At 35.8% G+C, this 72,089-nt stretch overlaps 1 protein-coding gene across 32 annotated transcripts; it reads left to right on the top strand.

Annotated features, from left to right (window-relative positions):
* Window positions 1-30,349: 30,349 nt before the first annotated feature.
* Window positions 30,350-41,666, top strand: LOC112727639 (uncharacterized). 32 transcript variants are annotated; one of them, XM_072209441.1, is made up of 18 exons: window positions 30,350-30,781; window positions 32,428-32,479; window positions 32,594-32,774; window positions 33,382-33,557; window positions 33,659-33,743; window positions 34,789-34,891; window positions 34,989-35,073; window positions 35,407-35,490; window positions 36,085-36,485; window positions 36,647-36,728; window positions 36,822-36,998; window positions 37,134-37,187; window positions 38,616-38,702; window positions 38,792-38,860; window positions 39,933-39,979; window positions 40,244-40,960; window positions 41,251-41,398; window positions 41,495-41,666. In XM_072209441.1, exons 3-18 carry the CDS (start codon window positions 32,735-32,737, stop codon window positions 41,618-41,620), a joined length of 2,481 nt encoding a protein of 826 aa, XP_072065542.1. In that variant the 5' UTR covers window positions 30,350-30,781; window positions 32,428-32,479; window positions 32,594-32,734; the 3' UTR covers window positions 41,621-41,666. The 32 variants fall into 32 exon arrangements, with proteins under 32 accessions (XP_072065542.1, XP_025633273.1, XP_025633265.1 ...); XM_072209442.1 differs by lacking the exon at window positions 30,350-30,781 and adding an exon at window positions 32,069-32,212 and having other exon boundaries at window positions 41,254-41,398; XM_025777488.3 differs by having other exon boundaries at window positions 41,254-41,666.
* Window positions 41,667-72,089: the final 30,423 nt, after the last annotated feature.

Below are 72,089 nucleotides of genomic sequence, written 5' to 3'. Positions count from 1 at the left end.
CGGCGCCATTTTGATGTGAGAATTTTAGTTGATGGTATAGAATTTCACAAATGAAATCTCGTTGCAAGTATAGTTCTAAACCAACAAAGAATCCTCACATACAAAAATATTGGTTGTCACAAGTACAAACTCCAATGAAAATTAACCGAAGTATTTAAATCTCGGGTCGTCTCACAAGGAATTGCAATGAAGTGTTCAATTATTGGCTATGAAGAACAAGGGGTTTGATTTATAAAGGGGCAATAAAACAAATGACAAGAAAATAAGGAAACAACTAAAGAAAGCAATTAATAAAGAGAGACATTCATGGCAAGGATTGAGAATATAGGCTTTCTATCGTAGTCACTAATCATAACAATAATTAACAAGAATTTATCTCATTACGTCATCCCTAACAATGGAAGAAGGTATATTGTTATCTTCACAAGGGGAAAAGTCAAACAAGACTAGCTAATCTCAATCCAAAGGTCCTAATCGACTCACTAATTAAATTAGCAAGAGGTTAGAGGCAATGGAAATCATATTAACTAACAACTCTAGATCACCAATCTAAATTGGGTGTTCATGACTCAAGATTACTTAATTACTCTTTCCAAGCTAAGAATGCTCAAATTCTACTCTAACATCATTCCAAGCATTTTGTCAAACACTTGGAAGGCATACAAGGAAAGCATAATAAATTGCAAGGAAGAATAAAATCTAACAACTACCAATTGCAAGAAAAGTAAATTCACAACTCAAATCATCAATAAAAGAACATCAAACATTAAATTGCATTAAAGGAGATCCAAATCCAACAAGAGTTCATGAACATAAAGAGGCATAAAAGGGAAATTAACATGAAAACTAAGAGAATAAAGGTGTAGAAGCATAAAATTGTAAAGAAAACAAGATGAGAACAATAATCAAAACCTAGATCTAAAATGGAAATAAGCCTAAGAACCCTAATTCTAGAGAGAAGAAGGAGCTTCTCTCTCTAGAAACTCAACTACATGATGCTATTCTACAACCAAGTGCCCCCTACTCAATCTTCAATTTTGCATCAAATACCCTCAGAAACGAGTTGGAATTGGGCCTGGGCAGCTCAGAAATCACCCCCAGCGATTTCATTTTAAATGGGTCACGTGCTGAGCATCACGCGTACGCGTGGGTGACGCGTGCGCGTCGATGGCAAAAACTCCTATCCACGCGTAAGCGTGCAGGGCGCGTGCGTGTCACTTGCAAAATCTCCAATGCACGCGTACGCGTGCATGTGGCTCTCAATTCTCCAAAAGCTCATTTCTTCATGAATTCTCCCTTTTGCATGCTTTTCTCTTCAATTCTTCCACCCCATACTTGCCTTATGAACCTAAAATCACTTAACAAACACATCAAGGCATCGAATGGAATTAAAGTGAATTAAAATCACCAATTTAAGGGCCTAAAAAGCATGTTTTTACACTTAAACACAAATTAAAGGAGAATTACAAAACTATGCTATTTCATTGAATAAATATGGGAAAAGGTGATAAAATCCCCTAAAATAAGCACAAGATAAACCACAAAATCGGGGTTTATCAGTACGCGAGGGTGTAAATTTAAGGGGTTGCGTATGCGGACACTCACATGCAACGTGGGCATTCTGTTCTGTTTTTATGTCCCGCGTATGCGGGAATATACCTGTGTACACGAGCAAGGTAAAATTCACCTTCGCGTACGCGAGACCCTGCATGCGTACGCGGGACCTTGTTTTTCAGCAACTTGTGTTTTATGATTTAAACGTGATTTTGAACCTCTAAACCTCTATTTTTACTTCCTAAGGCCCTAAAACTTAGTTTTAATTATAGTAAGGGGGTTGAACCTTGAGAGGATGATAACTTGGAAGTGAAGAAAGATTGTGAAGTGATGATTTAAGCTTGAGAAGTGTTGAAATACTGAATAAGTGATGAAGGATGGCTGAGATGAAAAGAAAAAGATTCATTAAACTTGAATGAATATGATAAATGAGGATGATTGATTTGAAATTGAATGAATTACTTTTGAATGAGGTACATGGGCAGTAGCAATGATTGTGGTTCGTCCCATTTGCTTCGGATCAGTGATTGAGATACCTGGACAGTAGCAAGAATTGTGGTTCGTTCTGCTTACTCCAGGTCAATGATTTGTGACGCTTGGATAGTAGCAGCAGTAGTGGGTTACTACACTTGCTCTGGGTTAAGCGGGTAGTAGCAAGGGGGTTGTGACTCAGTCTAGTTTGCTCCGCGAAGGGTGTTGGGTGTTTTTGTCCACGGTTAGCTACCAGGACATGTCGGGTTTGGCTATATAACCGACAGATGATATCATCAGCCATAAGATAAGCATACATCATATGCATATGTTTGTTTTATTTGATTGTGCACTATTTGGGTTTGCCTATGTGATTTTTCCTATGCTTATTTGCTATATGTTCTACCTGCTTTATTTGCTTTCTACCTGTGTTTTCTTTGTCTGCATTGTTTGTCTATGCATCTGAGAGGTCCCTTGTCTGACAAAGGAGTGACGAGGGCAGTTTCACCAAAGTTTTAGTAGATCGGAGGAATGGGAGAACTTGTGAAGAGTTAAGTTTGGAAATTGGATTAGAACATAAGCCCCCTAGATTGATTATGGTTTTAAATTATAATTTTAAGTTTTAAATTTGAGTGTAGGAGTTCTAGGATTGCTTCTGGCTTTTCCGGTACTATATATCTTATGTACGTGGGAACCTTTACCATGCTAAGAACCTCCGGTTCTCATTCCGTACAACTGTCATTGTTTTCAGATGCAGGTCGAGAGGCACCTCGCTAGGTGTCTGGAGTTTCTGTTACGGCAAAGTTGGGATATTGGTTTATGTCTTTTGCTATATATATATATATGTTTAAACTTCTCATTTTGTGTATCTTTCACTCTTGTACCTCATAGAGGCTTTTAATGGAGAACTAGAGTTTATTTTGAGTATTTTGGAAACTTGGGGTTGTATATTCTTATGTAAATATTCTCCAGCCAACCTTAGCTTCGCAGGTTGAGTCTAGAGTTTGAATATTTCTATCCTTGACACTCTACTCATCATATATATGTACTTTTACCTTTCTTCGTACACAAGTAATCGTTATTTTGAGAGTTGCGCTTTTATTTTTCACGTTTTTGCTTAACTAACCTTCAAGGCTCCTCGAATATTATATTCTTTCAATTATATTATGTATGTATATTTTTATTTTAGAGATCGTAATACTCACCACCTCTATTTTATGAACTTAAGCGTAAAGCTCTGTGTGGTAGAGTGTTACAACTACAATTCACTTTCTGCCTCTTCCAACCCTCCGAAATTCTGGTAGAACAACCCTCGTCACTCCTCTGCCAGACAAGGGATCTCTCAGTTGCATATACATACAATACAAAAAAGGAAAAACACAGATAGAATGCAGTTATAGCAGGTAGAACATATAGCAAATAATTATAGATAATCAACTAGGCAACCCCAAGTAATGCAAACTCAAACAACACAGACAAATACATATGATGTATGCCTTTCTGATTGGCCATGAGCTCACGTATTGGTTATACTGCCAGAACCCGACACATTCCAGTAGCTAACCCAGATGCCGTCTCTCGTCTGTGCATCTCCAGGAGGCATAACATCAGGGGATCAGTACCCTACTACCTTCTCCTGGAGGCATCCACCTAGGGAAAAGTAAATCGGGGGATTAGTGTCCTACCACCTTTTCCTAGTGAGGCTGTGTCATACCGATCGAGGAATTAGTGCCCTACCACCTTGCAGAGAGAGAGAGAGAGAGAGAGAGAGAGAGAGAGAAAGAGAGAGAATGTGAGGGAAAATATAAGGGATTAGTGCCCTACCACCTTCCTCACATCCCACACAATACAATCATAAGGAATGCAGGGGAATGAATCGAGAAATTAGCGCCTTACCGCCTTCTCCACATCCAACCATCAATATCATCATTTCCATTAATTATGTCTCATTCATTACTCATACATTCATACATTTCCGCACTTCCTCAAATATTTCACATCAAATCATTTCAGCATCCCTTCATCAACACATGCATCACAATCACTTATCCGGAACAAGTGGATAACACTACTGCATCTTACCCGAAGTCTCAACTCATATCTGAAGCAAGTGGATAATACCACTGCATCTTATCCGTTCACATATATCTCAGACTACCATTCATCATCATATCAATCAAACTCATTCAACGTTACCAACACTTCATTAATTTCATTATCATTTCGTGACTCCTTCCCAACATCTCCTCAACTCATCTAATAGACTCATCCTCATTCTAAGGCTTAAAAGCTTACTAACGGACCTTAAACAAGTGTAAAGGAGATTTGAAAAGATAGAAGACTAACTTAACATTCAAAAAACTCACTTTTGGCTAAAATAGGGGGCTCGCGTATGCGAGAGTGCAAAATAGGGGGGAAGTGCTCGCATCATGTGCGTACTCTCGCGTATGCGTGTTTTAAAAATTGGGTTCCGAGTACGCAAGCCTTGCCTTGCATACGCGAGATTACAAAACAGTGAGCATAGCTCGCGTTGCGCGTGAAAATCGCGTATGCAACTCTCTCTTTTGCTCCAAAAGCTGTTAAGTCATTAAAAATCAATTTTATACACCTAATTTCCAACATTCATAACTTTCTCTATAAAACTCCAATTTCCACGAACTTTAAATAATTTTGAAGCTCTTGAGATTATCTTTAATTTGAAACAAATTTCATTCAAATCCAATACCCAAGGCTCAAGTTATGATTTGTCAAAGTTCGTTAAAAATCTATTTTTATTAAAAGAGTTCAAACTTCTATTTTCTGAACTCTTAATTTCAAAACAAAAGTTCACACCTTAACACAACTTCAAATACACTCAAAGTAATTCCCTAACCATTTCATTCCTTCCACAACCTCCCAATACTCAATTTTATTAATTTTTGTCCCACAATTAATAGCCAACAACAACATAGTTCATTAATAATTCACAGCACCACATCTTCACATTCATTGCTCAAACTCATAATTCTCATCATCGTACGCATTCTGCATCACAACCTCACCAACCATCATCAAGGCTCATATCACATCATTATTATCAATAATTTTCCACACACACACATATATACACATTAATTCCATCATATATATCATGCATCAACTTTATACATACACTTCACCCACACTACTCATCATACTCATAGGTACATATAATCTATCAAGTTCAATACTTCAACACATTCAAGCTTATCATATGGTCATCTATCCTAAGTTTTCACGCAATATTATATATTATCTACGAGAAACTAAAACCGTACCTTGGTTGATTCCTTCCTAATGTCGAAGCACCTTAATTATGTCTGTTTCACCAACGCCCATGGTCCCAAATGTACAGCAACGTATAGAAGTATTTATTGATATTTAATCATTTGTTTCATTTTTTTGTTTATTTGTTGTTCGTTATCATTATAGATATTTTCATCCAATATATTAACACCAACAAAATAGTTTAAAGGAAACCCAAAAGAAAATAAATATAATCCTAAAAATAAAAAATATATTTAAAATTTATGAAAAATGTTTTACACCGAATAAAATAATAACAAATAGATTCATAACTATGAATTAAACCTACATATAATTTAATAAACTCCCGATTTTGTTTTTCAAGTGGCAAAAATTCTCTATTCTAAAATATTTCATCAATTAATCAACAATAAAGAACGTATAAAGTAATATATTGATTCATATTAGAGCTATGTGTAAGACCCAGAACTTTTAAAAAGTCTTATTATGATCAAGTCTCAAATCCTACAGTTATTTATAGCCTTAATTTAAGAGATTATTTTATTAAAGATAATTAAAGCAAGTTTTGATTTATTGGATTTGAGATAAGTTATGATTATTATCCAATCCCACAATTATTGGATTATTTTCTATATTCAGAGTATAAAGTTGGTAGTTGTGAAATAATAAGGATTTCTATATGATTTGGATTAAATAATTAATATTTTAAATATTAATACTGCTATTTTGGAAAATGAAGAAATTAAGTATATTATTTCTAATTTTTAGATTTGGGCATTTTATTGAAAATAATTTGTAAAATTGATGAGAAAATAGTATTTTCTATATACAAATAGTGTTGGATTTAGTTTGGGTTTCAATTACTACATTATTCCCAATTTTATTTGAAATCACCAAAGTACCCTTAACCCTAATTTTCAAATAAGGAAAACCCTAATCCTAAAAACCCTACCCGGTTCCCCTGACCCGGTACACACCAGGGTACCTAATGCAGCAGCAGCTGCAAGCTGCTTGAAAGAAAGAAAGAAACAAAGAGAGAAAGGGATCTGTGGGATGAGAGGCAGGGGGCTGCGGCGGGAGGAGAGGAAGAGAGGGAGGAGGACTTGCCGCCGACTAGCTCGCCGCCGCCCCTGTTCGTCACACCATCACTCCTAGCCGCGCCGTCGCCGAGGAGTCGTCGCTGTCGAGGGAGCCCAGAGGAGAAAAACTGCGCGGCATTGAGGGAGGAGGGCGCGGGCCAGTGACAATAGGAGCACGACCCGTTGCGCCGCCGTGTGCTAACGCTGTCGTCCTCACCGTGCCGCCATTACCTTTGTCAACGAGACAGTCGCCGTCATTTATGGTAGAGCAGAGAGAGAGAGATTGAGGTGAGCTTTGAGGAAGGGAGCTGCGCGAAAATAGAGAAGGAGAACGGCGCCATCCCTTGCCGCGATCGAAGCTCGCTGCCGCCGCGTTACTCCGGTCTGTCGCACTGCCACTGTCGTCCGGGGAAGACCGCCGCCACTGCTAGGGTTTGCCACCTCCGTGCCGTTGGGAGGAAGGCCGTCCAGTCACACCGAGCAGAGGAGACACAGAGAGCTGAGGCCGAGCTGGAGGTCCAACCACCGCAACCAGCCGCCATTCACGTCGCCGGCGTCGCCTCCGTCGGAACCACCGCCGTCACTACTAGCTTTACCTCCAACGTGGCTGATTATGGGTAAAAATGGGGCGAAGCTGCCTCTGCTGTCGGAGAACCCTATTGCCATCGCCGGAGAACTCTGCCGTTGATCCACCGGAGCTTCTGGCCGCCGCCGGAGCTGTTGTCGGGGCCGGTTCGAAGTCGAAACTGCTTCGTGTTGTCATTTCCGTGTTGCTATGGTTATTGCGCACGTGACTGGGAGCTGAGGTTTTGGTTGCTGTCAGTTCGGGTTGAGGCGGAAAGGACTCTGTGAGACGTTTGGTTTATGGAATTGCGTTTTGAGGTAGGGGCGCTTTCCGAAAACTATAGTTTATTATTGGAATTATTACATATGGATACTGATATGAGATATGGTGTATTTAGTTATTGTATCTGCCTTATGTATTATTTGATTGACTCGAATGATTATGGATGTTGGCTTGGCTGAATTGTTGTGTGGCTTGTGAAATATAATGTTTGAAGTTGATTCTTTAAATATTTGAAATGAGTTTAATCCGTTGAGGATTGGTTTGAATTGAGTCAATTATTTTGATGATGTGAAAGATAGAATGCTCTTGAAATCCAGCCTGGGTTGCTTTAATTGCTCTGGTTTTGATAAATGATTTATTGCTGAACCGATTCTTTAAAGCTTTATAAATGAGTTAAATCGGTTGATATTGAGTTGATTTTGAAATGGTTTCCTTGAGGTATGCCATTGAGGCGACTGTTGGATTTAGCTTGCTTTTGAATTGATTTCTGGTTTTGAGCTGTTGAAAAGGAATGAGAAACGGTTTAGTTGGGACCCGAACCGGGTGGCAAAAGTCCAAGTTTTAGGGGAGGTGCTGCCGAAATTTCTATAAAATCCGAGTCTTTATTGAAATATTGTTTGGAAAATGATGAGTTAAAGACTTCTACTATTTTATTTGAATTATCGAGAAAAGGATGATTCATGCTTTCGAAATGAACTAATAAAGAGGAAATTGTGATTTAGTCTTGCTTCTTAAAAAAGGCATTGTATCTCTTTCAGGAGAAGGTTATTTAGATGAAACTTGTGTTTTAAAGCTGTTTGGATGTGAAAAGGGTTTATGCCTTTGAATTTGACTTGGGGGTTTCAATTAAAGAAGTTTCAATGACTTTGAAAGAACCTGAATGTCTATTGACAAGTTTCATTTTGAAATGTTTTGAGAAAGGTTTTAAGTACTCTTTGAATTCTGAATTCTTGCAAGACTAAAACAATTTTGAACAGTTGAAACGTTCTAGAATTTATCATGGGGGTTGAAGTTGGTTTTGCCTAAGTAAAGGAAGCGGCTTTGAAAGAAGTAAATGATTACATGACTCGGTTTGGCTTAGATCCTATTTGCTTACTCAAATCAGAAAGCCAATGTTTTTAATGATTTTAAATGAATTTGGCGAAATGAGTTATGTTATTCTCCCCTAAAGACTTGGGACTCTGCCGAGAAACTTTTGTTATGAAATCCCATTGTTGTATGGGTGATTTTGAATACTTTGAAATAAATCTTTAACTTTCCATGGTTTTGGAAGTTTTGGAAAGAGGAAGCCGAGAGTGGCTTATTTCAAAAAGGGAATTTTCCTTGAGTAAAATTGGCTTATGAGCCTGAGATAATTTGAGAAATGAGATCTTTAAAGCCAAGGCTGAAAAGAGTTGAAACTTGATTTCAAAGTGAAATGAATTGAGAAAATGATTTATGGCTTAAATGCCGATTTCATGAATTTGATGATTTTGAATGTGGAAGTGCTGTTTTATTATGAGCCGGAATGGCTATGTATGATTATGAATATTGACTGGTTCTGGATTGAACCGTGAGCCGGAATGGCTGTGTGTGATTATCAATATTGGCTGGTTCTGGACTGAACCGTAAGCCGGATGGCTGAGATGGATGTTGATCCATGGATGAGAATGAATGCATGTATATGCTGAATTATTGATAATTGTGATTTTTGCACTTCCACTATTGGAGATGAGGGTTTCCCTGGGTAGTAGCAATGGCTAGCCACCATGTGCTCCAGGTTGAGACTCGAAGCTCTGTTAACCCAATGTCGTAAGTGTGGCCGGGCACTGTGAAAGGCCCGGATGAGCTCGCCCCCATAAATATTCACCAGTGAGGGTGATGGATATGGATCATGATTATGATCAAGTTTATGATGAGTATAACTCGAGTTGGGGACGCACGACAGAGGGACAGTCCAATGGTTAGCTACCAGGACTTGTCGGGTTGGCTCTATAACCGACAGATGATATCATCAGCCACTAGGGACAGGCATGCATCATATGCATTTGTGTGACATTGGTTGGGTGTGCATATTATACTTGGTTTGCCTATGTGATTAATTGCTAACTGTTCTACTTGTAATAACTGTTTGTTTGTGCTTGAACTTCCTTCCTGTGTTTGCATCTGGGACTCTGTTGGATTGTGGTGATTGGTTGTTGGTTGGATTGTTTGGGCCTAGGGCCGTGGTTGAATTGAGATGGGCCGATGGTTGGTTTCGGTATTGTGGTTATGGTTTGGAAATGCGTGAAAGGCTAATTTGGTTCAGCATAGATAAACCTTCTGAAATGCTTTTGAATATTGTTTTAAATGAACAGTTTCTTCTTTCAGAAAAAGGATTTCAGATTTCTCTTTTATTGTAAACGGTTGTTTTTGAAAAGAGGCATAAGATGGTTATTAATCATTGGTACGGTTTATCTTCATGTATCCTATTACAGTAATTCCCAAAAACCCTCTACTGAGAACCCTTTCGAGGATGATGTTCTCACCCCCCCTACATTTTTCCCCTTTCAGGATATGGGCGCAGAAGTTACGAAGAGCTTATTTAATTGTTGTGATGCTCTGATTTGTTTTAATTATGGTTTATTGTACCCTCGCCTTTATCTTGATATAATCTGTAAGAGGGATAGGGATTGTATTGGATTATGTTTGTAATATTATTTATATATATTTATGTATATATATATGGATGTACTCTTTATGAGTTGTTGTAAGTTGAATGGTATTTATGGATGTACGTTATCGAACGAAAGTATCTTTGGAAGCGGTATTGCGGTTTAAAGTTTTAAACAGACTCATATTTTAGTATTAAATAATATAAGTGTCGTCGTAATGTCCGAGCTATCAGAGTCGCACAGCCGGAAGTGCGAGCTTTGGTAGTTAGGGTGTTACATTATGGTATCAGAGCAGTCCTTCCTGTAGAGCCTGAGGAATGGACCGACTATGCTTCAGTTGCATACTCTGAGTGTTTGTCATGCATTAGGTCTTGTCGAAAGACGAGAATTAGAGCTTTATGCACATGACGGTCTATTGATTAACGCTGTTAGTCTTGCGTTGCATAATTCCTGATATTAAGTTTGGCCGGCTTAATACTAGAGAATTATGTATATGAGAGCACTAATGGGTTATCATAGATGATATACGAGTTTTGAGTAAAGCGAATCGCGGGTTTTGGGAACGCTAGAAACTATTTCTCGAGGCTATTCAGTTGTGTGTCTTGAATTTTTGTTCGAGTCGACCTGTTCTTTCATATCCTAACTTGAAGTTCTTGTTTGCTACTCCTCTTGAAAAGTAATTTGATGTTCGACTCTATTCCTCTATTCATATGTATTCTTGTTTGATCCTAAGTGCATATGCTTGTTTGAAATCCTTGATGCATCTGTCTTCCTCTGTTTGAGTTCTTCTTGATTCAAGTATTCTTTGTTATAGTCTTGAACTTGTCTTAATGTGCTGTGACTTTTAACTCTGGGTTCCGAGTTCATTCTTAGAGAACTTGTTGATTCAGTTTTCCTCTTATTTGACAGTGATTACAGCTAAATTTGAGATTTTTATAAAAATTGCTGTTGACTAGATATACACTTATCTATATGTGGAACTTTGAAGATTTCTTATACAGTTTAACAACTATTTATTCCTAATACCTCGACCGTACTTTTACTGGTTTATGGAACTGCATTTACTTTAAATTACAATTTGACCTTCTAGTAATTTTATTATAGTTCCAAGGCACATCTTCATTTGATTATGTATTTGAATATTTTTCAAAATTTTGAAAAGAAAGGATTTACCACTTTTGTCTCGGTTGAGTTTCGTTTGATAAGCTCTACTTAACTTATTTTGTATTGAGTTTGATTTAGCATGCTATATGGTTTGTGCCATGGTTGTTCTTTTGAAAATGTTGGACTCATAGCTTTCTCCCTATGAACGGACTAAATTCTCTATTAAATCTTCCATCTCCATGAATGTCATGTTTGACCTTGTTTTTAACTGATCTTTTACATCTTGTGAATATTTCCATTGATCTTGGTTTTTCCTTTTGTGAATCTCATTCGTATATGAGTCAGTTTGATTCGTTTCAAGTTAGTGCATTGTTTATTCTCCCATTATCTCTACAAGAGTTTTTAGTCAAAGATTTATCATTGAGAAATTACAAATGATTGAGTTGTCTTTTTCTATGACTTTTGTATTCTTTTGGATCAATTGAAAGCTTGTTTGATGTTTCATGCCTAGTGGGTCTTGTTTGAACTATCTTGGTTTAAGATCCTTTCTTGCATGGCTTGATTCCTTTTTAGTACATCTTAAACTTCTTGAATGTTCTTCTGAGATGGTGATTTCAAGGACACTTTTGGAGTCTTGTTTTGAACTTTATAAGGAAGTTTTGAATTCTCTTTGAAGAAATATTAAACGGAATTTATTTTCTGTTGTTTGATTGAGATTGAAACCATTGTTCAAATTTTGACGAAGTTAATTTAAAGTTGGCATACGCTGTTTTAAATGAGGTTTTGGAAAGTTTCCTTGTTTAGTGGAAACCGGTTTGTTTGTAACGCACCACTTATTTCCTTTACCAAATTGTGAGCAAATTTTTATCTCGGAGTTTCTTTTCTAAAAAGAGTTTAACTTCCTCTTTTGTACTTGCTATAAATGTTATACACGCTTGTTTGAATATGAAATTTTGAGAATTTTGAACAAGCATTTGATTACTTCCGAGTTTTTATGAACTGCTTTTGGTTAAGTTGTGCATCTAATTATCTTTCTAAAATATTTGAGGAAATATTTTAGCTCTTAGCCAAAGTTGTGTGCATCTTGTTTTTGGGAACTCTACAAAATCTACTTCAACATGAAATTGTATTGAAGTAAAGTCACGTTTATGCTTTTGTTACTCTCTTGAAGGATGTTTGTTGTTTAACTTCTCTTTCAGACTGCGAAGTGATATTTTTACAAGTTTTCGATTCTTTTAAGAACAATGTATTCGAAAGTATTTTAATTATGCTCTTGAGTTCTGTGAGCTTTGTCTTGGGTTTGAGATATTCCTTTCTGTAAATCTCCTACTTCTTCGACTCAATTTGAATTTGTTTCGAACTAAGGCACTGGTTCTCTTCTTATTAGTCCTATTGAATTTCTTGGATCCAAGGGTTATCTTTGGAGTGGTCAATTGGTTTATTTCTAGCAAACTTCTTTGCTTGAGTATCCTTGTTTATCTGGAAATTGGATACCCTCTCTCAAATCTATGAGTATTATTGTTGACATTTATCTCTCATTCCTAAATCTTGTATCCTTCTGAGTAGACTTGAGAATTGTTTTGATATCACGTGCGACTTGTAGACGTAGTAACGCGATACGTTAGTTCTTTAAGACGTGATGTGTATACGGAAGTTGAAGTGGTAGGTGTGCAACGTATGAGTTGTGGGCGTTTTGTTCCTTGCGAACGGGTTTGTGGTTGTCAGGCTTGTGATCAAATTTGGGGTTTGTAAAGTGCTTGATGGAGTTGGAAAGTTGAAACTTTGAGGTTGATATGAGATTAGTGTGCGGAGGTTGAGCACGTCGTTTTGACTCCATCCTGTTTGATAGCCTTTGATGCCTTGCCCTTCTATCACATGATTGACCCATGTTATCTTTTGCATTGAGCCTACCTTGTAACTTTTGCTTTGCAATCACACTCCTACCTTTACATCCTTATGCTTATGACAATCAAAGTATTTGAAAATCGTATATATGATTATATTTTGAGATATTTTTGCTTCTTCCTTAAATGTGTTCAAGGGTGAACTGTTATGGAACTTCTTTCGTTTTGTATCAATTTTCGAGGACGAAAATTTTTATAAGGTGGGTAGAATGTAAGACCCAGAACTTTTAAAAAGTCTTATTATGATCAAGTCTCAAATCCTACAGTTATTTATAGCCTTAATTTAAGAGATTATTTTATTAAAGATAATTAAAGCAAGTTTTGATTTATTGGATTTGAGATAAGTTATGATTATTATCCAATCCCACAATTATTGGATTATTTTCTATATTCAGAGTATAAAGTTGGTAGTTGTGAAATAATAAGGATTTCTATATGATTTGGATTAAATAATTAATATTTTAAATATTAATACTGCTATTTTGGAAAATGAAGAAATTAAGTATATTATTTCTAATTTTTAGATTTGGGCATTTTATTGAAAATAATTTGTAAAATTGATGAGCAAATAGTATTTTCTATATACAAATAGTGTTGGATTTAGTTTGGGTTTCAATTACTACATTATTCCCAATTTTATTTGAAATCACCAAAGTACCCTTAACCCTAATTTTCAAATAAGGAAAACCCTAATCCTAAAAACCCTACCCGGTTCCCCTGACCCGGTACACACCAGGGTACCTAATGCAGCAGCAGCTGCAAGCTGCTTGAAAGAAAGAAAGAAACAAAGAGAGAAAGGGATCTGTGGGATGAGAGGCAGGGGGCTGCGGCGGGAGGAGAGGAAGATAGGGAGGAGGACTTGCCGCCGACTAGCTCGCCGCCGCCCCTGTTCGTCACACCATCACTCCTAGCCGCGCCGTCGCCGAGGAGTCGTCGCTGTCGAGGGAGCCCAGAGGAGAAAAACTGCGCGGCATTGAGGGAGGAGAGCGCGGGCCAGTGACGCGAGGAGCACGACCCTTTGCGCCGCCGTGTGCTAACGCTGTCGTCCTCACCGTGCCGCCATTACCTTTGCCACCGAGACAGTCGCCGTCATTTATGGTAGAGCAGAGAGAGAGAGATTGAGGCGAGCTTTGAGGAAGGGAGCTGCCGAAAATGGAGAAGGAGAACGGCGCCATCCCTTGCCGCGATCGAAGCTCGCTGCCGCCGCGTTGCTCCGGTCTGTCGCACTGCCACTGTCGTCCGGGGAAGACCGCCGCCACTTCTAGGGTTTGCCACCTCTGTGCCGTTGGGAGGAAGGCCGTCCAGTCACACCGAGCAGAGGAGACACAGAGAGCTGAGGCCGAGCTGGAGGTCCAACCACCGCAACCAGCCGCCATTCACGTCGCTGGCGTCGCCTCCGTCGGAACCACCGCCGTCACTACTAGCTTTACCTCCAACGTGGCTGATTATGGGTAAAAATGGGGCGAAGCTGCCTCTGCTGTCGGAGAACCCTATTGCCATCGCCGGAGAACTCTGCCGTTGATCCACCGGAGCTTCTGGCCGCCGCCGGAGCTGTTGTCGGGGCCGGTTCGAAGTCGAAACTGCTTCGTGTTGTCATTTCCGTGTTGCTATGGTTATTGCGCACGTGACTGGGAGCTGAGGTTTTGGTTGCTGTCAGTTCGGGTTGAGGCGGAAAGGACTCTGTGAGACGTTTGGTTTATGGAATTGCGTTTTGAGGTAGGGGCGCTTTCCGAAAACTATAGTTTATTATTGGAATTATTACATATGGATACTGATATGAGATATGGTGTATTTAGTTATTGTATCTGCCTTATGTATTATTTGATTGACTCGAATGATTATGGATGTTGGCTTGGCTGAATTGTTGTGTGGCTTGTGAAATATAATGTTTGAAGTTGATTCTTTAAATATTTGAAATGAGTTTAATCCGTTGAGGATTGGTTTGAATTGAGTCAATTATTTTGATGATGTGAAAGATAGAATGCTCTTGAAATCCAGCCTGGGTTGCTTTAATTGCTCTGGTTTTGATAAATGATTTATTGCTGAACCGATTCTTTAAAGCTTTATAAATGAGTTAAATCGGTTGATATTGAGTTGATTTTGAAATGGTTTCCTTGAGGTATGCCATTGAGGCGACTGTTGGATTTAGCTTGCTTTTGAATTGATTTCTGGTTTTGAGCTGTTGAAAAGGAATGAGAAACGGTTTAGTTGGGACCCGAACCGGGTGGCAAAAGTCCAAGTTTTAGGGGAGGTGCTGCCGAAATTTCTATAAAATCCGAGTCTTTATTGAAATATTGTTTGGAAAATGATGAGTTAAAGACTTCTACTATTTTATTTGAATTATCGAGAAAAGGATGATTCATGCTTTCGAAATGAACTAATAAAGAGGAAATTGTGATTTAGTCTTGCTTCTTAAAAAAGGCATTGTATCTCTTTCAGGAGAAGGTTATTTAGATGAAACTTGTGTTTTAAAGCTGTTTGGATGTGAAAAGGGTTTATGCCTTTGAATTTGACTTGGGGGTTTCAATTAAAGAAGTTTCAATGACTTTGAAAGAACCTGAATGTCTATTGACAAGTTTCATTTTGAAATGTTTTGAGAAAGGTTTTAAGTACTCTTTGAATTCTGAATTCTTGCAAGACTAAAACAATTTTGAACAGTTGAAACGTTCTAGAATTTATCATGGGGGTTGAAGTTGGTTTTGCCTAAGTAAAGGAAGCGGCTTTGAAAGAAGTAAATGATTACATGACTCGGTTTGGCTTAGATCCTATTTGCTTACTCAAATCAGAAAGCCAATGTTTTTAATGATTTTAAATGAATTTGGCGAAATGAGTTATGTTATTCTCCCCTAAAGACTTGGGACTCTGCCGAGAAACTTTTGTTATGAAATCCCATTGTTGTATGGGTGATTTTGAATACTTTGAAATAAATCTTTAACTTTCCATGGTTTTGGAAGTTTTGGAAAGAGGAAGCCGAGAGTGGCTTATTTCAAAAAGGGAATTTTCCTTGAGTAAAATTGGCTTATGAGCCTGAGATAATTTGAGAAATGAGATCTTTAAAGCCAAGGCTGAAAAGAGTTGAAACTTGATTTCAAAGTGAAATGAATTGAGAAAATGATTTATGGCTTAAATGCCGATTTCATGAATTTGATGATTTTGAATGTGGAAGTGCTGTTTTATTATGAGCCGGAATGGCTATGTATGATTATGAATATTGACTGGTTCTGGATTGAACCGTGAGCCGGAATGGCTGTGTGTGATTATCAATATTGGCTGGTTCTGGACTGAACCGTAAGCCGGATGGCTGAGATGGATGTTGATCCATGGATGAGAATGAATGCATGTATATGCTGAATTATTGATAATTGTGATTTTTGCACTTCCACTATTGGAGATGAGGGTTTCCCTGGGTAGTAGCAATGGCTAGCCACCATGTGCTCCAGGTTGAGACTCGAAGCTCTGTTAACCCAATGTCGTAAGTGTGGCCGGGCACTGTGAAAGGCCCGGATGAGCTCGCCCCCATAAATATTCACCAGTGAGGGTGATGGATATGGATCATGATTATGATCAAGTTTATGATGAGTATAACTCGAGTTGGGGATGCACGACAGAGGGACAGTCCAATGGTTAGCTACCAGGACTTGTCGGGTTGGCTCTATAACCGACAGATGATATCATCAGCCACTAGGGACAGGCATGCATCATATGCATTTGTGTGACATTGGTTGGGTGTGCATATTATACTTGGTTTGCCTATGTGATTAATTGCTAACTGTTCTACTTGTAATAACTGTTTGTTTGTGATTGAACTTCCTTCCTGTGTTTGCATCTGGGACTCTATTGGATTGTGGTGATTGGTTGTTGGTTGGATTGTTTGGGCCTAGGGCCGTGGTTGAATTGAGATGGGCCGATGGTTGGTTTCGGTATTGTGGTTATGGTTTGGAAATGCGTGAAAGGCTAATTTGGTTCAGCATAGATAAACCTTCTGAAATGCTTTTGAATATTGTTTTAAATGAACAGTTTCTTCTTTCAGAAAAAGGATTTCAGATTTCTCTTTTATTGTAAACGGTTGTTTTTGAAAAGAGGCATAAGATGGTTATTAATCATTGGTACGGTTTATCTTCATGTATCCTATTACAGTAATTCCCAAAAACCCTCTACTGAGAACCCTTTCGAGGATGATGTTCTCACCCCCCCTACATTTTTCCCCTTTCAGGATATGGGCGCAGAAGTTACGAAGAGCTTATTTAATTGTTGTGATGCTCTGATTTGTTTTAATTATGGTTTATTGTACCCTCGCCTTTATCTTGATATAATCTGTAAGAGGGATAGGGATTGTATTGGATTATGTTTGTAATATTATTTATATATATTTATGTATATATATATGGATGTACTCTTTATGAGTTGTTGTAAGTTGAATGGTATTTATGGATGTACGTTATCGAACGAAAGTATCTTTGAAAGCGGTATTGCGGTTTAAAGTTTTAAACAGGCTCATATTTTAGTATTAAATAATATAAGTGTCGTCGTAATGTCCGAGCTATCAGAGTCGCACAGCCGGAAGTGCGAGCTTTGGTAGTTAGGGTGTTACACTATGTTCCACTTGTATCAAAATAAAAAGAAAGTACTTCTAGTGTCATTAGCATGCCCAAAAAAAACATAGATAAATTAAATAAATTAAAGCAACAAAGATTTAATTTAAAATATCTTAAAATCTGAATAGTATCCATTAGCTCAATAGATAATAGTCATAGCCAAGACTCCACCAAAGTTTCAAAACATGTTCTTTTGTCTTCATTAGCTGAAGAACCTCATGTTTCACAGTAGTTTTATAATGGTAACAATTTTCACAAAATATCAGTGCTTCTTTTTAATGGAAGGAGCACCAAACATGTTAAACTCATTCAACAGACTCTTCAAACAAAACAAAAAAAAGAAGTATAATTAAGATTTTGACCAAAAATAAAATCCGAAATATAAAAGAGGCCAAATATGTGAAGATCAAATTAATGAATACCCCGACAATAGGTCTTTTAGTAGCAAAACAATTTTTCACTATTGGATCAAGTGACTCATCACAAACAAAACATCCATCTTCACTGTGTGACTACACAGAAAAAATAAATAAATAAATGACAATTCATAATTGGCAAAATAAGCTTTAATATATATAGTCTAAAATCAACAACAATAAACAAAAAAAAAATCATACTTGAACAAGGTTAACAGGCAACTTAAGACTCTTGAACTCGTTAACAATCTATTTGTCAGAACAAAAATCTGTCACTTCAAAATTAACTTCTAAGTCTAGGTTGTCTCTACTATTAGACCTCACTTTGAATATAATTTCCTTCCCTAATAATTGTGCAAAATCTGGAGGCTGATCAATCATCCTACCTTCCTATAGTTACATAAAAAAAGAAATTAACCCATGAAAAGAGAATATCACAAAAATATCAGGCGCAAACGCATTAGAACAATAAAACAATAATATGCACAGTTTGAAACCAGTTAAGGATCTCCGAACATGACTTCTTTAATATTGCACGTCCCTTACGATCATGCAACACAAATGTTACTGAACTAGAATGATCAACTACTCTCATCTTGATTTGATACCTTGTGCATAATTCCATAAAAAGGCATAAAAAGAGACATTAAAAACTATCCATGTTTGAAAATAAGAACGAAATAAAAAATAAAAAGTTAAATTTACTTCAAAAGTGCCACATCAATGTACCCACAATCTCCACAAATAAGCAACTTCGATGACCATAATAGTTTTTCCACACTCGTAAATTGGAACCCACCAGTCACCATGGTTAATCACTTCCAAACCAGTAGCCAGGACACAATAAATACTACCCTACATGCACACAACAAATTAATAAAAAAGATATAGTTATCTGATATCCTAGAATAAGTGGATCCATTGTATCTATCAAACCAATTACCTCTTCGAATAATTTTAATTGCTCTATCGATCTCTTCCTGTCAAGGATTAAGAAATCATCACCGTCAAAATGGGTCATACGACCAACAGGGGGTACACCAGATTTTATCGGGCCTTGAGTGTCCCTCTACCTCGCTAAAATAGTAGGATCATAACTTATCACTGATACATCATAAGAATCACACCATCCAGTAGTTTTTACTTCGACCTTGACTAGAAACTCCTTATCAAAGAAAAAATCCTTAAAACCAGTAGGATCTTTGCTTGCTTTTTCTTTTTCCTACACAAAAAATTATATATTTTTAGCATGTTAAATAAACAAACATTTTTTATTGATAATTATAATGTGATTAATAAAATGGTTTCAACAGCAGAAACCACATACATTTAACTCTTTCACCATCTCAGTACAAGTCCTTCCGAATAGAACTGCAGCCTTCTTATCAAACACAACAAATGTTGTTGTAGTAGTACCATCAAAACTCAACAAATCCAACTTATACCTATTTTTTTATGCAAAAAACATCAATTAACACTTTACCTATCACCCTTTAGTTACAATAAAATCACAAAAAATATTATTCAACATAATTTAAATTCTTAAATACATTTTTTTAGGCTTATCAGTTTTCTAGATTTCAGCTTGGCAGAGTAGAGTTTGGTATAAAATTGTTGTAGATATATAAATTTTTTTTATGCATTCTATCTCGTTTTGCCAAATTCTTTTTGTGGCTAGACAATATTTCCATCGATCAAAGCAAATTTTTTTTGGGACGAAAGAATTTTATATCTCAACTTCCTAAATAGTCTCAAGCTTTAGGAAGCAAATTGGTTAGACTTGGTAAAAGGTGAATTTATCGCAAATGTTCAGTGTGATGAAGTATGGTGTTCAATGACAAAAGAGTATTTTGCTGAGTATTTAAAGAAAAAGAATGCCAAAAAACAATAAGACTGAAACAAATGTATTATAAGTTTATATCTCTCAAAGATATAATTTGTTGGTGAAAAGAACTCACCGTGCACGGAAATAAAAGGACTTCATATACAAATAAAATCGAACCTCAGTCCATTATAATTCGTTGGTCTAATTTGTGTATAAAACTACATACCACACAAGCTTCAAAAAATGTCACACAAATAAAATTGAAAGCAAAATTAAACGAATAATCACTTTCTATCATACCCAAGATTTACATCTACATACAAAGCATAAAACAGCCAATTTTTTAGCTTAATAAATTATTCTCTTATTATCTACTAATTATTGGTATTAAGCTGGATATTGCTAAATAAATTAAAAAGAGACATAATCAATTACGTAACTACATTATTTTTTATGAAAAGATTGCACAAATAATTCCAATTAGAGTCGTACCTGTCAACCACATTATTCACGTCCTTATTACAGCCATCGCAGAAGTATATATTTGCATTAGCTTCTGTCTTCACGTCGCAAACACAGGATTTATACCACCAACTTGGAATGGGTTCAACATCAAGAACAGTGGCCAAAACAATATAAAATCCAACCAATATAGGAACAGTTTGAAAGTCAAAAAGCAAATAATGGACCAAACATCAAAAAGTAATTTTCTATAAAGCACTCACATCTGCAGCCACACGTAACTCATTTATTGTCTTTCTCTCAGTAGAATATAAAACTTCACCTTTAGCAACTTACACCGGTTTGCCGAAAAGCACAGACAGGTACTGCGAGAACTAAAAGTTTCCTTATTAGATTGAAAAAAAGCAACTATAATCTACTGTGAACCTAATTAATTAGTATAAAAATTATTTTAGCAATGAGTTATAAAATAAAAAAGTAGTTATTACAAATATAAAATAATAAAAAGTAATATATAATAGAAAAAATATAGCTTGAAATTATATATGAATTAATTAATTGTTGAGTAATTCAACACAAAATTTACAATCAAAAGAAATAAAAAACTAGTGATACAATTTTATCCATGTGCATATAATAATACTTTTTATCACTTCAAATTTTAATTTCTAGAATGTGAGTCCTTTGCCAGATTTGTTATTATCATTTTCTATAATTTCATTTGTAATTTCACATGATAAAAAGTATTAAAGCACAAAACATAATACTTATAATTTTATTACCACTACATGTAGTATCGCATCCTAAAATTTTAAAACAAAATAAATTACTATTAATATGTAGTATTACACCATAAAATTCAAAAACTAAAAAATACTAATTGAATCACGTCTCAGTAATTAGTAAGATAGTTACAATAAGATATAACCGTTTGATAGTGATCAAATCCTCACATACCTTGAAAAGTCTTTACTCTTGCAAATTGAAAAATAACTATCGGTAGCTGCTGCTCACCCGCTGCCATAAAACCCTTGATCCGGTCCATCATCTCTCTAAGAATAGCAACTTAAGCGTTAAACTACAGAGAAAATACAAATTATTTAGAAAATAAAAAAGTTAGTTATATAAACATATTAAGTGCTAAGTAAGGACATCGAAAAAATGCACCCGTCATTCTCAATATGAATGACCAACATGCCAATAAATTTGTCATCATTCACATATTTCCTCTCACCCTCTACACCGGTCATAACTCTAGCAACATTTAAAATAAATATCAAACAGAAGATTGTGCACAAATCACCCCTCTTAGTGATATTTTGTCATAAAAATAAAAGAAAAATCAACTTATATAGTTTGAAGGATACACTTACCAACCAAAAAAGGATGTTGAGGAGAGTATCTCTTAGTTTTCCTAAAAGGGACCAACTTAATAATCACCGGAAGAGGGTAAGACAGTAGTCCTTACTTGAAAAAAAATAAAAAATGATGTGATGTTATGCGGTACAACCCACAGTTGTTGCTAACTCCACAGTATGCAAAAACATATACAGCTTCCTCCGATATCAATGATTCAAACACAAATATCAGATCCTTACCTATGGAAGTATGCGTAGTTGTTTTCTATTTTTTTACAAAGCAAAATATTTTATTATTCACTCTCCACACATAGTAACAATAAAGTCCAACTAAATAAACAAACAAAATTTATATAAAATATTTCTTTCAACAAAAATAATTGACTAAATTAAAAAATTGACATTACGTTCAATTAATTAGAATGTTTATTTTATTAAATTCTACCTAAGGTGATATTGCTAGTGACTATGTAAAGTAAAAATAAACTCAATATTCAAAAGCAACAAAAAAAGAAATACAAAAAAACAACAAATTGAATCAAAATTAAAAACTATGTATCTCGAAACAAAGAAAGGTTAACATAGCAAGGTACAACTACTTCAAATTATGTAAGGACAAATATTAGGGAGCTGACTACCGAGACTAAAGGTACACTTTAAAAGTAATCATAGACAGCTCAATGAAAAGAGAATTTTGAATTTAATGAGCATTGTTATTCAAATAAGAACCTCAACTATAAATAAAACTAAACCTCATTTCAGGATATTTCATTGGTATATATTGTGTATAAAATTAAAAACAACACAAACTGAAAAAAGAGGTCACACAAATAAAATTAAAAAAATTAAACTAATCTATCATACCCAAATGTCTAACTAATTTAAGTATATGACCACTATATAATAAATACATTGTAAAGTTTAAGTAATAATCATACCTAAATTAATTCCACTTTCAATAATTATTACTAAACCATTAGACCATTAAATTTTAATTCACATACAATGTATATAGTCTGTGCATGTTTCTGCCCATTTAGAAAAATTATGTTTAGTTTAATTCTAACTATATAAATTGTTTGGAAGATGGCTATTGACAAGAGTTTTTTTTTTTTTAATCAGAGCAATCACAATCAACATAATACATTGTATATGTATGCATCATCTCACCACAAAAAATTATAAAATTATCATATGATTTATATCAAAATTCAAAGCTATAAACTTTAAATATAGATTAAGTGTATGAAAGTATTGAAGCAATAATTCATGCATCAAATATTGTATATTTTATGAGCATCAATCACCTTAACATTAAAACCAACAAATTTTATCAGGATTATCAAAAAATATAGATTAAGTATATCAAAGCAGAGAAACAATTGTGTGTGAATAAAATTAGAGGTACCTGCTCATCCATCAACACCATTTCAATGGAGTTAATGGATTTAGAGTCTTTGAATCTCGGTACGTAGTGACCAAAGTCTGGTCATTCTGACATGAATCCTCCAATATTCTTTTGACAGTGGAATCATCACCAACAAATCATATTGCTACCATTTTTTCTCTAGTAACAAAATAAGAGCAAACATAAATTCTAGTAAGACACGCACAGTAAGGTTGTAGGATCACACCTCTTAGGTTTTTATAGCATCTAAAAAGAAATATATTTTCAGGTAAATAATTTTAAAATTGGAGTGCATCCAAAATCATAGATCCTCTAACCCAAAAAAAGAAGAAATATATCTTGATGATTCAAAAACGAAAAAAAAAAATGATTTGAAAATAAAATACTCATTCTATATCATAAATATTGACAAATCAAAACATATAGAGTAAAAAGCTATGGAAATAAAGAATATGAAGAAAAAAATAAACAAAATCAGTGTAGCACATCCACAAATTCTAATCACAATATTGAGCAAGAAAGAGAGGATCTATAAAATAAAGTGCAACAAAAATAAAATCATAAAAAACAGTGCAAGAAGATTCGAAATGAAAAATTTTGGGAGATCTCCAACAATAAAAAGTAAAAAATGAGAAAAAGAAGCATCTTGAGTTCTAATTGAATAGAATTGCTCCCATGTCCAAGAAACCTCTCATGCTTCATCAATAATCATGGAGATGATTCCATGAAAGACACCGCAGATAACAGTAACATATTGAGGGAGAGGATTTTGCTATGGAAGGTAGCTCTTCTGAATTGAATTTGTTGTGAACAGTGACGCATGGAAGAAGGAGATGCCAAAATCAAATCGCGCCAACCATGGAAGCAATCTTCTTGACGCAGCGTCTCTACTTGTTGGGAGAGAGAAGACCAGAAACAGGACTTTGGGTCGGGCAGATTGGAATGAGATACAGGTAGATTTTCTGGGATTAGCATTGTAACACCCTAACTTTTAGCACCTCATGATTGTACTAAAAGTTTAGACGTTACTTACCTCTAACCCTTTTTATTTTATACTATCTTTATTTAATATTGAGTGTTCGCAAATACGAATTGGAATTCTAATCAAGAAAACGAAAGGTCTTTACTTTAAAACTCTTAATCACAAAAATATATATACTCACATAACAATATAGCATAGACTTATTCCAAGATTCTCAAATACAAGCCCTACCCCTCTGAAATTCAAAGACAATAAATGGCGAGGGGAAAACCCAAGCTACACCAAATACAGGAGATACGGATACGTATGTACATAAAGCTCTGATGTTCAGTCGCGGCTCCGCGCCAAGGATTCCTGAACCTGTTGCTGAAAGGAAAATCTGTAGGGGGTGAGAACGTCGTCCTCGCATGTTCTTAGTAGGGATAGCGAATGCCGTAAAAATATACAGAATAATATACAAATAGTTAACTCATAACCCGAAAACAATTTTCTTTATTAAACCCTTAAAATCCTTCTGAAGTCTTACCTAAAGCCGTGTAAAACCCTTTCTTTAAATCACATTACTTAAACAAAATCTCCGTTACATTAACAATTCCTCATTTCTTAACAACATTCCTCAATTATCGCAATATCTAAATAAGCCAGCATCGCAAATAATATTCCTAAACCCAATCCACAAACATCAGCTCCCACCACATTATTAAGTCCACAGCACAAGTAAAATATCCAATCAAGCATACAAGCAAGTCACCAAGACAACAGCACAATTACAAATAAATAAGATAAACAACCACAATCAAATGAAAATGCGCAAACAGTATGATGCATGCCTTTCCTATGCAAGTCATGAGCTCACGCGTCGGTTGTCTATCCGCAACCCGACATTACTCGGAGCGAACCCTGAATATGGTTTCTTACCGTGTCAGTCAGGCACAATTATCATCATGGGCGAATCCATGTCAGTTAGGATATTTTGGCATCATGGTAGAAACGGGCTATCAGTTAGGTGAACATTCCCGCATTAGCAATCTCATGCTATCAGGCGGGCACTTTCACATTAGCAACCGTAGGCTATCAGTCAGGCGGACATTCCCGCATTAGCAACCTTAGACTATCAGTTAGGCGGGCACTTTCGCATTAGCACGTTGGCACAAGACCTATTTAACATACACTTTTCAAGTATCTATCTTATTCATTCTTTCTCATTCTTTTCCTCTTAAGAATCTATTTTCTTCATTAGTTCTCATTTTCTTTCTTTTTATTAAGCCTCCACATCACCAATTACATACATACACCTCTGCATCACCTACATTATTAAATGTACCTCCGCATCACCACTTAATTGCACATACCTTCGCATCACCAAATAATCAATTACACCTCCGCATCACCACCTATTCACTCATCTATTATAATCTTGAATCGATTAGTTTCTAAATAATCAAACTTCGTAACGTTTAATAAAAACTCTTTTTTCTTAATAAATCGAACTCAAATTATAACTTAAAACAAAAATCTTTTCTCAGTAGATTGAACTTAAAACATAATAATTTTCTTGATAATTTGAAAATCAACTATTATGAACCCTAAATCCAGCTTTCTTTTAAATAATGCTTTAAGTAATGTCTCAGAGTTTTGTAAAAAACTTCTGCAGCATTTCCTCTAAAATTCGGGCTTTGTCACCCTTCAAGGGTTCCAACCAAACCAATTCTCAACCTTTCCAAATGTCAAATAATTTCTCAGTAATTAAAACATTCTCTTTGAAGCTAAGCCACTTTTCATTTTAATAAAATTCAGCTCCCTTTCAGTTCTTTTGCTATTGAATCAAACCAATATTTTCTCAAACTCTTTCCAACGGTTTCAAACCCAAGTCACTTCTTAGTATAAATTTATAACTCGAACTTTGAATACAAAACCCTTTTCTCAATATGAGTAAATATGTAAAGCAAATCTTTTCTAACATAGAGTTATTTCTCAAAATAAGCTTGTAAATCAGGTTTCCAAAATAAAGTCACTTTTTTGTATATTTTTGCAAGAATTCGAATAGAACCTCCTTTTAAAAATAGACTTCACCACCCTCATGACTCTCTCACTTCTATCATTCCTTAACTTATCTCAATCTAAACCAGTACTTATTTCAGAATCAATCAAATTAATTACCAAAATCAATCAAAATCACAGCCAATCATTTATAGCAAAGAAATCTAATCTCAATAATATTATAATTACTAACATATTTGCAATTATTTACTATACTTTTGGACATTCTTAAATTAAAAACGGTTAATTTTAAAACAAAATTTTCTATCTTTGTATGAAATCAAAATCAACGAAAGTTTCGGAGAAGCTTTCTGACCGAGCTGCTGAAGAGGAAAGCATCATAAATCGCCTGTATCTCCTAGAACTCCAATTGGCCGAACTCAAGGGGAAGATGAGCTACGTCACCGTCAACTTCTACTGGATAAAAACAACGCCAACGTGTAGAGGAGAAAGTTACAAACACTTTTATCGAATTAGATTTTTTATTAGAGTTACGGATCGCAAAAAATTGAAGCCGAAACTCGGAGGTTCCATAGAGATCTCTCTCACCCATGATAATTTCTTTTTCTTTTCTCCAAAGAAAATAATTCGATCTTGCTTGGAAGAAGAAAAGTTAATGAAGGAAGAATGATTAATTGGTATTAAGGTGACACATGAGGGCTTATGTGTCATGATTATATATAAATATGTATATATGCTTATACGTTAAGTTTCTTTTCTTTCTTTGTTTCCAAATGGCTTCGGCCAAATGAACTTTAATAATAATAATAATAATAATAATAATAATAACAATAATTCTTTTATCTTTTTTAAAATATTTTATTATAATAAAAATTATTTAAAAATTTTAATAGATTTTAAATTTAAAGTAATAAAAAATTAATTTAATTATTTTTAGAAAAATAATTTTCTTTAAATAAAATAGTAAATAATGAATAATTCATTATTTAATTTTTCAAAAATTCAGAGATTATATTTCTACCCACTTTACAAAAATTTTCGTTAGAACAAATTTAAACTCAAATTAAGAAAAATAAGGTCCACAAGGATAAGTACAAGAATATTAAAGATAATGTTTAGAAGAGGTCAGGTGGGCAATTAGATTTACAGGCCAACAAAGATGCACAGAAACAATAAGATTTGGTCGAAAAAAAATAATTAAATCACAATCTAAGAAAATCTAAAGTAAGAATTACAATGAAGATAATGAAAGAAGAGATGGCACGAGTTCGTGTAGCACGAATAAAGGGTATATTTTGAAACGAATCTTTAAAACGTAACTTCTAACATTTCCAAATCCTTAAAACGTAACTTCTAACATTTCCAAATCCCGTAATTCGCATTATCTATTAATCTTATTTCGTCCATGACAACCCGTTAGTGTTTTCATATACATAAATCATTAGTATTAAGTTGGTCAAACCTAATACCATGAAAAATGCAACGATCGCCTAACAGCATTAATCAATAGACAGTCATGTATCTAAAACTCAAACTCTTGTCATTAAGTCCTATTGCATGAGTATGCAGTGAAACATAATCAATCCATTCTCGAGGCTTTAACAAAAACGAACTGCTCTGATACCATAATGTAACACCCTAACTTTTAGCACCTCATGATCGTACTAAAAATTTAGGCGTTACTTTCCTCTAACCCTTTTTATTTTATACCAACTTTATTTATAGTAAGTTTCTTTTCTTTCTTTGTTCTCAAATGGCTTCGGCCAAATGAACTTTTTTAATAATAATAATAATAATAATAATAATAATAATAATAATAATAATAATAATAATTTTTTATTTTTTTCGAAATATCTTATTCTAATAAAAATTACTTAAAAATTTTAATAGATTTTAAACTCAAAGTATCATAAAATTTAATTTAATTATTTTTAAAAAAATAACTTTTTTAAATAAAATAATAAATAATAAATAACTCATTATTTAATTTTTTAAAAATTCGGAGTGTTATAAGCATATTATCAATACTATATAATAATCTTATCAATATTATATAATACCAAAACAAAAAAGAATACACCGTACATATATAATATTATCATTATTATATAAACTACTTTTGTATTCATTACATCGTGCGTATATAATATTTAATTAACACATATATAATATTTCATTAATACATATATAATATAAAATAATTTATAAATTATTTTATTAAATATTATACTATAAAATAATTTATAAATTATTGTTAATTCATATATAATATATAATTAAATTAATGAGTTCAATTAGAATAAACACCAAATTATTTATTTTATTTTAGATTTTATAAATAAATAAGCTAATTATGTTGGGAATAAGTAGTATGACCACAATTCAATCAATCACGTATCAAATAATTTGTTATTGTTATTATATTAAAATATTAATATAATAAGGTCTTTGATTAAATTTAGAGATTTATCATTGTGATAGTGATCATAATATTGAGAGATAAATCTTTTATAATTTAATCTAAATTGTTCTTGGTCATAGGATTATTAAAAAGGACGTTAATAATCCGGAAAGATCAATATATATATATATATATATATATATATATATATATATATATATATATATATATATATATATAATGGTCTTCATTGGATGAAGATTAATAGATCTTATTTATTAAATCCTATAGAGATATGACCATTGAACTGACTCACTTTGAGAATTCCTAATAGTTATAATTATTGCATATTTGTCAATAGGATATTCTCAAGATGAACATAGTAATAGAGTTTCCTTTGACCTGCGACTGTCATAGTAATTAACAATACATTTATTATACTTTGATTCCAGACACCTAATACCCTAGGGTGCTAGTTGAATGGATATTGGGTATGATTTAAATACTTGTATGTAGAATTAATGATTAGTCAATAAGGAATCCGTCAACTCTTGGTAAAGAGTTTGAGCTCTATAATTATAATGACTGAGATGAATAAAACCTTGGCCAAGGGGATTGAATGAATGAAGAAATGAGTTTCTTAAGTCATTCACAGTTCATTATAATAACAAGTTAGAGTTTGACAATTAAACCATACTCTAAGGGTTAACCAAGAGCTGGAAAGATGGAACGAATTATACTTTGTTCTTCTAATGTTCTTAGTAAAAATATATTACTTCATACTATCGAGTCGTTGAGGAGTGTTGCTAGACGCCAACCTTGATTAGTAAATTTAGTATGACTAATTTACTATCCGCTTAGTATTGAACTTATGGAGTCACACACTAACGAGTGTTTTAATATTTGTTGTAGAATTATTTAATTATTATTTGATTTAATCAAATAAATAATTATATTAATTCAAATGGAATATTATTGTATTCTTTGCTAGTACCAAGAATATAATAATAATATGATAATTGAGAATATTAAATGAGATTTGAGAATAATTAGTTATTCTATTTCTAAATTTGGATGAGATCCTAACTGATTCTGTTTTCAAATTGAGTTATGATATGATTCATAAATTTGAAGGATTCAGATTTAGAATTTCAAGATATGATTTAAATTTGAATTGAGATTCAAATTTAAAATCAGTAACAAATCTCATACTTATATATATATATATATATATATATATATATATATATATATGTATGCCAAGAGTAAAGGAATGAACGAGAACAAGGGTTTTATTCCTTTATCTCTACACACATAAACGTATGTGAGCCTGATTCTTGGAGAAGAATTTTATGGCGTGAAAAGAGTTGCAAGAAGTTTCTCAATTTAGATCAGATATCCATTGGTCAAAGAGTTGACAGCAAATGTTGGTCTCGGTGTGGATATACATAGCGCCTTCGTACCATCGAAGGAGAAAAAGATTTTTTACTAGCGTACTCAGGTATTTAGATCTGATCTATATATATTGTATATTATTGGAATAAAGTTTAAGGACAAAATAGATCTTTACGGATTACTTTCTTTTCTTTCGCTGCTGCGTGTTATGAACACATGTAATCCTTCAGTGGTATCAGAGTTTTGGCTTTTTTGTGTTTAAATTTTTATTCCTATATTTCTTAAAGTTTGTGAATTAATAGGATTAATTCAAATATATATTTTTTTAAGCATGTGATGCAGTTATTTTTATTGAGATGATTTTCTAATAAATTAATAGTTAATTTATTTTAATTATTTGATTATAAATAGACCTTTAAGGATTACTTTCTTTTCTTCCGTTGCGTGTTATGAACACATGGTAATCCTTCAAATTAATTAATATAATAAATTATAATTAATGTAGTATAATTAATTAAATAATATAAATGATAATAAATTATATTAATATTTAAATATTTAATCAAATTAATTAATTGATATATTTAAATTATTATAATAAATATTCTGCATAAGCAACTTTCATTATTAAATACAGAAACTCAATTTTTGTATAATATCATCATAGATTTCTGCCCTTTCTCTCTCACCCCTCTTCTTCTTGGACCCTTCTTCTACTCATCCCTCAGCGGCGCCACGTCTGTCTTTTCCTCTGCTAGCCGCATCTTTCTCTGCTCCATTGCGTCCTCCTCTCTCTCTTCCCCAAACTCCATTCCCAAACCTCCTCAATGGAAGCCTAGCACTGTGACTCTGTGTTTGCCTTTAATTTGCTACACTGTTGTTGCTACGCGTGGGCTTTGGTATGCCCTCCCTGCTCCGCTGTCCCTTGGTATCTGCTCTGTTTTGTTGTCCCTCCCCATTCACTCTGGTGTCACCGCCGCTCTAGTTTGTGAATCTGTGAGGCTACTGCTCGAAGTTGATAACATCAAGCTGTGATTCTGCTCCGCCATCATCTGCGCTAGGTACGTTTCCTTCTCTCTCCTCTATTTCTCTTGCTATCCTATTGTTTCTTTGTTTTTTTATTGGAATTTTTACTGGTTTTTCTGAAGAATTTTCATAAGAGATTGTAATTCTCTTATAGTTATTAAATTAGGCTGCAATTTATAAGGTCCTCTTTAATTAATACGTTACTCTCTAGGAGCCATGTTCCAATCAATCTTATATTCATATTTCTTCTTTTGATATTATTTTCAGTTCGAAAGTTGAAAAAAAAAAATTTTTAGATATAGATGCATAAAGATTTAAGACCATAATTTCATCGGAGCAGGCTCTACTAGTGATTTTTGCATTATTGAATTCCTTTTTCAGTTATAGTGGAGCTTATTACAATTGAAAAATTAAAAAAAAAAATTGAATAAAACAACTAAACTGCACTGTACTTCTTTATGTACTCCCACAGTACTTGTAACCTGGAGCTTCCCACAGTACTCACAACTCTTATTACTTTTACCTTTCTCTTTTTTAATCTTTAAAAAAATTACTTAAAAAATGATATTTTCATAAAAATTAAAAAGTAGTTAGTAGCTTTTAATTAGGATAGTTAATAATTTATAAGAGAGGAATACTAAAATATTATCTGAATTTATTGTTTTCAATTATCAGTGACTATCAATTTAAAAATATGTGTCAAAATATATTGTTAAATTATTAGATAAAAAAATAAACTAAAGAAATTAAATTGACAGTTAATTAATAATAAAAAATAATAAATTTTGATAATTTTTTAATATTTTTTATTATAAAATATTATAAGTCAAATTAAAAAAAAGGAAGAAAGAAGAAGAGATATTGTGTTTAGTTGATAAAAAAAGATTTAATAAATTTTTAATAATAAAAATAAAAGTTCTAAAAAATTAAAAAATATTTTTTTGAGAAATTATAATTTATATTTTTGGTTAAATAATTTTTTTTAAAAAAAAGATTTTTTTTATAATAAATAAATAAATAAATACTTTTATATTATTATATTTAAATATAATTAATAGATAAAATTTTTTTTGTATAAGATATTAAAATATAAAATTATTTTTTATAACATTTTCTAAACAAAATAATTTGAAAAATTTTTTTTCTTTTAAGTTCACCAAAAGTTAATTGTTAAAAAATTCCTAAGCAAAAAACAAATAAAAAAATAGATCGAATTTGTGGTTAACCGGTAAATCGCATGAACTCGACTGGTTTTTTAGTGTCAACCGGTCTGTTGAAACACTATAAACGTCGTTTTATAAAGTTAAAGGAAAAAAATAATTGAAATCAATAACCGCCAACGTTAAACCCACTCTCATTCTCATGTACTCACGCCCACATCATAGAAGAGAGAGAGAGCAGCTAGTCACCCCCACCTTCTCCATCGTGCGTCGCTCACTGTTTTCGTGGCCTCACCTCTGTTCGCGGTAGCTAGCTCACGTCCCTGTTCCGCATTTGTCTTCTTTGTAGCAAGACTTTTAGGCCTTGCAGCTTTGCACTCCTTGTCAGTTTTTGGGCCCTTGCCTTTAAATCGACCCTACTCCCTTCTCTTCCTTAACAAGACTTCATCTAAGTAGTATGCACACAGTCACACCATCACTCTCTTTCTCTTTACTCTCTTTTGATGTTCTAATAATTGCAGGTTCTTCGTCCGTTGCTGATGGTCATTGGATTTATTCTCTTAAGTGGAGAAGGTAACTTGTTTTAATTAGCTCTAAAACTTGTTTGAAAGAAATCATAATGTAAATTTTAATTAATTTATTTATTTTTATAAACAATATTGTTCTGGCTACAATTTTGGTGCACAGATGGTTGACTGATTCTATTACATTGAAAAAATCAGTGCATTTAGGGCTTCAAGGTGTGGCTCTAGCTTCTGGAATATTTGGAATTTGGATTAATTTTCATGGGAAGGATGGTATTGTGGTCAATTTCTATAGTCTTCATTCATGGATGGGTTTGATTTGCACTTCCCTCTTTGGAACAGAGGTACTGATAAGTATTCCGAGTTGTAGTAGCTATAACTTATGTGCATTTTAATTTTTTTTTAATTATAAATTTTAATGTTTGAATTTGAATGTGAAATTTTAGCGATGAAACATAGATAAGTTATTACGTGGATTGTGAAATTTTGAATTTTATTACTATACCAGTCATTGAACTTAAATATTTAAAAATTTATAATGTATTTCAATAATTTTATTTTATATTTAATTAAACAAGTTCGACTGTACTCAGAATATTGAATCATTCACTTAACTAATTCATTGACCGATTTGGTTCTTGCAACCTTGGTATATACTAAACTAACCTCATAATCCGAATGGCTTGCAATATGCATGTTCAACCAAGATTGCACTACTCAGTTTTCCCTTCTTTCTTGTTTTTCTCTCTAAAACTTGTCTCTGTCTTCCTTTCTAAAATCTTCCACAATTTCACAACTAAAACCCTAAGATTAGATTACATTATATAGAGATGTTCTCACCTATCTTATGTGCAGTTCAACCAAGGTGGGTTTGATTTATTTCGTTGGCACTGTCACTACCGCTCTTTTCAATTTTTTTAGTTTTTGTCATTTTGATTTTTATTTAAACAGAAGAAGGACGAGCTACATTGACGTGTGATAAACACATGGCTTCTTCCTCTTCCTCTTCCTCTCCAGCTCCGTTACAGACTACTATGCTTCTTGGTTCGCCTAGTTTCCCAAACGCCATTGCTTGGTCCCAAGACAACCTCCTTGCTGTTGCTACCACCCATTTCGTTACCATTCTTGTTTGTACTCTTCCCTTCTTTCGCTCTATTTTATGTATTTTTATAAAAAAAAAATGTTTTTTATTGCTAACTTTTTTTTGTCCTTTTTTTCCCTTGGTCAGAGACCAGACATGCCTCATGGACCACGTGGAATAATCAAAATCTCTCCAATTGAGCCATTCCTCTCTGGCTTTGTTGAAAGAAAAGGTCAAATTCATAAGCTACTCACTTGTTATGTTTTTTCTTTTATTTCTATAAGATTTTATTTTATTTTAATGGTTGGATCATGAAATTCATTCGGACTTAAAAGTTACTCATCGCCTGGTTTAAACGGATCCATATCCACAAAGCACAAAGCATTGGCTACACAAATGTAGGAAGCAGCTTTGTTAGTCGCTAAGGCTGTGTTTGGAAAGGAGATGGAGACTGAGACAGAGACAGAGATTGGGAGACTGAGACTAAATTAAGTCTCTATATTATGTTTGGTGTAAAGTGTATAGGACTAAGTTATGTCTTAGTATCTTGTTTGGTTCAAGAAGAATATGGAGATGAAATAAAGATATTTACTAAAATACCTTTAGTTATTAAAGAAAATGTTAAAAGTTTCAGTCTCCATCTTTAGAAATTTTAGTCTTGTTTCTCCACTTTTTGAGGTACTAAAGGGACTGGAATTTTGTGTTGTGAAACTAAAATTTTCGTTCTAGTATCTGGCAACCAAACACAATACTCAGTCCCGATTTCAGTCTTTGAAAACAAACACTACCTAAGAGTGGTTTAGTGGTGAGGAGTTTGGGTAGTATACATGAAGAACTAGGTTCAAACCTAGCTATAGTCGATATACAACACTATGGAGTATCCCATTCAATTATGAGTTGAGAGGACCTGATTTGGGAGGGAAGCCTGGCTATTATTGAAGAGGGGTTAGCCTATTTTCCTAGTAGTAGGGATGGGTAATCCCTTGATAAACCAGAAAAATAAAGGAACCATTAACGGGAAAACCACATTACCTTACATGGTCAATGCCAAACATGTGAAACTACTCAGTTGTTATACAGTATATGGAGATTTTTGTTTTTGGTAGTGCTCATATAGGGATGAGTTTTATGGTTTGGAGAGAGTTTTCTTTGTCATGTAACATGGTCAATCTTGATGTTTATTATTAATATTTGGTAAAAGAATTTTTAATCATTTTGAATGAGAGCTGCCAACCACAGAATGCTAACATTTCTGAATTGAATCATGCATTGCACAGATTTAATCTCTGGATGCCTCCTCCCTATTAGTTTGTACCGTGATGATAAGCCTGTTGTTCAGTCAATATCATGGTCGCCACTTGGCATTGCTTTGAATTCAGGGTAAGAATTTGATGGTTAGCAAGCAAAGATGCACAGTTATTTCTATTCAATGACAAAATTGATATTTTATTCGATAAGTAATATATATTATTTACAGGTGCTTGCTGGCTGTTTGCACTAGCGAAGGACACGTGAAGGTTTATCGTCCACCCTTTTGTGATTTCTGTTCAGAATGGATTGAGGTGTGTGCAATAAAAGTGGTTTATCATGTGGAATAGGAACTGATGCCATCTTTGTGTGCTTAAAGAAAACATGAAACTGAACTGTGAACTGCATAGTTCATATTGGGATTGGGATAGGGATATTGCTTCTTTTGAAAGCAGATCTGATTGAGAAAAGTTGTAATTTTGTAGCATCTTTGGAGAAAAATTAAATGTTAGCTGTAAATATGTAAAATAGAAAGTATGTTGTGTCTAATTCCTTTTTGCGTTTCCATTTATGGAACTGAAATTGAAGGTGTTTATAGTTTGCATGTTTAATTGCCTGCCAACTGCCACTATTCTTATTTTGTTTAGGTTGTGAACGTTAGTGAACGGCTGTTTGAATATTTGCAATGTACTGAGTTTCAAGGCACGGGGACTTCATTAGATTTTTCCAAAGTAAGTTATCTTATCCATCCATGTTCTTGGTTGGTTTTCTTTTTTCGTACTCTACTTGGGGTAGAATTAGTTATTCTGAGACCAGTCATGCTCATGATATATTTCATCTTTTGATATCATCTATTTTATGCCAGCAGAAAAGAAAAGATCAGATGATAATCAATAACTTGAAAAATGCTGTTTCAAAATAAGGGGACATTAACAAAGTTTATATGACCTGGATGCATGTTACTTATATATGTACGCACCCCAGACACAGTCTCTAGAGAATCTAATATTGGACTTTTGTTGAAATCGAGTCATGATGATGCTTGTTCTGATACAAAGTATATAAATTAAATGTGATATGGATTTAATTTCAAATAAAATAAAAAATGCTTTCTTTTGTCGTATATGCTTCATGAACAGAATGGCCATTTTTCTTGTTGGTAATATAAACTATGGTTTTTCTATAATAAGTTGTACATTCATTCTCATCATTTTTTTTACCGTAAATCATAGTTAACTACAGCTAAAACAATTGTGGTTAACTGAAACAATTTTATATATTTGTTAATTTGATTTTATGTACTTAAAGTTAGATTGTTCATGCAGAGAAATGCATCAGATGAAATAGATTCTGTGGCTAAACCTAAAAAGAAATCCTTGAAAACAGTGCCCGAGAACCACACGTTGCCTGTGATAAGTGCTGATCAATATGCTACTCGCAGTGCAATGCTAAGCTCAATTGTTGTTTCATGGTCTCCTTTACTGCATGATATTCACGCTACTGTCAGCCTACTTGCTGTTGGAGGGAAGTCTGGTAAAATTTCTTTATGGAGATTTTATGCACCAGATTGCTATACTATTGAGGGTGGAAAAATCCCATCTGCTGTGAAATTTGTTGGATTTCTTGAAGCACACAATTCATGGGTTACAACAATAAGTTGGTTGTCATTTTCTGTTAATTCCTCAAATCCACAAATTTTATTAGCTACTGGAAGCTCTGATGGGAGGTGAGTTAAAATGAATGATTCTTGACATAGCACCTTAGACTCTTGATTAAGTGGTCAATGTATTGATCCTCAGTTCCCTCACACTTCTAATTAGACTGCGTGTATGTTGTTACATTTTGCACCAAATATCTGACCTAAGCTGAAATATATGCACTTATCAGTGTCAAGGTTTGGTTGGGTGACTATCACAAATTGATTAAATCAACAGAAGTGGATCAGAATGTGTTCATTTTGTTGAAGGAGGTACTTTCTAGTTCTTACTTAAATTTCAGACTCTTGTCACTTCTATCTTTCTTTCTCAGCACTTCATTTACTGAGTTTTTAATTTCTAAATAGGTTATAACTGTCAATGTTGTCCCAGTTTCTGTACTTTCAGTAACTGTGCATGTTCAATGCTCTTCCAAGATGCTTTTAGCAATAGGCAAAGGTTCTGGCTCCTTTGAAATATGGCTATGTGACATATCTTCTAAGGAATTCAACAAGCTTGGTTCATATGATGCACATGACTATATCGTAGGTTTTTTATTTTATTTGTTCAAATATTATAATTCTATTCTTTTAATATTATTATTGTTCCTTTCTCTTGAGTTAGATGACTTCTTGAAGCTGCAATACTTTGTTGATTTCTTCAATGTTGATTTCCTCCAGGTTACTGGCTTGGCATGGGCATTTGGTGGAAGATGTTTGTACAGCTGTAGCCAGGTAAATTTATTTAAATAAAGTTATATTGTATGATTTTTTTTATATATTGTCACTTTATCTTCTATAAGATTTTTGAGTCATGGTTTAATTGATGTGACTAGATTTTTCTATATTGAAGAGGGAAGGACATTAAATATTTGTCTCGGATTTCAAAAGAAGAATGTGCTTACTCTTCCAATTTTCTAGAAATTGGATCTCTAAGCTTCTATCAATAACAGGGTTTCAACTTGGGCTTGTTTTCCAATATGACACTATTTTTAAAACTTATCATCAAAATGCTACCATTTTGCCACGGTTGCACCTTGTAATTTTTTCCTTTGCAATTTGACTTGGAGGCGCTTTAACGGGAAAGCGCCTTCCACGTGGAAAGCTCTAAATAGGGAAGTGTATCCAATTTAAAACGCTAAAGCGTTTAACACCTTCCTCTTTGGATGCGCTTAATGGGAAGGCCTTTTCAATATTGAAATCAATAAACGTAAAAGTGCTTCGATTGACTTGTGGAAATGAATAGCTTTTTGATTTACATAACATAATTATAGTTAATAATCAATAATTAACTAATATTAATATAAATATATTATTAGAGAAACTCTTGGGAGCCCGCATCTTTTAGTATTTTTTACCATAATTTGGCCAGCACAAACACTAAATTGTCTTTAACAAATAGATTTTACTAATTCATGTGTGCAAAGTCTGAAAAACTTGGGTGCAAACTATATTGATTCATGTGTGCAAAACTCTAATAAATATATGTGCAAATTATATGCTTGTTGTGTGCAAAACGTTTGTAAATATAGGTGCAAATTATTGCTGGCCAAAAATGATAATATTTGCTGGCCATGTAGCATTGCTCATATTATTATATTTAAATATATTTATCAATCTAACGAAGTTTAATAACATAAATTAAAACTGATTACTGAATTTTAATGTAAGAGTATTATTAGTCATAAAGAAATACAAAAATTATACAATGCAGTATAATGAAATACATAATCTTGCTTGAAGAAAAGTTTATATGATTTGGGGAAAAAAAAACTCAAGCTAAAAAAAAATCTTGATTTATAAGTTTTTGCCTTGTTTAGCTTTGGCACTTAAACAAGGCAAAAACGAGAAGACGAAGAAAAGTTTATATCATGTGCAAATTGTTTTATCTCCCCTCATCCTCCAAAACCATCTCATTTTCGCCTTTGTTCAAGCCCTAAAATAAAACGACATCATTTAGCCCCATGGCAAGTCAGAGCTAGTTTAGCATTTCATTCGTCGACTCAACGTCGGAAAGGGTCCAGGGACCAATATGGTGCTTGAAGCTGAATCTCGGGGACCAGTATAGTGAATTTTGAATATGAGAGGCTAAAATAATGAAAGCTGTGAATCTCAAGGACCATATGGGGATTTAGTCGTGATTGGTTTTTTAAATATTTGTAGGATAATTTAGTGCGTAGCTGGATTTTGCGCGATAGATGCCTAGAAGAAGTACCTGTTCATATGCCTCATAATAACAATTCATCCAGCGTATGTTATTTTTGTCCTTTTTTACTCTCTTTTCATATGACTTCTGCCATTTCCGCCCCTTAAGCAGACATGCACCTTTTTCCTTGCAGGCTTCAAATGATGTATATGATTCATGCCTTGGTGCAGCAGTTTCACCTGGAAATCTTGTTGTCGCTACTGTATGGTATTTTCTTTTATTTTCAGAAAATCTTTTCACTTGTACATACCCTGTGTGCATTGTCCAAAATCACAGGATTCTTGATTGCCCAGACAAAAATTAAAGGCAGTGCCCAAAAATCTAGGAATTTTGTATATCCCATCATCCTTTAATATGAAAAAAGCAAGAAACAGAGAATGAACTAGCAATCATCTTATAGATGCTATTTTTAAGAACATTTAGCTATCTAGTACTTGTTGAGTTCAAGGAACCTTGTTCACTATATAGGGAATCTCAATCAGAAATAGGGATTAGGTAGGGGTCTTTGACATTTGTTAGTGAGTAGAGGAGCTCTAAGTCTTCCTCATATTAGTAACTTTGTATATTGATGGACAGATGAACAGATTGTTTCTCATTTTTTCCCCTTTCTAACTACCAGTTCTAACATTGTTCTTTGCATTCATTTTGCAACGTTAACTAAACCATGTGTGATGAGTGAAGCAAATGCTCAAGGAGGGAACTTAATAGTGTTGTTTTTCTTTCTTCTTTTTTCTTTCCTCTTCTGAATTTGTTTTATTGATTCCAAAAAAGTGTGCGCGATTCCCAAGCTAAAAAATGATCTTGGCTTTCTGGAAGTTTTATGCATTTATCCAGAATATCTAAATCATTCTTCTATTAATTCAACGCATGTTGCTCTGGCCCTTTTGTTGGGACATAATCATAATAGTCTCTGGTTTGAATCTGTTGTCCCTACCTGTTGTCTGAAATCTAAATCACAGCTATTGAATGATATTCTTACTGATCACATCAGTAGTATCTTTCCACAGCTGTTCCATTTTTTTTAGTTGTTTAATCCAATTTTCTATTTAGCCAATGCATTCACTCATAGAAGCAGTCACCTTAGAGTTTAGCATTGATTTGTTAGCCCTAATTTAAAAGAAGATAATTCATGTTAATTTGAAGTTCCTACCTTTAATTTTATTTTATCTTTTAATTCCTCAACCAGGCATATGCTGCAAGAATATTTAGAAGTTTAATTTTTCTTCTTTGACTATATGAGGTTTCTATTGAGTATTTATACTTGTTTATTGCAGGTTCATTGCTTTGATGTTGAGAAACTGAATCGAATGTATGAAGGAAGGTACAAAATGATTTCTCAGCTTGAGTTCACCTTTTGGCATTCTGTTTTGGCTCTGTGTGAAGAGAAGGGGGGAATAGTTTGGAGATAAAAAAGTGTATAATTACCCGAATAATTAGTGTTTTGAACCAATCTTGTATACATGTCAATAGTTATTTTCCTACTAAGTATTTGTTTTCTTTGTCCTTGTCTATTGCTAACGAAGTTTTAATGAAAAAATTCCACAAATATGGAATTGTGATATTTTTGTTCTTGAACCATGAGCAGGGTACTGAGAGCAGCTATTGATTACCATTGGATTGGTGGGCTACATGTGGATATTTGCTTGAATCGTCCTGTTCCATTTTACACTGAAGAACATTCCGGTTTGGCAGAGAAAGATTTAACCAATTGGGGTTCCAATATCATATGGTCTTTGAACCAATATCAGTGTCTTGATAGGCCCCTAGTTCTTTTGGATATAATTTTGGCATTATTGGACTTCAAGGTCAGCATGCCAAGATATGTAGAGCATTTACTCATCAAGTGGATCTCTCTGTCTTTTCCGGGATTTCATACGGACCTTCCCAGTGAAAAGACTTTACTGCAGGTCTCTTCAAGTTTGTCAGGTGTTCCTTCTCGCATGCTACACTTGCTCAATATAATTTGTAGACGAGTAATGTTGGCGCAGCTGGATGCTGATGAAATCACACGAATATCCAGCGAAGTTCAAAACACTAAAGGGGAATGCTGTTCTATGGACGAACAAGTAACCAAGTGGATAGCAATTCTTGGAAGCAGTGAAAGAGAACTCCGTGAAAGGCTTGTTGGTTTTAGTTTTTGTGCTTCTCAAACTAGCAAGTCCCGTCCAGGGGCAACTCCTTTCCAAACCGGTCATTGGTATCCTGTTGGACTAGCACAAATGGAACAATGGATTGCGCTAAACAACGATCATGTACGTGGCGAGTTGAAATCCATTGCATCAGAGGTTACCAATGAGAAAAGGTAATATTTAGTACTAGAGTTTCAATTTCGAATTATATCGCTGCATGTTAAAATCATTTACTGATTACCTGACCACTAAGGTGGTTAAATATTGAAAAGTTGGAAACTTGGAATCATTTAATTAATGCTTTTATTATTCATCATTGTCTTGGTAATTTCTTGCTAAAGTTTCCTTGTGCAATAGAAAACTGCTTTAACTAAATTCCATAATGCTGCAAAAATCATTACTCAGTACATCAAATATGTAGTTTCAAAATTTTTCTTCATTTCTCATGATTATTTCTGTCCAGTAGATGTTCAGCTCTGGAGTCATGCAGTTATTGTTCAGCATCAGTTCCATTTGAGTCCCCAGAGTTTGGTTTATGTCAAGGCAAAACTTCAGGCAGTGGCAGCAATGATAAGCGGCATAAGTTATCAAGATGCGCCGTTAGTATGAAGGTTTGCCCTAGTATCCCACTGTGGTTTTGTGTGTGTTGCCATAGGGTGGCGTTTAGGTTGGCGCCTGACCCACTTTTTGGAATGTCTTCGTTTCAGTTTGATTCTGATTTTGTAACCAAATCTTTGTCTCGAGCAGTTTCCTCAAAACCATTGTGTCCCTATTGTGGGATATTGCTACAGAGACGTCAACCTGATTTTCTAGTTTCTCCATTACCTGTATGAGAAGACTTGAATTGTTAACAAATGTGATCATTTAATTTAACTTTAAGAGGATGTCATGCAGTCATGCTGTTATAGTAACTTGAACTTTGTGGCATTCAATAATGTGGACTTTGGTTTACATTATTAATGTGTAAACTCTATCATCCTCTATGGTACGGTAAAACACTAGAACCGAAAACCCCAGAAAAAAGAGATCATAAAGCCACTATAAAATTATTTTGATGAAAAGAAAACGAGTGCTCCACATGAGCAAGTGGAAGATATTTATGAACTATGATTCCACAAATGATCGAATATAATATATTATAATTCAACCGGAAATCGATAAAAATGTTACTGAAGGTGTTAATTTTCTAATCTTAAGCCCGTTTAAGAGTTTATTTCACATTTTAATATAACATTTAAATGTTCAGTTTTACTCTTCATATAATAATATTAAACACAATAAATAATGGAATATTTACATTGCAAATTAGTAATTAAGAGTTTATTTTAACAAACATTAGGCTAATGCTTGACACGGGATAACAAGAATATTAATTACAGGTTTAAATATATTTTTAGTCTCTAGATATGTAATATTTTGATAGTTTCCCTTAAAATATTTGAGCTTGTTTTGATCAAAATTTTTTTGATGTGTTTATTTTACCTTTAGTTTGTATTGTTCATCGCTCTCCTAAGTGATGCCTTTGTTCTTAGATGGAGGTATTGTTTTTTCAAGATTATTTTTGTTAGTATTTAAATCATTTGAATGCATATTTGGTAATTAATCCCAAATTTAATAGGGCATAAGTGCAGCTAACTAACGGGGGGACACTACAATGTACTGCCATTAGTATTTACAAAATAGCACCAAACGTAATGATCATTTTACCAAACCTTATTCAATAAATTGATTACGAAAATGGACTATGAAGCACAAACACAACATCTAAGTATTTGTGTCTCATATGCGCAATTGTCCAACGTACACCATATGCTATGTATTCAGATAATTACAAGAATAGAGATAACAATAAAAATGGTCCATTTTAATTCGACAGTAAAAATAATTCTCTAGTTTTTAAATTAATCAAAATAATCTCTCAACTTTAAACCGAAAATTAAAATACTCCCTCAATCAATAACTAAGTTAACGGCATTAACAAAAATTTTATGTGGCACATTAACTTCACATTGGCATAATATTAGACAGAAATAATAATCAAAATGTTCCTTTAGTTTTTAAAATTAATCAAAAGGATCGCTCTATTAGATTTGCAAGAAAGCCAAACTCTTTCTCCTCCAATATTTAAAAATATAATTTCTTCATAAGCTGGTCCAAAAGAAAAAAAAATACTAGACCCAAAGTGAATAGAGCCCAAATCAACAAAGGCCAAAAAGTCTAAGTCCACTCTCTATCAGAGTGTCCAACCCCTTCACGTCGAGCTCTGCGCAGAATCTCAATTGTACTTACAAATATGCTTATATATCTAAATATGAGATCTCAATAATTCCGAGAATAAAAGAGGAGAATACTCACCTATCATGATAGATGAATAAGTTACAGAAAGATAACAACTTATTTTTTCTATAATATAAATATCCCATCAAACTCAGGTATTTTGCAACTCTAATCTACACAAAATTTGCCTAAAACTTTTTTTAACTTAAGCATCGGAGTCCCTTATAGGTACCACACTCCAATCTCTTCGAAGAACATGGACGGCATTGCTTCGTCGGAGGAAATGTCAGAGCATCCCAAAAAAAGAGCTTGGACCTCATGTTCAAGCCCAACTCACATTGGTTTCAGCAGGTAAGCCTCAGAACATTAGCGTCGTTGCCAGGGACCTGGAATCCAACAACCAACCATGGAAGATAATTACTCAGAAGACAGACACACGATATCCGAATCAGAAAACCAAGAAAAAGAACAGATCAATGATTATCAAGCACTTGTTATCCCTTCACAAAGAAATAGGACACCGATGAAGGAAGAGACAGGAACGACCATGGAGGATGAAGATTGGGATCTGAAGTTCAAAGACCTAGAGGCTCGGGTGATAGAGATGCAATGAAGCTAATGGGGCTGGTCCATGGACATCAAGATTGGTTGGAACAGTTCGAGATTGAGCTAAAACAATAATGTGAATCTGAGCAGGTCCTGTAAAGAGAAGTACGATGACGCAGGGACCTGGAGAAAAAACTAGAGAAATTGGTGTCTGATCTCAAGGGTAGACAACCTCGAACTGATCGGGAATCCACACTCTTGGGAAGTGAAAACCCCTTCTCAGAAGAAATCATGCGAGCAAAGGTTCCCAAAGAGCCCGGACATGAATATCTGTGACGGTACAATCGACCCCGCTATTACCTAAGCAATTTCAAAAGTCGAATGTATTTGGCCGATGCCTCAGATGCAACTCGGTGCAAAGCATTTCTAACTACCTTAACTAAGGCAGCAATGAAGTGGTTCGACAATCTCCCTCCTAGATTGTTGACCAGTTTCGATGACTTGGCAAGGAGTTTTCTCACCTGATTCTCCATCCAAAAAGACAAAGTTAAGCATGCTTCAAATCTCTTGGATATTTGGCAAGAGGTCGAAGAGACCCTCAGGTTTTACATGAAAAGGTTCAACAAAGAATGTTTGGAGATTCAGAACTTTTCCACCGAAACAGCTATCATGAGGCTCAGTAATGGCCTCAGAGAGGTCCTTTCTTACAATCCATCTCAAAAAGGCACCCGACTTCTCTGTACGAGGTCCAAGAGCAAGTTGATAAGTACATCAACATGGAAGAAACTACATAACTGAAGAAACCGATGTCGGGACAAAGCAGTCAACATCAGTCTAGAGAAAAAGAGAAAAAATCAAAGAAAAAAAAAGAGTACAACTCGAACAGGCCTAGAAGATACCATTCCTATATGGTGCAGATTTAGAAAACCACAAACTAACCGGTAAGTGCACTGGGTCGTATCAAGTAACTCCTTAGGTGATGAGTGAGGGTCGATCCTACGAGGATTGATGGACCAAGCAACAATAATTGAATGATTTACTTAGTCAGACAATCACAAAGGAGTGTTTTGGGTTCAAATTGCATTAATCAATAATCAGAGAAATTAAGAAAGTAAACAGTGAATTGAGGTGTGAAAATTATATGAGAAAATAGTTACGGTTTTGGAGATATTTACTTTTTCGAATTAACAATTCTTATAAACCACTTTGATTATGCAAAGATTCAATTCACAACAAACTTTAAGTGATTAGATTCTAATTCCTTGGTAATTTAATCCTCCTCTAACTCAATCAACTGCCAATTCCTTAGTCACTTAATCTAATTAAAGGGTTTACGTTCAAATCTTAGTTTATAAGCCACATAAAACCCTAATAATCCAAAGACGATATGTTTATATGTCACGTATCACATTAAGTTCAGATAGTTAGAGAATTACGAGAATTCAGTTTCAAGTTATTATTCAGGTAAGATAACTTTTTCAAGATTCAACAAGAATTCAAGTTAGAAAAGAGTTATTTTTCAATATACTCTAATCCATAGGATGAAGAACGAAATCGATTCTTAAATGTAAATTAATGCCTAAATCAGAAGTAGAAAACAATAGTTATTAATCCATCTAAATAAACATAGCTCCTAACCTTAACAATGGAGGTTTAGTTGCTCATGGTGCAGAGAATCCTAAAAAATTGTACAAACTGAAAGTGCGGAAAAAGAGAAGAGAGCCCACAGGTTGAGATATCTTCTCTTTTATATATGATCCTAATTGATTCAGAAATTAAATTCAAAAACTTAATTAATATCTTTTTCTAATTAAAAATAAATTAAAATATAATTTAAAATATACGGACTTGCTTTTTTGAGAGTGGGGGGCCACCCTGGGTCTAGGTACTGGCGCCAAACGCCGAACAGGCCAGGTGGCGTTTGGCACCACATGAAGCAATTGGGTGGCGCCATACTTGGAGATCCTGGCGTTTGGCTTGAAAGGCAATTGATGGTGCCAAACTTGGAGATCATGGCACCATACTTGAGAATCATGGCGCCATATATGTACTACAGAACAAAACACATAGAAATCACCTACAAAAGAAAAACAAAAAAAATATACTTTAAAGAAGTCAGGCATTACTACAGAAATGAACCCAGGCATATCTAGCCATGATCAAGATCAACATAGACCAGAAAAATGGCCTTAACACACATAGTTTCAAAATGGAACCATCATCAAGAGGAGATAATGGCACTATTTTAGGGGCAAGACAAAACCACTAAATCACAAGGTATTAAGCATACTATTGCAGAAAAAAATGTATTACACAGAGAAATTTAACTACATAATCAGAATCCACTCCAAGAAACTCAGGAGCATGAATTTACAATAAAATTGGCATTCTAGCTATTCACAAGCAAGATTTTACAAGAAACAGTAACTATAGAGGCAACATTGTTAAAAGAAACATTATAAAAAGCTCTAAAAACCTAGGAAAATCACATCTAGCACTCTTTTTACAAAAGAGATTACACAAAAGATCATAACTACAATGAAACAGAAAATGCAAAAACAATAAAAAGGAAGAAAAAACCAACATTGCAGATGAAGATTCGGTGAAAAAAAGCTATGCGCATAATGCAATCCTTAATAAAGGAAAATTCCAAAAATTCACAAGAAGGAGGCTCCGAAGAAGGAATCGTCTTTCACCAATGTTAGAGATATTGTAAAATAACTTGAGAAAGAGAAAATGGTTTCACAGTGAAAGTGATAGAAGAGTTTACACAAAGATAAAGAAATGGAAAAAGAAGAAGGGAATGAGGCATGCTTATACAGATATAAATAGGGGGCAAAATTGTGAAATTCGCTACTTTAAATAACGTGTGCGGTTACCAAGGTAACTGAAAAGACGCGTAATGTTGCGGCAATTTCAAATCACGTCGAGAATTCTAACCTGTCCCCTCAGATGTTGAGAACCCAACTTGGTCAAACTGCTCAAGCAACAATGGCGAGGCTCGAAGAAATGACTTGATTGAATGCTCGAGCCCGATCTATAAGAAATCGACCTCAAGTAGGGAAACTATTCATATCCTGACCCAGATATAAAAGCCAAGCCTAAAGTGAATAGAGCTCAAATCAATAAAGGCTAAAAGGTCTAAGTCCACTCTATCAGTGTGTCCGACCTCTGCATAGAATCTCAACTGCACTGACAAATATGCTCATATATTTAAATATGAGATCTCAACAATTCCTAGATAAAATAGGAGAATACCCACCTACCATGATAGGTGGATAAGTTACAGAAAGATAACAACTTATCTTTCCTAAAATATAAATATCCTATCAAACTCAGATATTTTTCAACTCTAATATATACAAAACTTGCCTAAAATCTCTGCTAACTTAATCATTGGAGCCCCTTGCAGGTACCACTCCCAACCTCTCCGAAGAACTCAGATGGCATTGCTTCGCCAGAAGAGACATCAGAGTATCCTACCAAAAAAGAGCTTGGACCTAACGTTTAGGCCCAAATCAAACTAGTTTCAGATAAACCTCAAAACGTAACTCTTATCATAAATGGGGATAAAAATAGAGTTCATAGACCTTAAGTATGTAATTAGCAATTTATATAATCAAATCTAACATTAACGACTCAAAATAAAAGGCTATTGTTTATACCTTGGCCCAATAAATAAAAGCCAGGTCCAATAAGAGATTAAAGGCCCATCAGGAAAGGTGGCATTCTCTATGTACCCGACCTCTTTAAAGAGGTCAAACACCAGTAAAAAGGGGCAAAGCTTTACCTGCTCAAAGCAGGTAACTACCCATGGAAATCTTGACTGGAATTTTTATCTTCCCTGATAAGATAAGTCCTAACAAACTCCCAAGATAAAGGGAACAGTTATCCATAATAAAAGATGGAACTACTCCAATAAAGGTGGTTATCGACTCTACTATAAATACACTGACACCCATCAGGTACCACCCCCACCTCCTCACGAAAAACTCGGACAGGCGGCACCTCGGCACCAAAGAGGTCGGACGCTGCCATACTAAGGGATCTGGACCTCACGTTCAATCCCAAATCAACATTTCAGGTAACTCTTGGAACATTGGCGCTGTTGCCGAGGACTTGGAATTTACCCTCTAACAATGGCAGACCACCAGCATGAAGACGGCCACACGGCATCTAAATCTAAGAAAGAAGCTCAGCTAGAAGGCTAGACCATCATGCTTCCACCTCCACCACATAATCCTCAAGGGTTCACAGCGAATGGACTTCAGGAAATCCTCACCGAAGAAGGATCCATTCTGAAGTCCATCATCTCGAGGATGAGAACCTCTCTCATACAACCGAGATCCTGGACCTGGTTCATGGCCAGGGGGATCGACTACAACAGCTCAAACATGAGGCTGAACGACAAAGGGTAGCAGAATGGGAGTTACGAAGAGAGGTGGGACGACGAAAGGAGCTAGAAGATAAGCTCCGGAAGCTGGAAGCTTATCTACAAAATAGGAATGACCGGGTGGTTCATGGTGAAAGCCCCTTGGGAGGAGAAGATCCGTTCACAGAAAAGATCATGAGGGATAAAGTTTCCAGAAATTTCAAATCACCCGACATGGATCTCTATGACGGAACATCCGACCCAAGCCATTACCTCAACAACTTTAAAAGAAGAATGTATTTGGCCGATGCTTCCGACGCCACCCGTTGTAAAGCCTTCCCGAATACTCTAACGAAGGTAGCCATGAAGTGGTTTGATAACTTACCACCCCGATCAATAACCAGTTTCGACGACCTTGCTAGAAAGTTTTTAACCAGATTTTCTATCCAAAAGGATAAAACCAAGCACGCCCCAAGCTTGTTGGGAGTTAAGCAAGAAGTCGGCGAGACTCATTGTGACTATATGGAAAAGTTCAACAAGGCCTGCCTAGAAATTCAAAATCTGCCCACTAAAGCCGTGATCATGGGCATAGTCAATGGTCTAAAGGAGGGACCATTCTCCCAGTCAATATCCAAACGATACCCGACTTCTTTGAACGAAGTTCAAGAAAAGGAAGAAAAATACATTAACATAGAAAAAAATTCCTGACTTAGGAAACCTTTCTCACAAACAAACCTGCCCTACTACCCTCAAAAAAGGAAAAGGAGCCCAAAAAGAGAGAAGAAGAGAACTAGAACATAGAAATCATAACTACACTCCTTTAAGGGTTTTCCTGGTGGATGTGTACAGAGAAATATGCCATATGGAGAAGCTCCCACCTCCTCGTCTGATTAAACACAAGAAAGCTGAAAGTCAGACAGAATATTGCGAGTATCATAAGCTCTATGGGCATTCCACCAATGAATGTTACGACTTAAAGAATATCATAGGAAAGTTGGCCAGAGAAGGCTGACATGACAAATACTTGGCCGACAGATCGGATGACCCAAGGAAAAGAAGACGAGATAAAGAAAGAAGATAACCAAAATGCCCTCCTCACACCCCAGAACGACATATATACATGATCAATGGGGGTTTGCAGGAAGAGGAATATTAAAATCCTCATGAAAAAGACACCTCAAGGAGGTATATCAAGTCAGGGAAGACAACCAATTGACTGACCTGCCCACTATCTCGTTCACTAAAGAACATGCTAAAGGAATACTACCTGCACATGACGACCCTGTGGTGATAACTATGATATTGGCAAATGCTAACCTCCACAGAACCTTGATAGACCAAAGTAGCTCGGCTGATATCTTGTTTAAATCCGCTTTTGACAAGCTCAGGTTTGAAGAAAAGGATCTAAAGGCATACCCAGATAACCTCTTCGGACTGGGAGATACCCCAATCCGACCTCTTGGTTACATCTTATTGTATACTGGTGCGCATGTACGCAAAACCCACACTATTTCGTACAACAGCAACAGTACCAGCAAGTGCACTGGGTCGTCCAAGTAATACCTGAGCGAGTCAGGATCGATCCCATGAGGATTTTGGCTTGAAGCAAGCTATGGTTGTTTTACAGGTCTTAGTCAGGCAGAATCAAAAGGTCTTTGGATTAGAGGAAACTATTCATAATTTGTATTTGTAAAACAAGTGTTTTCAGGGATAGGAATAGAGTTGAGAGTTGGAGTTGCTTTGTCTTTCTGAACTAACTCTGGTACTATTATCTTCTTTGCTTGTGAATGATCTTCTTCTATGGCAGGTTGTAAGTGATCAAAGCCATTGCCAGTGGTCATTGATCTCCTCTGCTACAGAATGAACACGGCCGTGGCCATTAGCCGTGGTTACTCAATCTGACGAAGGGCGAAGCGCATAGCAGTCCATTCTCTTGGCGATTCTACTCAAAACGCCACAGACAAGGTCGAATCTTCCGGATCAGAGAACGCTGCTTCTTTGGATTCTATCCTATACCTTGGAGACCCTAATCTCCCTGGAGATCAGCTGAATTGGTGTCTCGAGAAGTCTCCAATGAAATCGTGGATTAACCGTCTGAGAGATGTATAAACATAGCTGTTGGCTCGTGCTTTTCTTCCAGGTATTCACACGAACCCAAGTAGACGCGGGTGTTTTTCAGGCACGTTCGTCTTAATGTGATGAACAGAGCTAATTTATCAGATCATCCTGCTCACCACGATGAAGATCGGAATATATATCTTAGAGATAGATCAAACACGGATCGAAGAAGAAACAATAATACTTTTTATTAATTCAAGGACTCAGCAGGGCTCCTCCCCTCAACCTAGGAGGTGTAGAAACTCATACTGAAGGTAAAAACAATAGAAAAACGTGAATAATGAGAAAAGTGATGTCCATTCCCCCCTAAATTACATAGATCAAATCCTTTAAATACTAAACAAATGACTAGTAAGGTTAAATTAGTCTATCTAGTGCTAAAATTCACTTCTGGGGCCCACTTGGTGAGTGTTTGGGCTGAGCTTTAATGAGATCCACGTGCTATGAGGCTCCTTGGGTGTGGAACGCCAGATAGGGGGTCCTCTCTGGGCTTTTGGACGCTGGGCTCTGCTCTTTGGGCGCTAGACACCTGGAAGGGGGCAGGAAGCTAGCGTTGGATGCCAGTTTTGGGCCTTCTAATCCAAAGCAAAGTATGGACTATTATATATTGCTGAAAAATCTGGAAGTCAGCTTTTCATAGCCATTGAGGGCCCTCCATTTGGACTTCTGTAGTTCCAGAAAAGCTCTTCCAAATGCAGGCAGGTCAGATCTGGACAGCATCTGCAGTGCTTTCTCTGTCTCTGAATCAGACTTCTGCTCCAACTCCTCAATTTCATCCAGAAAATACCTGAAATTGTCCAAAAATACAAAACTCATAGTAGAATCCAAAAATGTGAATTTAACACTAAAACCTATAAAAACTACTAAAAACTATATGAAAATGATGCCAAAAAGCGTATAAAATATCCGCTCATCACAATACCAAACTTAAACTGTTGCTTGTCCCAAAGAAACTAAAAATACAGTAGGATACAAAAGAAAATTAAGATACAATAAATTTCTAAGTTTCAAATGAAGCTTAGTTAAAATTAGATGAGCGGGACTTAGTAGCTTTTTGCTTCTGAATAGTTTTGGCATCTCACTATCCATTGAAACTCAGAGATGTTGGCATCCTTAAGAACTTAGAATCCAGATGATATTATTAACTCTCTTAGTTAAGCTTATTTTGATTCTTGAACACAGCTTTCTGAGTCTTGGCCGTGACCCTAAGCACTCTATTTTCCAGTATTAGCCCCGGATACATTCATGCCACATACACTTTACCTGGATGAACCTTTTTCAGATTGTGACTCAGCTTTGCTAGAGTCCCCAGATAGAGGTGTTCAGAGTTCTTAAGCACAGTTTTTTTGCTTTGGACCACGACTTTAACCGCTTAGTCTCAAGCTTTTCACTTGACACCTTCACACCACAAGCACATGGATAGGGACAACTTGGTTTAGCCGCTTAGGCCAGGATTTTATTCCTTTCAGCCCTCCTATCCACTGATGCTCAAAGCCTTGGGTCATTTTACCCTTGCCTTTTGGTTTAAGGGTTATTGGCTTTTTCAATCTGCCCTCCTTTTCCTGCATTTTTGGGAAGTAATGGATTTTTCTGCTTTTTATTTTTATTTTTTTTCTTTTTTGCCATTTTTTTCTTTCTTGCATGCATATAAATTTTTTTTTCTTTTGCAACATGCTTTTTGTTTTGCTTTTTGATGCTTTTTCTTTCTTCAAGAATCAATTTTCAGATTTTTCATATTATCAATAATATTTTTCCTTTTTCCTTATTCTTTCAAGAGCTAATATTCTAAAATTTCAACTTCAAATATGCACTGTTTAACTCAACCATTCAGAAAACAAAATCAAATGACACCACATAAAACTAATTAAACTAATCTTATTTTAAACTTGAAATTCATGCACCTCTCAGTTCTTTTCAGATAAAAATTTTTATTTAGGCAAGGTGAGAGATATATGGAACATTTTACAGCTTAAAGACATCAAATGAAAATGATCATGCAACTAGGACAAGAAAACAGATAAATAAATAGACAAAAAATAGAAAAATAACAGGAAAGGAGTAAAAGAGAACGAATCCACCTGAATAATGGTGGCCAGTGCTCCTTCTTAAGGATCCCACGTAGTGCTTGATCTCTTCTATGTCACTCCTTTGTCTTTGTTGAGGCGGTTGCACAAGCTCATGTGCATGCTCTCTAGTTTGCTCCATCCTCTTCTTCTATACTTAAGAGTGGTAGAAGTCACAAAGCAAAGCTTTTGCAACACCAAACTTAAGAGTTTTGCTCATCCTCGAGCAAATATGATCAATGGGGAAGAAGGTGGGGGGTAGGTGGAGCTTCTGTGGGACCTCTTGGTCTTGAGAGGCTAGGGAATTCCAGATTTCTTGCTTCTCTGCACTGGCGTTTGAATGCCCAGTGGCTGCTCCTTGGCTGGCGTGCAACGCCAGCAATGTTCCCCTCTTGGAGCATTGAACGCCCAGGAAGGCTTCCTCACTAGTGTTCAACTTTGACACTCTTTCCGAAGTGTTCTGTTTTCACTGCTGTGAATTCTATCTCTGGACTGATGCACATGATCATGACTCTAAGACAGAACAAAAAATAAAATAAAATAAGGTTCAGTAAAGTTAGGTTGCCTCCCAACAAGCGCTCTTTTAAAGTCACTAGCTTAACCTTCAGCTCCTTAAGAAGGTGAGTAAGGGCTCAGATTTTCACCCCTTACAGTGAATTTTCTGCTTGTCCTCTTATAAATGAGCTCTACATGCTCTAGAGATAGGACACAACTCACTGTATGTGGCAAGACTGGATTCTTAGTGAAGACAACTCTCATGCTAGGTGAGAGGCCTTCAGTTGGAACTTTCTTGCTCCTCTAGCCTTTAAGTACTTTCTTTTTAGTACCTCTGTGCTTAGATCTTGTTGAGGGCTACCCAACACCAAACTTAAAATTGATATCTGGGGGCTCTGCCGAGCTCTGCACAGAAAGAGAGGGTTGGCACACTAGGTGTTACACTGTTATCTCTCTTTTAGAGGGAGAGCTAGGATGAGGCATCTTGAATAAGATGTGATCCTCCCCTAACTTTAGGGTTAGTTCTTGATGGTTTAGAAGTTATAATAAACTCTCGTTGCAATTATAGTCACTAAACCAAGCAATCAACCTTTCTTACAAACGTTTTGGTTGTCACAAGTAACAAACCCCTTTAAAATTGATAACCGAGTATTTAAACCTCGGGTCATCTTCTCAAGGAATTGCAGGAAAGTATGTTCTTATTATTGGTTATGAGTCTTGTAAATTGGGGGTTTGAAAGTAAGGAACCAGTATGTTAAATGATAAGAAAAATAAAATAGAAATAATAAAATAAACTCTTGGCAAGGTATTAGAACTAGAAGTCCTATCCTTATCAATTGTGATGAGAATTGGATCTTAATCCCACTTTGTTAACCTCTAACTATGAAAGTAATTCAAGTGGATTAATTAGCTTAATCCTCAGGTCCTAGTCAATTCCTATGGAAAGACTAGAGTTATTGGAGCAACTCCCAATTTCAACCACTGCTTTATTTGACAGCTCAAGCGTTACCAATTACTTAACTAAATCCAAAAGGAAGAAAATATCTAAATTAAATTAAAAGCATTCATAAATAGAATAAAATAATCATAAACTGAAATACCTCAAATTATTAATTAAGAAAATCCTAACATGAAGGGTTCATAAGCCAGTTGGGCAACATAAGTCAAATACAAATAAAAAGCATTAGAGTATATAAAAGTAAAAGAGAAACATAAATTAAAGGAACATTGAACCTGTGATGAACAAGAAATAATCCTAAATCCTAAAACTAAATCCTAAGAGAGAGGAGAGAACCTCTCTCTCTAAAAACTACATCTAATCCTAAAAATTATGAATTGTGAGCTTGTTCTCATGAATGAATGGATTCTCTCACTTTATAGGCTCTAATCTGTGCTTTCTGGGTCGAAAAATGGGTCAGAAATAGCCTAGAAATCGCTGGTTGCAAAATCTGCCACGCTGGTTTTTCGTTACTGCGACGCGTCCGTGTGGAGCACGCGTTCGCGTCACCTAGCGTCAGGGAAAATATGTCATATTATATATTAAATCGAAGCCTCGGACGTTATCTTTCTAACGCAACTGAAACCGCATCATTTGGATCTCTGTAGCTCAAGTTATGACCGTTTGAGTGCGAAGAGGTCAGGTTGGACAGCTTAGCAATTTCTCCAACTTCTTGTATTCCTTCCACTTTTGCATGCTTTCTTTCCATCCTTTGAGTCATTCCTACCCTGTAATCTCTGAAATCACTTAACACACATATCAATGCATCTAATGGTAATAAGAGAGGATTAAACATAGGGAACTTAAGGCCAAAGAAGCATGTTTTCAATCAAAGCACATAATTAGGAAGGCAAATGTAAAACCATGCAAATAGTATGAATAAGTGGGTAAAGAGTTGATAAAAACCACTCAATTAAGCACAAGATAAACCATAAAATAGTAGTTTATCAACTTCCCCACACTTAAACATTAGCATGTCCTCATGCTAAGCTCAGGAGAAGCTATAATAGAGTGAACAGGAATGATAGAATGTATGAATGCAACCTATCTGTATGGATGCAACTACATGAAGAATGCTTTTTTTTTTTCTACTTGGTTTAAAAGTAAATAAATTCTCCAAGAATAAATATGAACTGGATTTCACTAATTCAAATCATATGAAGTACAAATAGGCTTGTAGAAGAAAATAGCTCATGAAAGCCAGGAACAAAGAATCAAACATCGAACCCTCACTGGTAGTGTATACACTCTAATCACTCAAGTGTTTAAGGTTTGATTCTCTCAATTCTCTACTAACCTTGCTTTCTAAGGCTTGCTCTTCATCTAACAATTAACATAAATTTAATGCACAGATACACATATCAAGATGTCTTTTAAGGGTTGTAATGAGGTTAGGGTCAAGGTAGGATTGTATTTGGCCAAGTGGACTAAAATCTGAATCCTTAATTAACTTAAACTTTCCACCTAACTTAGACAATCCATGTAATCATAATACAAAACCTAACTGTCCATTAACCATGTTTTTCACATATTCATGCATTCTAATTTTAAGTACAGTACATATGCATTGCTTTCACCACTTACTTTGGGGCATTTTGTCCCCTTTTTGCTTAATTGCTCTTTTTTTTTCTTTTCTTTTTCTCACTTTTTTTTTCTTTTCCTTTTTCTATTTTTCTTTTCTTAATAAATTTAAATTTTTTTCTTTTATTTTTCTCAATGCATATGATTAAATTATTGGATGCATGAATCATGTCCTAAGCATTTTTCACATTTTCGGAAAATTCTAACATACTCAATTCTCAAACCAAATGTTTCCAAATTCACTTCCCCACACTTAATTCATGAGCACTCTCACTAGTCTAAGCTAACCAAAGATTCAAATTAAGGACATTATTGTTTTCCGCTTAGAGTTAATGATGTGCTAAAGTAAAGAACAAAGGGGTATAATAGGCTCAACATTGGTTTGCAAAGAATAATGAAAGGGTAAGGCCATATGGATATGTAAGCTCAGTGAAACAAAGGCCTCAATCATGTAAGTGTATGCATACATCAAACCATGAAAATATAGAATTAAGCAAGACAAAGATCACAATTTTAGAGAGAACAACACACACCACAAATAAAATATTGGTTGGTAAAATGCAACCAATTCAAATAAGCTCAAAAATCTCACAGGTTTTGTGTGTTCGAGCTCTAAACCATGTTCCAGTATAATATTTCTTCAAACAAGTTTAACATTAAATTTTATTCAAATTAGTGAAATGCTCTAAAAGGTTTCTTGAAAGAGAAAATATTACTTTAACCAAGTGGAAAAATATGCACAAAATCAAATAATCATGCAATCAAACATGCAAATGCAACAACTAACAAGGAAAATAAACCATTGGTGTTGAGATAGAAGAGTAACTAACCCATGAAGATCGGTATCGACCTCCCCACACTTAAAGATTGCACCGTCCTCGGTGCATGCTGAGATGTGCGGGTGGACGGGTTGTTCCAACTGATGCTTTTCTTCAAGGATTGTGCAAATGGACTCGTTTGTTTTCCCTTATAGAAGTTTTTCCCTTTTTCCGTCTTCGGTGGCCAGCCTAAAAGAAGAGAAAAAGAAGAACAGTAACCCAGAAATAAAGATAAAATAAAATATGGTTGGGTTAATGCCAGATAATGAGGGTCTCAATTACATGGTAGCTACAACATGCAAAGTACATGGCAAATCAAGAGTGCAAAAATTTGCAAAAATAGGGAAGAGAGTGTGGGTAAGGAGAGATAATATAAATTCATGTCAATGTAAAAGTAATACAGGTATAAAAGATTGGCATTGATATAAATAATATTACCTATCCAAAACAAGTCACTAAGTATCCAAAATAATTCAAGAGAAGATGCAATAGTTAAATAAGAAAATTAACACCAAAGCAAAAATAATGAATTTAGAAAAGAAAATAAAAATATGCACAGAAGTAAAATATAATAAATAAAAGTATGTAAATAAATTAGGTAAAATAGAATGGAAGTGAAAAAGGATGAGAAGTTAAAAAAGATAAAGTAAGAAAGAAAGAAGAAAGAAGAAAAGATGGAAGAAATTAGGATTGGGGAAGAAAAGATAAGATATTTGGCTGATCTGGATAAGCTGTGCGCCGCATGTGACGTGGACGCGTGAGTGACGCGGTCGCGTGGTGCGCGATAAGCTCAGGTTAGACGGATGCGTGGGTCACGCGATCGCGTGGCCTGATTTGTGCGATTAGTGCGAGTGCAACCTCGCGTTCGCGCAACTCTCTGTTTGAAACTCTTTTGCCAAATTTTGGGTGACGCGGTCGCGTGGTTGGCGCGAACGTGTCAATGGCCATTTTCTTAAAATGACGTGGCCGCGTGGGGCACGCGGTCGCGTGGGGCACGCGGTCGCGTGGTAGGGCTTGGGCTTCCAGCACGAGTCCAGCCCAATTCCAGCTCAACTTTCAGCCATACTCCTTTTTTACGTCGATTTACAGGGCCACGCGGTCACGTGGGTGACGCGGACGCGTGGGAGGCATTTTTCCCATATGACGCGGACGCGTCAGCGACGCAGTCGCGTGGGTCAAATTGTGCCAAAGGCACGCCTCCAGCCACGCTCTCGCGTGACTCTCTGTTCGATTTCTTTTCTTCCCAATGCACTGGTGATGCGGACGCGTCAGCAACGCTGCCGCGTCATGTGCATGTTTTTTTTATATATATATAAAAGTATGTAAATGCAGATGCACGAAATGTACTAATAAAGAGAAGAGTTATTGAATAGGAAAATTAAAAATAAAGAAAAGAACAATCATACCATGGTGGGTTGTCTCCCACCTAGCACTTTTAGTTAAAGTCCTTAAGTTGGACATTTAGAGAGTCCTTTGTTATGGTGGCTTGTGCTTGAACTCATCCAGGAATCTCCATCAATGTTTGTAATTCCAGTAGCCTCTGGGATCCCAAACTAGGCGCAGAAAGCCTTCAAGCAGGTTAAAGCAAGTGACAAGGTCCCAAGAGTGTTGATTGCCAGAATGAATTCTGGGGTCCCAAATCTTGCTTTTGCACCCATCTTCTAGTTGATTATCATGATTCCATCTAGGTGGTTCAGTCTTAGAATTCTCACTAAAGCGTCCAAACAACTTCTCAGACCCATTCGATTGAGTTCTACACCAACCTTTGCGTTTAAACTTAAAGCTTCCAACCATAATGAACCTTGCAAGACAATTCTTACCACTGGCCATCTTCCTCTTACTTTTAATGCCACAAAGAGCTCTAAGTTGACCATCTGTCTCCAGTAGACCATATTCAAGTGGGATTAGAAAGCTAAGGGATATGAATTTTACCCACTTGAATGTTGTGAAGGATGATGGCAACTTAGGGGGAGGTATTTCTAACAAATTTGCAAGCTCCACTCCCTTGGGCTCTTCTCTGACAACTTCCACCTCCTTGTAAGCTTCTTCAATTTCAACCTCTTCCTCTTGGTAGCCTTCTTCCAATTCAATCTCCTCTTCACTGCTTTCCAAGGGCATGGGAGGTTGTGCTTCTTCTTCTTTAATCTCCATCTCTTGACCAACCTCTTCCAAGTATTCAACTATGATATACTTTGGAGGTTGTACACCATCCTCAACATCAAATGCAACCATCTTGGAAGGAGGCTCTATGACTGGACTTTCCAATGGAGGTACAGCATCTCTTAAGTCTGCAACCACTTCTTTCTTTTTAATAATTGCTGCTTTGTCCAGTTGTTTAAGTATGAAATCGTACTCATCCTCGATGATTTTCTTTCCATGACAACTCCTTTTAACTACTCTTTCATCTTCAAGGGTCTCTCCTACCTTTACCCGTAGGGCCTCCTCTAGCTCTTTATGAAGTATGGATTCGCGAAGATGATTCCTTCTTTTCTGTTCCATATCAATAGCATAATTGGGATCATCTTGCTCTTGGATTGATAGATGTGGGTGCTCTTCCATGGAGGGTGGTGATGGGATGAAAAGATCATTATGTGGTTGAAAAGGAAGTGCACTAGAGCTTGAAGGTTGAATATTGGAGGTAGAAGGTTGGTTCATGCGGGATATAAGATTTTGGAGTGTAGAGGTGAGACCAATGATGTTAGAGATGAGTGTATTGTTATCCAATGGAGGTTGGGGTGGATCTATGTATGGCTCATTCGGTTCATACGGTGGTTGGTACGGTGGATGTGGGTTAGGGTCATATGGAGGTAAATGGTGTAAATGGGCTTGTGAGTTTGGTGGTCTAAAGTCATGTTGAGGAAAGGGTTCATATGCATATGGTGGTGGTTGTTGATAGTCCATTGGAGGTGGTTGTCGCCAAGAGGGTTGATCAAATCCTTGTGGCTCCTCCCATCTTTGATTGTTCCAACCTTGATGCCTGTTCTCATTGTAATTTCTTCTTCCTGCAACATAATTGTAACTAGACTCATAGCGATGGGGGTGAGAACTCATGATAACAAATAAAAATTTAAAAACAAAAAATAAAAACAAATTTAAATTAAAAGGTTATTGAAAATTAAATTTTGAATTTTGAAAATTTGAAATTTGAATTTTGAAATTTGATTTTTGAAATAAGGTAAGATAAGATTTTGAAAAAGATATGATTTTTTTTTTGAAAAAGATTTAAATTTTGAAATTTTTTTTCAAATTTTGAAATTTGAAATTTGAATTTTAAATTTTTAAATTTGAATTTTGAAAATTGAAATTTTAAATTTTTGAAATTTTGAATTTTAAATTTTTTTTTGAATTTTTGAATTAAATGAGGAAAGAGAAAAACAATAAAATAACACCGAACTTAAAATTTTTAGATCAAAACGAAGAAAACAACTAAGAACAACTTGAAGGTCAAGATGAACACGAAGAACAACTTGAAGATCAAGACGAACACGAGGAACAAATTTTTGAAATTTTTTTTTAATAACTAAAACCAATAACCTCTTAATTTACGAAAAGGCAAAAATAAAAAAAATAAAAACAAATAAACAATCAAAAAGCAAATATTTACAATAACCAATAATAAGGTACACGTTTGCAATTCCCCGGCAACGGCGCCATTTTGAAGAACTGAGGATTGATGGTTTAGAAGTTATAATAAACTCTCGTTGCAGGTATAGTCACTAAACCAAGCAATCAACCTTTCTTACAAACGTTTTGGTTGTCACAAGTAACAAACCCCTTTAAAATTGATAACCGAGTATTTAAACCTCGGGTCGTCTTCTCAAGGAATTGCAGGGAAGTATGTTCTTATTATTGGTTATGAGTCTTGTAAATTGGGGGTTTGAAAGTAAGGAACCAGTATGTTAAATGATAAGAAAGATAAAATAGAAATAATAAAATAAACTCTTGGCAAGGTATTAGAACTGGAAGTCCTATCCTTATCAATTGTGATGAGAATTGGATCTTAATCCCACTTTGTTAACCTCTAACTATGAAGGTAATTCAAGTGGATTAATTAGCTTAATCCTCAGGTCCTAGTCAATTCCTATGGAAATACTAGAGTTATTGGAGCAACTCCCAATTTCAACCACTGCTTTATTTGACAGCTCAAGCGTTACCAATTACTTAACCAAAGCCAAAAGGAAGAAAATATCTAAATTAAATTAAAAGCATTCATAAATAGAATAAAACAATCATAAACTGAAATACCTCAAATTATTAATTAAGAAAATTCTAACATGAAGGGTTCATAAGCCAGTTGAGCAACATAAGTCAAATACAAATAAAAAGCATTAGAGTAGATAAAAGTAAAAGAGAAACATAAATTAAAGGATCATTGAACCTGTGATGAAGAAGAAATAATCCTAAATCCTAAAACTAAATCCTAAGAGAGAGGAGAGAACCTCTCTCTCTAAAAACTACATCTAATCCTAAAAATTATGAATTGTGAGCTTGTTCTCATGAATGAATGGATTCCCCCACTTTATAGCCTCTAATCTGTGCTTTCTGGGCCGAAAATTGGGTCAGAAACAGCCTAGAAATCGCTGGTTGCGAAATCTGTCACGCTGGTTTTTCGTCACTGCGACGCGTCCGCGTGGAGCACGCGTTTGCGTCGCCTAGCATCAGGAAAACTATGGCATATTATATATCAAATCGAAGCCCCGGACGTTAGCTTTCCAACACAACTGAAATCGCGTTATTTGGACCTCTGTAGCTCAAGTTATGACCATTTGAGTGCGAAGAGGTCAGGCTGGACAGCTTAGCAATTTCTCCAACTTTTTGTATTCCTTCCACTTTTGCATGCTTCTTTTCCATCCTCTGAGTCATTCCTGCCCTGTAATCTCTGAAATCACTTAACACACATATCAAGGCATTTAATGGTAATAAGAGAGGATTAAACATAGGGAACTTAAGGCCAAAGAAGCATGTTTTCAATCAAAGCACATAATTAGGAAGGCAAATGTAAAACCATGCAAATAGTATGAATAAGTGGGTAAAGAGTTGATAAAAACCACTCAATTGAGCACAAGATAAACTATAAAATAGTGGTTTATCAGTTCTCCCTTAGCCACATCATCGATAGCATTAGTTGTGGCTAGAAAAGGTCTTCCAAGGATGACACAGTCATCCTCATCCTCTCCTATGTCCGAGACAATGAAGTTTGCAGGGATGTAGTGGTTTTCAACTTTAACCAAGACATCCTCCACTAAGCCATATGGCTTCTTCATGCTCTTGGCTGCCATCTCTAAAGAGCCGTGTGCAGCTTGTACCTCAAGTATGCCTAACTTCTCCATTACAGAGAGTGGCATGAGGTTGATACTTGACCCTAGGTAACATAGAGCCTTTTCAAAGGTCATAGTGCCTATGGTACAAGGAATCAGAAAGCGTCCAGGGTCTAGAAGCTTCTGAGGTAGCTCTTGCTGAACCAAAGCATGGAGTTCTTTGGTAAGCAATGGAGGTTCTTCCTCCAGAGGCTTTGTACCAAATAGTTTGGTGTTCAGCTTCATTATTTGCTTATAGGAAACGAGCAACTTGCTCTTCCCTAGTGTCTCATCCTCACTTGAGGATGAGTGGTCATCAGAACCCATGCACTACAGAAGTGCATTCAAAGGAACCTCAATAGTCTTTATGGTTTCCTTTGGTTCTGGGCTAGAGGGTTCTTGAGTGGGCTTTGAGCACTCAAAGGGTGTGCTATGACTGGAGTTCAACGCCAGTCCCTCTAGCATTCTGGGCGTTAGATGCCCAGCAGGGACATCCTTGCTAGCGTTCAACGCCAGCTTCCCTGGGCTGGTGGGCGTTGAATGCCCAGTGAAGGCTTCTTCGCTGGCGTTCAATGCCTTCCCATTCTCCTCCAATTCGGCCTCAACCTCCATGGTTATGGCCTTGTACTCTTCTCTAGAATTAACCTCAGTATTACTGGGAAGAGTGTCAGGAAGGATCTCAGGGATCCTCTTGCTTAGTTGACTAACTTGTACCTCCAAATTTCTAATGGAGGACCTTGTTTCTTTAATGAAACTATGAGTGGTCTTAGTGAGGCTGGAAACTAGAGTGGCTAAGTCAGAAAGGCTTTGCTTAGAAGTCTCCATATTCCCTTGAGAAGATGGGAATGGTGGTCTATTGTTGAACCTATTCTGGTTCCTACCACCTTGATTGAAACCTTATTGAGGTTTCTGTTGATCCTTCCATGAAAGGTTAGGATGATTTCTCCATGAAAGGTTGTAAGTGTTTCTATAGGGTTTTCCATGTAATTCACCTCCTCCATGGTGGGTTGATCAGGATCATAAGCTTCATCTTCAATAGAAGCTTCCTGATTACTGTCAGCTGCAATTTGCATCCCAGTGAGATGTTAAGAGATCATGTTGACCTGTTGGGTCAAGATCTTATTCTGAGCCAAGATGGCATTTAGAGTCTCAACTTCATGAACTCCTTTCTTCTGAGAGGTTCCATGATTTACAGGATTCCTCTCAGAGGTGTACATGAATTGGTTATTTGCAACTATTTCAATGAGCTCTCTTGCTTCTGTAGGCGTTTTCTTTAAGTGGAGAGATCCACCTACAGAGCTGTCCAATGAAATTTTGGATATCTCAGACAAGCCATCATAGAACACGCCTATGAGGGACCACTTTGAGGCATGTCAGGAGGACATCTCCTGATCAGTTGCTTGTATCTTTCCCAAGCTTCATAGAGGGATTCTCCTTCTCTTTGTCTGAAAATTTGAACTTCCACTCTAATCTTGCTCATCCTTTGAGGAGGAAAGAACTTAGCCAGAAAAGCATTTACAAGCTTTTCCCAAGAGTCAAGACTCTCTCTTGGTTGGGAATCCAACCAAAACTTAGCTCTGTCTCTTAAAGCAAAGGGAAAGAGCATAAGCTTGTAGACTTCAGGATTAACTCCATTAGTCTTTACAGTATCACAGATCTGTAAGAATTCTGCCAAGAATTGATGTGGATCTTCTATTGGAAGTCCATAGAATTTGTAGTTCTACTGTAGAAGAGAGACTAACTGAGGCTTAATCTCAAAATTGTTAGCTCCAATGGCAGGTACATCAATCCTTCTGCCATAAAAGTCAGAGGTAGGTATGGTGAAGTTAGCAAGGACCTTTCTAGGATCCTCTTGTGGTTCGGCCATATCCTCTGTTTCTTATTCAAAACTTTCTGAAAGATCTCTTCCGGAGTGTTGTGCTTTAGCTAGTTGTAAATGCCTCCTCAGGATCAAGAGTCAAGAGGGGTTCTTTATCCCTGTTCTTGGTCATAAACAAGAAGAAAAGAAAAAAAAAAGAGAAAACAAGAAAACTTTCTATGCCAATAGGCAAGAAGCTCCTTCTTAAAGTCAGAAGTAGAGGAAGAAGAAGAAGATAAAAATTGAAATAAAAATAAATAAAATAAGTAAAGGAAAAATACCTTGGATATAGTAGATAAGAGTAAATAAGAGAGGATGAAAGTTGAGAAGATGGAAGAGAAGTCACAAGAAAGCTTTTTGTGCCAATTGGCAAAAAGCTCCAAGTGAGATGAAGAAGAAAGGAAGAAGATAAAGAAGTTGAGGTAGACCAAGAGAAGAAATAGGGATAGGAGAGTTTTGAATAATAGAGATGTGGAAGAAGAGTAGTATAAATAGAAAGAGTAAATAAGAATTAAAATTTTTTATTTTTATTTAATTAATTAATTAATTTTTCAAAAATTAGATTAAATTAATTTTAAAAAGATTTGAATTTTAATTGTTAAATTTTCTAAAATAGAGGAGGGAAGAGAAGAAGAAATTTTTGAGAATTAAGAGAGAAGAGAGTTAGTTAGGTGGTTTTGAAAAAGAAGAGAGATATTTTCGAAAATTTGAGAGATATGAGAGTTAGTTAGGTGGTTTTGAAAAAGAAGAGAGAGAATATGAGAGTTAGTTCTCGAAAATTAAGAAGAGAGAGTTAGTTAGGTGGTTTTGAAAAAGATGAGAAAGAAGATAAGATATTAATTAAGAAAAGATAAAATAAAAATAAAAATAAAAGATAAGATAAGAAAAGATTTGAATTTTAAAAATAAGATAAAAAGTAAGATAAGAAAAGATTTTGAAATTAGAATTTGAAATTAGAAAAAGATAAGATATGAAATTAAAAAGATTTGAAATTGATTTTCAAAAGATAAGATTTTGAAATTTGATTTTGAAAAAGATATGATTTTGAAAATTTAAAATTTGAAAAAGATAAGATAAGATTTTTAAATTTTGAAAAAGATATGATAAGTTTTGAAAAAGATAAGATTTTTGAAAAAGATATGATTTTTAATTTTGAAAAATTCGATTTTTAAAAACTTGACAACTAAGATAAGATAAGATAAAAATTTTAAAATTGAAATCTGAATTTTATTTTGAATTTTTGAAAATTATGTTAGAAATTTGTTAGAAAATATATTTTTTTTATTTTTTAAATTTTATGATGAAAGAGAAAAACACAAAAAAGACACGAGGCTTAAAATTTTTAGATCTAGCATCTCTTGATTTTCGAAAATTTGGAGGGAAATCCCAAGGGACACCAAATTTAAAAATTTTAAGATCAAAACATATGCAAGACTCAAGAACACCTTGAAGACTTACAAGAACACAAAGAACAAAATTTAAAGACTCAAAGAACTTAAGAACATAAAAAAAAAGAACACCAAACTTAAAATTTTTAGAAAACCAAAAGTAAATTTTCGAAAAACACAAAGAAAAATAAAAAGAAAACACCAAACTTAAAGACTTGACACAAGATTAAACCAAAGAAAAATTATTTTTGAGAAATTTTTTTTAAAAAGGAAGACTCATAAAAATCGAAAAACACAACAAGAACAAAAACAAAAGACTCAAAAAAAGAACAAAGATAAAAAAAGATAATAAAAAATTTTTTGAAAAGGTTTTTATGATTTTCGAAAATTTGAAGAAGAAGAAAATAAAAATTAACGACTCAATTAAAATAATGTAAAATAAACTTACCTGATCTAAGGAGCAAAACAATGCAGCAGTTTGTCCAAACTCAACAATCCCAGCAATGGTGCCAAAAACTTGGTGCGCGTGTACGCAAAACCCACACTATTTCGTACAACAGCAGCAATACCAGCAAGTGCACTGGGTCGTCCAAGTAATACCTAAGCGAGTTAGGCTCGATCCCACGAGGATTGTGGCTTGAAGCAACATATGGTTGTCTTGCAAGTTTTAGTCAGGCGGAATCAGAAGGTCTTTGGATTAGAGGAAACTATTCAAAATTTGTATTTGTAAAACAAGTGTTTTCAGGGATAGGAATAGAGTTGAGAGTCGGAGTTGCTTTGTCTTTCTGAACAAACTCTGGTACTATTATCTTCTTTGCTTGTGAATGATCTTCTTCTATGGCAGGCTGTAAGTGATCAAAGTCATTGCCCGTGGTCATTAATCTCCTCTGTTACAGAATTAACACGGCCGTGGCCATTGGACGTAGTTACTCAATCTGACGAAGGGTGAAGCGCATAGCAGTCCATTCTCTTGGCGATCCTACTCAAAATGCCACAAACAAGGTCAAATCTTCCGGATCAGAGAACGCTGCTTCTTTGGATTCTAGTCTATACCATGGAGACCCTAATCTCCCCAGAGATCGGCTGAACTGGTGTCTCGAGAAGTCCCCAACGAAATCGTGGATTAACCATCTGAGAGATGTATAAACATAGTTGTTGGCTCGTGCTTTTCTTCCAGGTATTCACACGAACCCAAGTAGACGCGGGTGTTTGTCAGGCACGTTCATCTTAATGTGATGACCAGAGCTAATTTGTCTGATCATCCTGCTCACCACGATGAAGATCGAAATATACATCTTAGAGATAGATCAAACATAGATGGAAGAAGAAATAATAGTACTTTTTATTAATTCATAGGACTCAGCAGGGCTCCTCCCCTCAACATAGGAGGTTTAGAAACTCATACTGAAGGTAAAAACAATGGAAAAACGTGAATAATGAGAAAAGTGATGTCCATTCCGTTCCCCCTAAATTACATAGATCAAATCCTTTAAATACTAAACAAATGACTAGTAAGGGTAAAATAGTCTATCTAGTGCTAAAATCCACTTCTGGGTCCCACTTGGTGAGTGTTTGGGCTAAGTTTTAATGAGATCCAAGTTCTATAAGGCTCCTTGGGCGTGGAACGCTAGCTAGGGGGTCTTCTCTGGGCCTTTGGATGCTGGGCTCTGCTCTTTGGGCGCTGGACGCCTGAAAGGGGGCAGGAAGCTGGCGTTGGATGCCAATTTTGGGCCTTCTAATCCGAAGCAAAGTATGGACTATAATATATTGCTGTAAAGCTACGGAAGTCAGATTTCCATATCCGTTGAGAGCACTCAATTTGGACTTCTATAGCTCCAGAAAAGCTCTTCCGAATGCAGACAGGTTAGATTTGGACAGCATCTGCAGTGCTTTCTCTGTCTCTGAATCAGACTTCTGCTCCAACTCCTCAATTTCAGCAAGAAAATACCTGAAATTGTCTAAAAATACAAAAACTCATAGTAGAATCCAAAAATGTTTAACACTGAAACCTATAAAAATTTAATAATAACTAAATAAAAACTACTAAAAACTGTATGAAAATGATGGCAAAAAGCGTATAAAATATCTGCTCATCATACACCACTTTCGAAAAAGGTACCAGGTCAAAGACACTGAGCGTCGACTACATCATAATCGATGTAAGCTCGTACAATGCCTTAATAGGTCAGACCACCTTGAACCGATTTGCTGCTGTTGGTTTTACTCGTCACATCTGCATGAAACTTTCCACAGCAGAAGGGATTGCAACTGTAAAGGGGGACCAAAAGTTGGCCCAAAAATGTTATGATGAGAGCCTCAGTTTGAAGGGCAATCCAGGGAGGAAAGAAGTCAACACCATCGAGTTAGAAGGGGTCTGAACTCGTGAAGAGGTACAAATTGGAAACCACCCTGACAAGACAACAAGCATAGGGGAAAATCTAGAAGGAAGCCTGAAGGAATATCTCGTTGACCTGTTAAGGGAAACTCTGATCTCTTTGCTTGGAAAGCATCGAACATGCCCGACATAAATCTCGACCTGATGTCCCATAAACTCACAGTATATCTGGGCTCTCGACCCATTCAGCAGAAGCATAGAAAGCTCAGACCAGAAAGGACACAGGTCATAGAAGAGCAAGTACAAGCCTTACTGGAGGCAGGGTTTAAAAGAGAAGTAAAATATCCACGGTGGTTAGCTAACGTTGTGTTGGTGAAAAAACAAAACGAAAAGTGAAGAATGTGTGTTGATTATACCGATATGAATAAAGCCTACCCTAAATACCCTTATCTGCTCCCAAGCATTGATGCTCTGGTTGACTCAGCCTCAGGCTATAGATATTTGTCCTTTGTGGACGCCTACTCGGGATACAATCAAATCTCGATGTATAAGCCAGATCAAGAGAATACCTCGTTCATAATACCAAAGGCTAACTATTGCTACATAGTAATGCCTTTTGAATTGAAGAACGCAGGGGCTATATACCAAAGATTAATGAACAAAGTGTTCTCCCCTCACATAGAAAAACTCATGGAGGTATACGTGGATGACATGCTTGTTAAGATCAAAGAGGACGCGACACTATTGTCCGACTTCTCCGAGGCATTCTCTACTATAAGAAAGCATAAAATGAGGTTAAATCCCTTAAAATTCACCTTTGCAATAGAAGCTGGGAAGCTCCTAGGGTTTATGTTAACCCAAAGAAGAATAGAAGCAAACCCGGATAAATGGCAAGCTATACTCAACATGAAAAGCCTGACTTATGTTAAAGAGGTCTAACAACTAAATGAAAGGTTGCCAGCCCTATCTCGATTCTTAGCCAGATCATCCCTGAAATCACTCCCCCTTTACTCAATCCTAAGGAAGGGGAAGCAATTTAAATGGACCCCAGAATGTGAACAAGCCATCCAGGACTTCAAAGCATTCTTGGGGCAACCGCCCATACTCACCCGACCCATCAAAGGGGAAGAGCTCATGCTGTACTTAGCAGTAGGAAGCCGAGCTATAGCTTTGGCCTTCGTCCGAGAAGACGAAAGGGGATAGCAGCCTATCTATTTTATCAGCAAATCTCTATAGGTGGTAGAGTTGAACTATCAAAAGATAGAGAAGTTTGCTTATGCCCTTATCTTCATATCTCGACGGCTCTGACCTTAATTCCAGGCTCATACCATCAAAGTCCGCACTAATCAACCAATGAAATATATTTTATAAAAGACAGACTTGGTAGGTCGGATGCTACAATAGGCTGTGGAGCTGTCCAAATTCGACCTGAAGTATGAAGCTCGGATAGCAATTAAATCACAATACCTTGCCGACTTCGTCGCTGAATACACTAAAAGCCTGGGAAACCTAGTAATATGGAGTCTATACGTGGATGGATCATAAAACAAAGCTGGAAGTGGAGCAAGTGTTATTCTAGAAAGTGATAAAGGAACTCGGATAGATCTATCCTTAAGATTCAAGTTCTCTACTCCAACAATCAAGCAGAGTATGAAACACTACTTGCTGGCTTGAAGCTGGCTAAAGAAGTAGAAGCAGAAAAAGTGGTGGTGTTCAGTGATTCGCAAGTAATAACTTCACAAATTAATGGCACCTATCAAGCTAAAGATCCCACTATGAAGAAATACTTGGATAAAACCCGAGAATAACTGACACACTTTTTGGAAAGTGAGGTTCGACATATAGCCCGGGAATCCAACGCCCGAGTAGATACCTTCTCATAATTAGCAAGCACCAAGCCAGGGTGCAACAATAGAAGTCTCATTCAAGAGACCCTGAAATCACCATCCATATCAAAGGAGGAGGAAGTACTGACTATAGCAAATCAACATTTAGGGTAGATGACTCCCATAGTCAACTACCTCATATTCTATGTACTCCCCAAGGATGAAAAAGAAGCCAGAAGGCCCGTAAAATAGGCACAAAATTACACACTGGTCCACAATATCTTATACAAAAGAGGGATCTCAACACCCCTCTTAAAATGAGTTCCGACATCTAATACAAAGGAAGTCTTAGAAGACGTACATAGTGGTATATGTGAAAATCACTTGGGAGCTCGGTCACTGGCCAAAAAAGTGATCCGAGCTGGCTTTTTCCGACCGACCTTACAGAAGGAGGCAGCCGAATTTGTCAAGGCATGTCTGCCTTGCCAGAAACATGCTAATTTCCATGTGGCGCCTCCTAAAGAGCTCATCAGTATTACCTCACCATGGCCATTTGTGAAATGGGCCTTGATCTACTCGGACTTTTCCACAAGAACTAGGCCAAGTCAAATACCTCACAGTAGGGATTGACTACTTCACCAAATAGATTAAGGTGGAGCCCTTAGTAATTATCACTGCTCAAAGAAATCAGAAATTCTTGTATAAGAACATTGTCACAAGGTTTGGAGTTTTCCACTCCATCACCACGGACAATGGGACTCAATTTACCTACTCAACCTTTAGGAACTTGGTGGCCGACCCAAAAATAAAACACCAGTTCTCATCGGTAGAGCACCCCTAGGCCAATGGACAGGCTGAAGCTGCCAACAAAGTCATATTGGCCAGGTTAAAGCGCCGATTGCAAGATGCGAAAGGAGCTTGGGCAGACGAGCTCTCTCAAGTCTTATGGGCATATTGGACCACCCCACATTCCACAACGGGAGAATCACCCTTCCGACTTGCTTACGGAATGAAAGCAATGATTCCTATAGAAGTAGCTGAAGAATCACCTAGAGTCATGTTTTACAATGAAAGAGTTAACACCCAAGCACAAAAAAAAGAGCTCGACCTCCTTTATGAAGTCCGGAAAAGAGCTCGGATTAGGTAGGAAGCTCTGAAGCAAAAGATGGCTCTAAGGTACAACCAAAAGGTGATCAAAAGGAACTTCATCACCAACGACCTCATCTTGATCCGAAATGACATCGGAACATAGAAATCAGGAGAAGGAAAGCTGGCCGCAAATTAGAAAGGACCTTATAAGATAGTAGAGGTCTTAGGCAAATGTTACTACAAAGTGTTCGACCTCCAAGGGCGAGAGCTCCCGAGGTCCTGGTACGCTTGTAACCTGAGAAAATACTATAGCTAGGTAGTAAACCTTGTTTAATTGGTGCACTCTTTTTTCCAACTTCAAGGGCTTTTTTAACAAGGCTCCAACACGAGGGCTAGGGATGTTCAAACACCTAGTATGCTTTTGTAAAGGAATTTCTTAAATATCAATAAAAATTCCTATTCTCTTTCTTTCTTTAAAAGTTTCCTATCTTGAACGCATTAATTTGAGCTAGATAAACCGCGAAAATCATTGCCCGACCTAAAGTAGTTGGCAACATGAAGCGATGAGGTATAAGTTAATGTAAGATGTTATATAAATAACTCGTACAAAGCGACCTTAAGAAGGATGGATAAAAAACGATTTGTAAAAGTAACTTAACAAAGGCCGACTACCCGAAGTCGGATCTAAGGAAGGAAACTGATAACTCTTAAAAATTTGCTAAGACTCAAAATTCAAAGCTAGCCATACCCTCCTACGAGAACATAACTTCATTTAAAAAACACAAAGGTACTTTGCAATATAAAAGGTTTTGAACAATACTTCATAAAAAATAAAGTTGTGAAAACAACTAAATGAAAGAAAAAGGTGTTCAGAAAACCTACAAGCTATTACAAAAGCGTTATAAGGCCCATAGTCAGGCCGTACTAGAAATCTAAAAGCAAGAGTGTAAAAAGCTTAAAGAGGAGTAAGGTCCTCGCTCGTAACTATATCTTTCTTGGCCGAAGGAGTTGGAGGATGAACGGACACTGGCATGGTTGGAAGGCCAGCAGAAGCTGAAGAAGAAGTCTCCAAGTCCCGAAGTCTTCAAGTTAAGGGGAGGCTCGTCCTCATCTTCCTCAGGGACAGGGACGATCTTATCGTCCACTACAATATTATCTGTGCTGAAAAGAGAAAGATCAAGTTCGAAAGCCAAGACCTTGATTTGGGCTTGTAGGTTTTCAAACATCTCGGGTATAGCTCTCTTCCGACTTCTTTATTTTCTCCTCAGCCAAAGTAGCAGCAGCCTCCGACTTCATTGACCTCTCCCGAGCTCTCTTCAGGTCGGTTTTCAAAGTCTCCCTCTCTTGCTCCAGCTCCTTTTTAATCTCGTTAAGTCTCTCTACATCAGCACGGGCAGCCATCAGAGCACTAGTCGTGGCTTGTATAGGAGTGCCCCTCAGCTCCTTGGCCAAAGTGTCGCACACTCTGATCGTGCGAAGCCCTCCTCTAGCTAGGACTTGAAGGTGATTCTGAAGGGCCACGTCATCCGTACTCACGTGGTGATGAGGGAGAAGGTTCTCTTCACCCCAAGCCAATGCATCAAAATTTCTTGAGTAGATACTATTCCCCTCATCCACCTTCTGTCTCTTGGAGGGCGGTTCTACTGAAGAGGGACACTGAGGAGAAGGATCCAAGGGTATAAGCCAGGAAGCAGGGTTCGAGATGATTATTTTTGAATCTGAAAGGTCGGACTCCGACTTCTTAGGGGAAGATCGGGTGGAGGAGGATCCGTGTTCTTTCTACAATTGAAGATTTTGAGCTACCACATTTTTTTTGCGCTTCTTAGAGTCCTCATGTGAGCAGATTTCGGAGCCATGCTCTCTACAAAGAAAACAGAGAAAAAATTAAATAAAGACAAGCAATAATGTTAACCGAAAATCAGAAAAGCCAAGAGAAAGAGAGCTACCCAGCTCGGACTTCAGAAGGTTAGGATCCCCTAAGAACCTTTTCGTATCCAAGTAAGGAGCTCGGCCCCAAGCATCCAGAAAAAAGTTTACAACACTCTTTTCAAGGTCATCTAAATCCTTATAGTCAGGCTTAAAGGTGACCAAGGTGTCTTGCCAGTATAAGGGAAATGAGGCTCACGGTTCTCGCCTAAGAAGAAAGAACAGACTTCCTCAATGCCCCCGGACTTTGAAAAAGTGGTTCTTAAAGTCATGAAAAGAGTCGTCAAAAATGGCAAACACCTTCCAACCTTGAACA

Source organism: Arachis hypogaea, chromosome 12 (assembly GCF_003086295.3).
Source record: "Arachis hypogaea cultivar Tifrunner chromosome 12, arahy.Tifrunner.gnm2.J5K5, whole genome shotgun sequence".
NCBI lineage: Eukaryota > Viridiplantae > Streptophyta > Magnoliopsida > Fabales > Fabaceae > Arachis > Arachis hypogaea.
This window is presented reverse-complemented; position numbering and strand designations above follow the sequence as displayed.

Excerpts from the sequence above, each read along its gene's own strand:
- LOC112727639 (XM_025777480.3), top strand. The coding sequence starts at position 32,735 with ATGGATGGGTTTGATTTGCACTTCCCTCTTTGGAACAGAG. Across the intron at positions 33,744-34,788 it reads TGGCTTTGTTGAAAGAAAAG|ATTTAATCTCTGGATGCCTC; the intron begins GTCAAATTCATA and ends TGCATTGCACAG. Across the intron at positions 36,486-36,646 it reads ACTGGAAGCTCTGATGGGAG|TGTCAAGGTTTGGTTGGGTG; the intron begins GTGAGTTAAAAT and ends TGCACTTATCAG.